Consider the following 72,089-nt stretch of genomic DNA (forward strand, 5'->3'; position numbering starts at 1 on the left):
CTGCTTGTCTGTCTCCCTCTCTTTCTGCCCCTTTCTCTCCCTTTGTTCTTTCTCTCTCTCTCTCTCAAATAAATAAATAATATATTTTAAAAAGTTTGGAAAAGAATTTATAAAATTATAAAAATATACCACCTCTCATCTTGCTTTTTTTGAAAATAGTTACCGTTCTCTAGAGATATTTCACTTACATGTTTTGTTTGTATAATATTTATATTAAATTGGAAAATTATAGTATTTTAAATTATTTACATTATGTAGTAGGTTCAATATTGCTATTTTTTCTCTCGATTTTTGTTTAAGTTCTAGTTAGTTAATGTGTAGTGTTATATTGGTTTCAAGAGTAGAATTCAGTGATTGATCACTTATGTATAACACCCAGTGCTCATCATAACAGGTACCCTCCTTAATACCCAATACCCATTCAGCCCATCTCCCACCCACCTCCCTCCAACAACCCTTAGTTTGTTCTCTATAATATTGCTATTTTAAATAAACATATAACTATTTTTATTTTTCTTTTTAAATTTCTACAAAAAGTAGCAATATATATAGCAAACAAAAACACTTCATCCCTTGATAATTTTTAAGAGATAGAATCTTGGGGTACCTGGCTCAGATGGTTAAGCTTATGCCTTAGGCTCAGGTCATGACCTCATGGTGCTGGGATTGAGCCCCAAGTTGAGCTCGTTGTTCAGTTGTGAATCTGCTTCTCTCTCTCCCTCTGTCTCATGTTCTCTCTCTGTCTCTCTCTGTATCTCTCTGTCTCAAATGAATAGATAAAATCTTTATAAAAAGAGAGAGAGATAATAGAATCTCTAAGAAACAATCTTGCACAGAACATTTTTTTGTTCTTTTCCTGAGTAATTTGTCCAAAACAGAGTAATAATTACATTTGGTCATAGGACAAAATATTCCCTTTAGGGTATATTAATTAACATTTGAAAAATGATTATCCCAACTAAAAGCTCATAAAAGTGAAGTTATTTAACTTAAGGCATGTGACTATTATGCTACATATATATATGTACAAATATATACATATAATTTATATATAAATATTAATTCATGTATAGGTATTTCTGTGTATTTATGTATAAAGATAAATCTGTAAATGTCTATAAAGGCCAACACACATGCATGAAACAAAAAGATATTAAGTTGCTGTAAACGTGCTTAGGTTTAGTCACATTTATTCAAAAATTATCATTCTATTCACATCCAAAACTATGCAAGGTATTAACAATACAATAAACAAACAAGACACTTCTTACACAAAAGCAAGTGGCACACAGCCTAATTAGTGTCAGAACCTGAAACAATACAGATACTGCTAGATGCAGCAATAAGATTATATAATTATACTCTTGCTTGTTAAAAAACATAAATAAAAAAGCTAGGGCATATATATGTTATATAATAATTTCTTTTTCTTTACTATAACTAAATGAATCTATGATTGTTATATAGCTTGATGAGTGTAATCCTCTACTTCTGCTTCTGCCTTTACTGCTTTGTGACATGTATCCCTCTGAAACATCTGAAAAAAATAATTTAACATGAGGTTAATGAACTGGATGGCAGAGAGATACTGAGTGAGGCATAATATTTGATGTCCAAGATTCTTCTAACCTTCAGTCTCTCGTTTTTATTACCATCCTAATCCAGTTTTACTGGCTACAGTTTTATACCTTTTAAAAATAGAATTGGAAGAAATGTTCTAAAAGAGAACAATAAAAGTGATTTAGGAATTAGGGAAATGAGATATGAGTATATGACTTTTGTAAAACACAAGGGAAAGCTAAAATAATTAGGATTACTCAGTGAGCCTAAAAAAAGTTGTCCTATGAACTATTTCTAGGTAGAAAGCATTAACATAGAGGAGACAGTGTTCATCGTTCTTCTATATTAAGGACAAAACAAGGGCAAATATACTATTTATATAATTAGGGATATTCAGTTTATTAGATATATGGAAATTTTCATTATGAAGATTTTTTTATCCTATAAGAATTCACAGAATGATTTAGTACAATAGAATGTGTATCCAGTTCTGCAGTATCTGAAGTGAAAATTCATCCATTCATTCAGCTTTAAAATTAAATAACAGGCATAAAAGAAAAACAAAAACAAAAACAAAAAAACATCAGGCTAATAGTGGCATGGGGGAGCATGATGTTCCTCAACTTCCTTTTCTTGAACATGATCCCACATTTTCTTACTCCAGTGAAAAGTCTTACTTCCTAACCCCAACTCTGGAAGTAGCTTTCTGAAACACACAGGTAAAATTAACTGATGTCTGTTCTATATGTTCCATGACATATGGTATTAACTCTTTTTCTTTTTACATAAAATTCTGTTCTCTTCTGACAGTGAGAACTTTCATATAATGAGTATTATGATATCTTGGAATATAAAATTGGGAGTGTAAGTGGAGTCAGGAAGAGCTGTTCTGCATAGTGAAAGGGTGGCAACTGATCTTGGGGTAGAAGTATGAATTTAGTAAGAAAGAAGAATGGAGTGTTTGTTTTGTTCTGTTGTTGTGTTCTGTCTCTGAATAGCAAAAGAAAGAGTTAAAAAGTTTGAGTTTGACAGCACTTCCCCAGGCCTGCAAAAAGGGATATAAATAACAGATTAAAAAAAAAAAAAAAAAAAAAAAAAAACCTAGGAAATCCGCAATGGTAATAATTACTTCTCCCTTTCTTGTGGAGTATAGCAAGTTTTCATCCTAAAGGAACCAAAAAAGAGCCAGTTGAAATGAATAAGGGAAGAGCTACATATGAGGCATAAAGGTAAAACTAACATATCTACTCTTTCTCAAGCATAATGCTGCATGAAACTCAAAGAATAGGAGAGATCCAAAACTTGTGGATAAACAAAAAGAATTATAGAGTCATTATTCCTAGAAATATGTTACTTTCCATTCGTATATTAAATTAAAAAAGAAGAATCTTACATTTAACTATATCTATAGTTGAGAAATAAACCATTATGTGATAGCTAATTAAACATTTTAAGCAAGATTCTACTTTGTCTCTGAAACTGTGGGTGTAAAAATAAAAAGTCTTCTAACTTCAAACTGTAATTGAATAAGATAAATGTTATACTTTTTTTCTCAAAGATTTAATATATTAATTAATTGTGCTGGTGCAACCAGTCAAACAAAATATGCAGAGGGATCAATTAGGACATTAGTAAAAGCAAGAGAGAAAATATTATTATGTCCATGAAATTTAGTATGCCTGAGAATAGTCTTTATACATATTCCAGGCAAGTCAAAAATAGCTAAAATAATTTTTAAAAAATGAAAATACATTCTGAGTAAGATTAAAGGATGAAAATTCTGGTAAAGGCTGAGAGATCTGATCATAGCCCTAAAATGATTAATGCCAGAAAAGAGGTGAACTTATTTCTCTTGTAAAAAGCTTGAAACTTTTATGATTTTTAACTAAAAAAATGATTGACATAAAAGATGATTATTACCCTGAGGATAAGGGATTGGGGTTGGATTCGTATAGGCAGGGTAAAAAGCCTAGTAGATCACCAGTCAAAGCCAAGTTCAATTTTATTGGAACAAAATCAGCCTGTCATCTTTGCACATCATGGAAAAAATGAAGGAGGTAAAACAAGTTTTTTATGCTTTAGAGCCTTGTGACACATCAGAGAATGGAAAAGAAGTACCTAGTCTGAGGTATCACCCCAAGCACCCCCAAAAGGAGTACAAACTTCTCACTGTAGACAACACTGTAGCTACTGTTAAGATTACTGATGTAGTTATATGTTTTCCTAAGAACATATTGTAACGGACTGGGGTTTTGGGAAAACTGTTCGTAATTTAAGCATTACAATTTGGTAGAAACAATCCAATTAATAAAGAATATATGAACGGCTTTGGGACGCCTGGGTGGCCCAGTTGGTTAAGCAGCTGCCTTCAGCTCGGGTCATGATCCCAGCGTCCTGGGATCGAGTCCCACATCGGGCTCGTTGCTCAGCGGGGAGCCTGCTTCTCCCTCTGCCTCTGCCTGCCATTCTGTCTGCCTGTGCTTGCTCTCTCTCCCTCTCTCTGTCTCTGACAAATAAATAAATAAAATCTTAAAAAAAAAAAAAAAGAATATATGAACAGCTTTAAATGATCTGGTCACTCTCAAACAAATGTTTTGGGTTGCCAAATATAGGTTTTTCTAAGACAGATATTATTGTCTTAGAATTACAGTAGATTATAAATGTAGACCCATAATAAACTACCCATCTTTATCTTTTAAAAAAGCACCACTCAAAAAACTGCAAGTGTTATTTCAGTAATGTGTCAATGTAAAACTAATATTGAGTGAATGAAATATATATATACACAGTACAGAAGAACATCAAGAGTGGTTCCAAGTAGTTACTAGCAATGTAAATGGAGTAAAAATAATTTAAGAACTCAAATAACCAGCCTCTGATTTCTATGTGTCTATTTTCATTGTTCTTATAGTATAAATGGAGATTTACTGTGAATGTGACATTCCCAATTTAAATATAAATACTACTTATATAATCATCTTTTGAATTTACATATAAGTCAGCTTCTCTCCTGCCACTCATTAGCATATAAAATTTAGAGTGGATTGCATATATAATAGGAATGAAAAATAATGTTCATACTAGCAAAATATAATCAACAATTTCTTCTGGCTTTCTCTTTGGAATCAGGATTGATAATTTGTGTGAAGTCAGATGACTTACTAGTTTTTCAGCTATTACTTCTCAAGATCATATGCACTTTTGAGAAATTTTGGCAACTCTATTGATCTTGTGCTGTATCTTAAGTGAGAATGCAGAACTCAGAACACTAGCATTAATTTTTGTAAATGAATTTATTCATCTTAACAGATTTTCATGACTTGTTACTTATAATTTAGTTAACTACTGTATTTTTTTGGAAATTTAAGCAAAAAGATTTTAGAGGTAATCTTTCCCTTTAAAATGCTTAAAGCAATCTGGAAATATTAAGCATTAACACAAACTATATTTTAATTGAGGGTTTCAAAACAGGTATAATTTAATAGGAAAGAACATGTAGAATTTAGTTATGGGATAATGAGCTGATTTTTTTTTAAATTTCCCTGACTACTATACAATATGATCAGGGTTGATAAGATAAAGCATTGTTTTGGATTACTGTTAATGTACCTTCATAACTTTGCTATTTATTCTGAAAAATGTTAGGCAGTAAGAAGTTGGTTGTTCTAGTCATATTCACCTGCTAAAGAAAATGGTGAGGGTAAAACTAACCTGGCCAACTCACAAAAGATCAGATGGGATTTCCAGAAATCAAAAATGAGTGTCCACAACCCACATGTCCAGCTGATTCTCTAAGAAAGACAAGAAATAAGACATTTTGTGGTGCATTTTGTTGTTCAGACAGGGAAACCTAATCACCAAAATATATCAGACTTCTCCCAGCTTCATCCACTAGTAGCTATAACCATGATTGTAGACTTTAAATAACTACTCTTAATAGCATCACAAGAAGAATGAGAATTTCATGATTAAGACAATTGATTTTCCTTTGTTCTTGTGAATAGTAATAGTTGTTACCTTGAGCTAGCAAAATAGACATCAGGTTAATTTCCAAAAGCTTTCTTAAACTTACCTAATGTTATTTTATGTTTATTGCTCTTGGCATAATGTTTAAATTGCTAATTCTTTAATTATAAGACAAAAATGTTTGATAAATTAGTTTCAGTTATATTGAGGCAACTTTTCTCTTGATGTTTGATTTAAACTTATATGTTCACATGCAACATGTCAGTCTTAACAACCATCTCCCATTGAGCAAAAATGTCATGTAATTCCCCATTATAACTTCCTTACATTATTACTCTCTTTACCTGTTACAAAATTCATTCTTTTTACCAAGTTCCACCCAAATTTGTTATTATACTTCAATCCTTCCCTCTGTACCATGAAACCTGCACGTTATTAGTCTGGTTTTATTTATTTTCCTATCCTACCTACTAACACTTGCAGTTTATATAATTTAATTCAGTGCACACTTATTTATAGCATGAGTTATTTCAAACATAATTGTCAAAATAAGAAGATTTATTTTAATTTGAGAAAGTAATGTAAAAGAAAAATAAGTTTGGGAAAATAAAATGGAGCCAATTGACAGAGAGTACTCATTGATGATTCATTATTTTCAACCCATTACTTGGAAAGTTCCTTGGGTGTGGTACTTATTTTATGTATTATATATGAGACTTCTGGGTTCAGCTTTACATATAAAGATCTTGGAAATTATTGCTCCCATTCTTATAAGAACACAATGCTTGAAAAATTTGATAATTGATGACTATGGAGTCATCAGAGTACTGAAGCCCCCAAAATGACCACCCTGGAATCAAATAGATGGATCTACAGGATCACAGGCGAGACCTGCTTATCTGTAAGGGAAGCCACCAGAGACATAAACTAGCAGAGACATTTAAATGATAAATTTGATAAGTTTCTGGAGGCTAAGTGTGACTAGTTTGAGAGTGAGAAACACTTGGGAACTGTAGTCTTAACTATGTCCCTATAGTTTGTATATTTTCCTTCTGGAAACCCACTAGATTTTCATAGTGAACATCAAAGAAATATGGCTCTGGCAGGAAGAGGGAAGAATAAGCTTTGTAATGGGCAACCAGAGGATGCTCTACAGCAAAAGTTTACTTTCCAGGGGCAAAGATTTTAACAGAGTTGTATGCCATCTGGGGGACAACATTTTTCTGACTCCAACATCTTTTAGTCTTCCTGTCTTATTTAAAGACTGGAAGAAGGTGGAAAGCACTTGAAAATGTCAAAGACCAGGAACACATTCCTCTAAAAGACTAGATTTAATGGTAAAACTATACAGTGCTTCCTTGTATACCTTAACTACCTTAACACCACGTGAAGAGGGATTCAGTAGAATAACAATGAATATAGCTGAAAAACTCCATGACACAGACTAGTTCAAAAGGACTCTCAGAGAGACATAAAGAGAACAAGGAAAACAAAGCCAAGAACAGGAGGGGAATTTGAAACCTCAGGTACTTTACAGCCACAATAAGGATTAAACACACTCCAACCTCCATGCAGAATAAAATAAGTCCTCACACTAAAGGCCTATTCATCTCAGTTACCATTGCTCCAAAATCATGTCTGTCTTTAAGCAAAATTTACAAAGCATGCTAAAAGGCAAGGGGAGAAGACAGGGTAGACAAAGGAAGAATCAGAATTAGATTCAAATATGATATGGGTTTTGGAATTGTTACACAGGGAACTAAAAAGTATATATGAAGGGGTACCCTCTTACATTGTTGGTGGAAATGCAAGCTGGTGCAGCCATTCTAGAAAACAGTATGGAGGTTCCTCAGAAAGTTGGCCCAGTAATTACACTATCTGATATTTATGCAAAGGTACAAATGTATTAATCCAAAGGGGTACCTGACCCCAATGTTTATAGCAGTAATGTCACAATAACCAAACTACGGAAAAAGCCCTCATATCCATCAACAGAAGAATGGATAAATATGATGTGTATATGTATCAAATAGAATACTACTCAGCTATCAAAAAAGTGAAATCTTGCCATTTGCAACAAAGGGCTGGCACTAGAGGGTATTATGCTAGGCAAAATAAGTCAATCAGAGAAAGACAATTATCATATGATCTCACTCATACATGGAATTTAAGAAACAAAACAGGATCAGAGGAGAAGAGAGGAAAAAATAAAACAAGATGAAATCAGAGAGGGAGACAAACTACAGGAGACTCTTAATCTTAGGAAATAAACAGGGTTGCTGGAGGGGATAATGGTGGAAGGATGGTGTAACAGTGATGGACATTAAGGAGGGCACATGATGCAATAAGCATGCCTATTATATAACACTGATGAATCAATGACTTCTATTTCTGAAACTAATAATACATTATATGTTAATTAGTTGAATTTAAATTTTAAAAGAGCAAAAAAAAAAAAAGTATATATGATTAATACCCTAAGAGCTTTAATGAGGAAAAAGACAATATGCAAGAACAGAGAAGCAATGAAAGCAAAGAGATAGAAACTTTCAGAATGAATGAAAAGAAAATGTTAAAAATAAAAAGCACTCTACAGAAATGAAAATGCTTTTGATGGGCTCATCAACAGAATAGAAGAATCCAAGGAAAGATTCAGTGAACTTAGAAGATATCTTAGTAGGCTTCCTTAACTGAAATGCAAACAGATAAAATAAGAATTCAGAGCTGAACATTTTTAAAAAATTTTATTCTATTTTTTCAGTGTTCCAAGTTTCCTTTTTTTAAATTTTTAATTATTTTTTAAAATTTCTTTTCAGTGTTCCAGAATTCATTGTTTATGCACCATACCCAGTGCTCCATGCAATATGTGCCCTCTATAATACCCACCACCAGGCTCACCCAAGCTTCAACCCCCCGCCCCTCCAAAACCCTCAGATTGTTTTTCAGTGTTCCAAGTTTCATTGTTTATGCACCACACCCAGTGCTCCATGCAATACATGCCCTCCTTAATACCCACCACCAGGATCACCTGTCCCTCCAACCTCCTCCCTTCTAAAACCCCGCAGTATGTTTCTCAGAGTCCACAGTCTCTCATGTTTTGTCTCCCTCTCCAATTTCCCCAAATTCACTTTTCTTTTCCTTTTCCTAACGTCCTCCATTTTATTCCGTATCCTCCACAAGTAAGTGAAACCATACGATAATTGACTTTCTCTGCTTGACTTATTTCACTCAGCATAATCTCCTCTAGTCTCGTCCATGTTGATATAAATGTTGGATATTCATCCTTTCTGATGGAGGCATAATATTCCATTGTATATATGAAGCATATCTTCTTTATCCATTCATCTGTTGAAGGGCATCTTGGCTCTTTCCACAGTTTGGAGACTGTGGTCATTGTTGCTATGAAGATTGGGGTACATATGACCCTTCTTTTCACTACATCTGTATCTTTGGGGTAAATATCCAGTAGTGCAATTGCAGTGTCATAGGGTAGTTCTAGTTTTAATTTCTTAAGAAATCTCCACACTGTTTTCCAAAGTGGCTGCACCAACTTGCATTCCCACCAACAGTGTAAGAGGGGTCCCCTTTCTCCACATCCTCTCCAGCACTTGTTGTTTACTGTCATGTTAATTTTGGCCGTTTTAACTGGTGTAAGGTAGTATCTCAGTGTGTTTTTTTGTTTTTGTTTTTGTTTTTTCAATGTGGTTTTGATTTTAATTTCCCTGATGGCTAATGATGATGAACATTTTTTCATGTGTCTATTAGCCATTTGTATGTCTTCTTTGGAGAAGTGTCTGTTGATGGCTTCTGCCCATTTTTTGACATGATTACCTCTTTTTTGGGTGTTGAGTTTGAGGAGTTCTTTATAGATCTTGGATATCAGCCCTTCATCTATAGTGCCATTTGCAAATATCTTCTTCCATTCTGTGGGTTTCCTCTTTATTTTATTGACTGTTTCTTTTGCTGTGCAGAAGCTTTTGATCTTGAAGTCCGAAAACTTCATTTTCACTTTTGTGTCCTTTGCCTTTGGGGACATGTCTTAAAGAAGTTGCTGTGCCAGATGTCAAAGAGGTTACTGCCTATGTTCTCCTCTAGGATTTTGACAGATTCCTGCCTCATGTTGAGGTCTTTTATCCATTTCAAGTTTATCTTTGTATATGGTATAAGAGAATGGTTGAATTTCATTGTTCTATATATAGCTGTCCAATTTTCTCAGCACCATTTATTTCCCCACTCTGGGGAATGGAACAAGCATTTATGTGCTAGAGGCAGACAATAAATCCCCCCAAAGGTCAACAAATCTAGCAAGACCTCCAGACACTTAATTGTGAAATTCATTAATCATAATTTTAGATAAGAGGTCCTAAGGGCAGCCAGGGGGAAGAGATTCCTTACATACAGAGGAAGGTCCATCAGAATAATCTCAGACCTGTCCTCAGAAACCTGGCAAGCCAGAAAGGGCTGGTAAGACATGCTTAGGACACTAAGTGAGAAGAACATGCATCCAATAGTACTTTATCCAGCAAGGTTGACATTTAAAATGGATGGAGAGATAAAGAGCTTCCAAGACCAGCAAGGTTTAAGAGTATGTGGCCACCAAGCCAGCACTAAAAGAAATATTAAGGGGGGGTTCTATAAAAGAAGAAAGAACCCCAGAGTGACATAGAACAGTAATTTACAGAGAGAATCTATAGAAACAAGGACTTCTCAGGCAACATGATGTCAATAAAAACTTAATTTTTCAATGTTAACAGCCTAAGTGCTCTCATAAAATGGCACAGGGTTGCAGACTGGATAACATGACAGGACCCATCCATATGCTGTTTACAGGAGACCCATTGGAACCTACAGATACATCCACACTGAAAGTGAAGGAATGGAGAACCATCTTTCATGCCAATTAACCTCAAAAGAAATCTGGGTTAATTATTGTCTTTAAACATTTTTGAACTCAATTTCAAAAGGTATACAATACATACAATTGGAAAGAGGAAAGTGGAATAAAGAGAGAAAGAGAAAAAATTTTTGAAATAATAAGGGTAAGAATTGGGAGTGGACTTAACTTATCAAGTCACCAGATTGAAATGTAGGGAAAAAAAATCAACCCAGAAGTTAATATTCAGAAAATTATCCTTCAAATTGGAAGGAGAAATGAAGGTCTAAAACATATAATATGAAGGCCTCCCTTGCCAGTTGACAAAAATAAGCTTGAAAACAGTTCGTATTTATGATGGAGTATTATAAATAAGGATCCTTTAATCAAACATCTTATCACAAAAAAGAAAATATTTTAGATAATCCATCTTGCTTCCTTCTGTTGGACACTTGGTTTTACTGAAAATCCTATTTTCCATATAGGCATGCATCATGATCATGTCTCAGTTATCACTGTAACAATTTTATTAAAAAATAATAAATCTGAATTGGAATATTTCAGTATGTTCTCAAGGTACAAAACTCATGTTCATTTGATTCATTTGAAAACTCCAACACTTAACACAGTTGGTGACATGTGGTAGATAAGTAGTAAATAATTGAATAAATGAATGCTTACCTGAATGTATAAATATATATGCTTAGCTTAATGATACCTCAATTATATCTTTCATTTTAGAGATAATATCCTCTTTTATTCATGTAATGGATTTGATACTACTACTTTTAAATCATTTCATTTGAGTTAAGTAATCTGATTTCTGAATTAGTAGAGAGGTAAAAAACTCTTCCTGAATAAATGAGGTGCATATTTTAACAGACATTTAGAGCTATAAGGAATTTTGTATGTAATTGAGTTCAAACCTCTCATTTTACAGCTATACAGATAATACTTTTTATTGATATCCAGAAAATACTGCCTAACTCAAAGAAGCTCAAACTGTGTAAAATACACAGCTAATATATCTCAGGTGATATTTATCTGATTAGTTTTCAAAATAAATATAATCCTTTGAAGAGTCAGTTTTGGATTCTCTGTTGAACCCATTTCTATTGCCTGATTGCAGCAGGTAGATTGTAGATTGACTTTATACTGAGTCAATATCCTATGGATCTGACAGGAGCCACTAAATGTTTCTCTATCTTTCTGAACACATCCAATGTCATGGGGAGGGCTAGAGGTCAATGTCGCAGCATGAATAGACTCTCTTACACCTCTTCAGAAGTACTTAAGGTCTACTTTTGTTTATTACTAATCAAGCCACAGAATCCATAAAGAATACCTTGACTCCTGTATGTATGTGGTGTTCATAATTGAACAAAAAATTCCTTTGAACTTTCTATTACAGGAAAACCTTTTTCCATACTTCAGAAATACTGGTTTGTTTGTTTGTTTGTTTGTTTAAATCAAACTCAGGTTCACAAAAGAAAATAATTTACAAATCTCTGAAATAAAATGAAACTATGCAGAAACTTCTAAGATAGAAGATGGATAGGATGTGAGTGAATGATGTAAGGCAGACCGTTTCTAGAGAGATGGGTAGGTAATAGAGCTAATAATAAATCCTTTTTTAAGAAACACATTGAAAGGGGAACCTGGGCAGCTCAGTCAGTGAAGTGTCCAGCTTTTGATTTTGGCTCAGGTCATGATCTCAATGTCATGAGACTGAGTCCCACATCAGGCTGCATGGAACCTGCTTAAGATTCCCTCTCTTTGGGGTGCCTGGGTGGCTCAGTGGGCTAAAGCCTCTGCCTTTGGCTCAGGTCATGATCTCAGGGTCCTGGGATCAAGCCCGGCATCAGGCTCTCTGCCTGCTTCCTCCTCTCTCTCTGCCTACTTGTGATTTCTGTCTGTCAAATAAATAAATAAAATCTTTAAAAAAAAAGATTCTTTCTCTTCTTCTCCCTCTGCTCTTCTTCCTCCAACCTGCTAAAAGAAAAGAAAAAAATTGAAAATATAAACCTTACACAAAGCACATTTGAAGTGTACATTTTTATGGTGATGGCTAATGACATTTATTTTATATTTTTGAAAGCTCAGTGAACCATCTTTTACTCTGGCACACACATACATACCACTGAACTACGACAATTATAAAACTGGTGGGTTAAGCACATTAAAAAATTCTTACTCAAGGAGAATATTGATTGATCCAGGTAGCCAGAGAATTTCTTTGTTTCTCATTTTGCTACTGGAATAACTTTGTCATTGACCACAGTCTCCAAAATCCCTCTCAAATTGCCATACAAATCTAGTGCAATCACTGTTGCCTGTATTCTCTCTACCTGGCAATCAGGATAGTAACCTTCAAAGTTCTTTAAAGGAGAAAAAGAAGAAAAAAAAATAAGTCTTTAAATGATTAAAATAGATGTTTTGTTTTGTTTCAATCATAGACCTGGAGGTGGAAAAAAAAAGAATTTTAAAAGAAGGGTACCTGGGTGGCTCACTCAGTTAAGCAATTGACTCCTGGTTTCTGCCCAGGTCTTGATCTCAAGGTCATGAGATCCATCAGAATCCACACTCAGTACAGAATCTGTTTCGGATTCTCACTCCCTCTCCCAATGCCCCTCCCACCTCTTCTCAAATAAATAGATAAAATCTTAAAAAAAAAGAACTTTAAAAGAAAAATAGTGATTTCTGTTTAAAATGTTTAAAAACAATGAAAGGAAAAATACAATCAGATTAGAGAGAGAATTTCTTCTAGAACAGAACCCTACCTAACATAGGAAGATTTGGCTGCTGGGTGCCTGGGTGGTTCAGTTGCTTAAACAACTGCCTTCAGATCAGAGCCTTCTTCTCCCTCTGGCCTTTCCCCTCTCATGTTCTCTCTCTGTCTCTGTCTCTCTCTCTCTCAAATAAATAAGTAAAAATAAAATATTTCAGAAATGAAGAAGAAGGAGGAGGAGGAGGAGGAGAGGGGGAGGGGAGGAGGAGAAGAAGAAGAAGGAGAAGGAGGAGAAGAAGAAGAAGATGATGATGATGATTTGGCTGCAGTTACATGATTAAAGACTTCTCAAAGTGTTGAATCCTGAAAATTACACTTCATCACAGGGGAAACAATGAGAACAGTAACTGGAAAGTACAGATGATAGGCAAAAACAACATCAAATGTTTTCTTTTTATTTCCTGATTCTATTCTGATTTATTATCAGTAGCAATGTAATGTTAAATGCTTTCCATTAACTGTTTCCCACTTATACTTTAATCCATTCAGATTTTTCCTTTTCCATGAGCATTTTTTTCTCTAAATTTCCAAGCACCCACCTATGAGTTAGAACCATCTAAAAAAATGTATTTTAATAAGGAGTTAAAATGTTAACTGCTTCTCTGAGTAATTATAATCAAAGGACAAATTTGTGAAGAAAAAGAGAGAAAGATGGAGACTCTGAGGCTGTAATTACTAAAATAAGAAGAAAGCTGACTGGGTCTCTGGGGTTTGTTGCAAAGAAAAAGAAGCAGCAAAGCAGATTTGGGCTTGAAAATTAGTCCTATGTCTTAATTACAGCACAGAGATACAGGAATCCTTGACAGTCATCTTGAGACATTTTTATGTTAGTAAAGCTTATATGTGTGCAATTTTTTCTTTTAAAAATTTTGTATGAAAAGTAAAATCGCAGAAGACATAATAAAAAAGAGAGAGAGAGAAAGAAAATACAATTTCATTTTCTGTTTTGCTGTATGAAGTAAGAAGTAAAATATTTCTCCACTTCTGAGCTTCCTTGTCCAACCCACTGGCAACTATATTTAAATGTTCACTTTTTATAAACAAAAAATAGAAATTAAGAAAACAACTCAGTGTATTATCATATTAAAAAGAACACAATCATTCAAGAATAAATTTATGCAAGACAGTATGAAACTTGCACACTGCAAACTACAAAATACTGCTGAAAGAGATTAAAGAAGATAATGGAACAATATTTTATGTTCATGGATTAGATTTAATATTATTAAGATGGTAATATTCCTCAAAGCCATTTCCAATTTAATGTAATTCCTATGAAAATTTCAAAAGTCCTTTATACAGAAATGGAAAATTTGATACTAAAATTTATATGGAATATCAAGCACCCTGGATAGTGAAAAGAATCTCAAAAAGAAGAAAAATGCTGGAGGACACATATTTCCATTTCATACTTTTTTACAAAAAAGACAATGTGGTATTGATATAAGGATAGGCCTAGAGATCACTGGAATAGAATTGAGAATCCAGAAATAAACCCATGTATTTAAGGTCAATCGACTTTTGACAAAGGTGTTAAGATCATTCAATGGGAAAGAAATAATCTCATCAGGAAATGGTATTGGAACAACTAAATAGTCACATGCAAAAGAATGAAGTTGAATCTTTACCTCATACTTTAAAGAAAAGTTAACACAAAATTAAAGACATAAGCATAAAAACTAAAGCTTTAAAAGTCTTGTGGAAAACATGGGTTAAATATTTATTGCCTTGGATCTGAAAGTGTTTTTTTCAGATATAACACTAAAAGAAAAAGTCATAATTTTTGGAAAAGATTAATTAGACTTCATCAAAATTAAAAACTGTTGCACATCAAAGAGAATGAAAAGACAATCCACAGAATAAGGGAAATGTTTGTAAATTATATATCTGGTAAAGCTCTATTAGCCAGAATATATAAGGAACCCTTACAGCTTAAGAATAAAAAGACAAACAAACAGGTAATGAGCAAAATACTTGATTAGACATTTCTCCAAAGAAGATAAGCAAATAACCAACAATGAAAATATGTTCAATGTTATTAGCCATTAATAAACCATAAATCAGAGCACAATGAGATTCCAACTGACACCCTATGAGGTGGCTATGTTTTGGTATTTTTTTAATGGAAAATAACAAACATTGGCAAGGCTATGTGGAAATTGGAAACATTATATGTTGCTAATTGGAAAGTAAAGTTGTGCAGCATAGTGGAAAACACTTCTGCAATTCCTAAATAAGTTAAACATAGAATTAACATATCAGCAATTCTACACCTAATTATACATACAAAAATAATTCAAAGCAAGTCTTCAAACAAAAATTGTACAAGAATGTTTGTAAAGAAATTAATCACAGTGGCAGAAGAAAAAAACAATCTAAATTGTCCATCAGCTGATAGATAAATGTAATGTAGAACAACTGTACAATGAAATATTACTCAGCTATAAAAAAAGGTTCTGATAAATACAAGTGGATAAACCTTGTGAACATTATGCTTAGTAAAAGGAAGCAAACACAAAAAACACATATTATATGATTATATTTATATGAAGTGTCCATAATAAGCAAATTCATTTTGACAGAAATCAGATTAGTGATTGCCAGGGACTTTGGGGAGAAGAGAGGGAAGGAATAAGTGCATGACCACTCGAGTATGGAATTCTGGGGGCAATGTTAAAATGTTTTGGAAATGGATAATGATGATTGTCATGCAACACTATGAATGTATTAAGTGCCACCAAGTTGTACACTGTAACATGGTTAAAATAGTGAATTGTATGATTTACCACAATAAAAACATGAACAGTATTTTGCTTTTTATGTGGCTATAATTTCATCAAGATTTCTAAAGACATATCTAGTTCTATCTTTATCAATCTATATACATGTACACATTGTTCTATCAATTTGTCCTTAGTTCCTAGAAATATCTCTAGAACATCTTTCCAGGACAGTCCATATAGGTGGATCAAGTTTATTCACTAATACTATTATTCATAGAAAATAACATTCTATTTTACGAATGCACCATATACCTGTACCATAAGGTGTTAAGTCTCATGTTGAAGACACTGTGATAGAAAGACAGGAGAAGTTTGGTCCTTTAATGATCACCATACTGCCCTATCAGTTTTGTACAACTTCTGGATTTATTTTACATGATAAAGAAATACACCATTTTGTATAAGTTCTCCTTACTTTGGTGTTCTGCCAGTTATAGTTAAATCTAATGTTTCTTTTTATTTCATTCCGAAGCTGCAATGAGAATTTTTACAAAAACTTTTATCCATTTGTGTCATGGTTTCTATAGAAAAGAATGGTAGCAGTTAGTTGGACGTCAAAATTAGATTCAACAAGTTTACACTGATTTACACTCCAGGTAATTGTACATGTACCAATTTCCCACATATTTGCTGGCACTAGATATTTTGCAATTTTAAATAATGTCTTTCAGAATAAATAAATAAAAATCTTTAAAAAAGAAAAAAAAAGAAAGAATGTCTCTCAGTCTAATGAAAAAAGAATTGTTTCTCCTTTGTAATACTTGTATATTTGAATTTCCTTAATTATTGGTGGAACTGTATAACACCTTGGGTTTACTGTTTATTTTCATTTGGTCATACCCAATAAGAATTAGTTTTGTATAAAACAGTGGTCACTCTTATAAGGGTGTGGTCCTCTGGAGACTTTCCAGGGGTGGTTTGGTCTATTATGCCCTTACAGTACATGTCCAGATGTTGGCGTGATGTCAGCTGGGAGATAGCAATGGCTCTGCCCCATACCTTTTACTTGCCAGTAGATGAGTCTGGGATACTTTACAAATTGCTTTTGTTCTAAAAGTAGAAAAGCTAATCAGAGTAGTTGAAGAGCTGCTCTAATGCCTTCTGGAACCTGCGTCATGTGACCTGTAGTCAAAGCAAGTCACAAAGCCAGGCAAGAAGCAAAAGTAGGGAAATAGTCTCTAGGTAATGGTAGAGAGTGTGTAAAATACTATGGCCATGTGTTCATGTCATTTATCTAGATATCAGTTGGATTGTTAATATTCTTGCTAATCTAGTCTTTGCATATTAAGAAAACTAAACTCCGCATCTATCTTATGATTTGCAAATATTTTCTTTTTCTCTTGTTTCTATTTTAAACTTTACCTAATGCAACTTTCACTTTATAAGCACCTATAGTTATTAGTATCTGTATTTGTCTTATTTTTACTTTATGGTTACATATATATATTTTTCCAGACAAGACTACTCATGTCCCAATATGGCAACAAAAAATATTTTCTGTTTTTTTTTCTAATAAATTTATTGATTTTTAGAAGTTACTTTGGTCTATACATTATCATTTATAATCTCAGAAAAAGAAATTTCTGGTTGAATAAAGATCATTTATAAACTGACCACCCAGATGTTTTTCATTCTGTCTTCTAGTAAACCCAAGTAAAGAGGAAAGTGACTTCTGAAAGGCATTCTTTAGCTACTGGACTCCTGGGATAGATATGCAAATATACTTGCCATAAAGTGAATATAACTGTTCCCCTGTGAGAGTGCTTGAGGGCAGCCTTGCAGACACAATAGTTCTATAGCAGCAGGCAGCTCACTGGCTCCTTTAGGGATGCATAGCCCACAAAACAGCTGTGCTCTATCAACTAGAGACATTATGTCCATATCTGTGGGATGAGGATGGAGATGATGCCAGTGACACTCATGCCCTATAACGGGTGAACAGCTGCTTCCGTGAAGTAATTAAAGCTGGGCCTGGTCTCCTCATTCTGCTCTGGTACTTTGATGCATCAATCACAATCTCAGATTCACCAAAATTTGCTGCATTATTCCCTTGAATAAATCAGAGGCATATGCATTTTGCATGGCAGGAAACCAAAATTAGCAGCATTTCATCATAGCTTCATATGCCGAGCTCCCTAGATATTGATTAGCCTCTCAGAGTTATGTAGTGTCTGCCTTAAAATTTTTATGGAATTCAAGAATGCTTTTAAAAACAATTATAAGGACTCAGATAATCCCATGTAATATGTTATTTTATTAAAACATGTAAGTGTGTAAAAACTTTGTTCTAAATAAACATAATGTAAGGCTTCTTTATTAGCAGTTGAATTAATTTTTTAGAATTTAATTATCAGTATATTGAAAAAAAAATCTACATGTCCTGGGAAAAAAGTCTCTCTAGGAAAAAAAAAAGATTCTTTTCATTATTAAGTTTTTATTCTTTCATATTTTGGTCTTTAATTCAGTAATGCCAGACTTTGCAAAGATGACCTACCCTTAATATTGAAAATTTGTAACACTAAAACTTAAAAATTGCAAAATTAGTAGATATGCGCTGATAGCAAACAGATGTCAGTAAAGTGTGCATTTAGAATAGATGACATGTTAAACTAGCAGTGTTCTCTTTCAGTTCTAGTGTTCTCTTTAAGTTGCAGAAGAGATCATTTAATAATTGGATCATAGTAATATAGGTTCAATAAATATCTGCTCAATTGAAATTAAACATTTCATTTGCCAGAAGTATTTACTTTCTGAAATCAAATTCTTCACTTTCAGAGTCATTATGTGTTCTTAGTTCTACAAAGAAACTAAATGCTTGCAGAATGCAAATAGGTAAGGTCACTCATTATTTCTACCATTTCAGTAGTTTCTCTAATTCCCTTCCCTGAACGTTACCTGTTATTCCTGGGATTGGCAAATCCAGAAGGGAAAATAGCTCAGTATAAATGGGGCAGTTCATAACTATTAAAGACATTTAAAACCAAGGTCAGATATAAAGTGGCCACTTAGCTCATTCTATACCATATAATTTTAATTCCAGCAGCTGAGACCAGGCAATTAGAGATACATTTGTTTTTGTCAGCATGGATTACAGTAAAGACAAGGGCACTTTGGATTGGTAAAACTAAGAAAAATAAGGCAAATCTCATGGTGACTTTCAAGAAACTTTGCAAAATTTGTGTAAAGGGATACTTTAAAGTAGTCTGTAGGAGAAGAAATTAATATGACAATTTTATAGTCTGCAAGGATATTATTAGAGGAGCTGAACATATATACTGAAAAAGGGGGTCAAGCCTATAATGGAATATAGAAGCTATGATAGATGGGCATAGTGACTGGGTAGTACAGGAGTGGAGGTTGCCTTTCACTTCACATAATTTGATTGACAAGATATCTTCACATGGGATTCAAGTAACAGATATTCCTTTAAAGGGTTAAAATCACAAAGATAAACACAAAGTTCATCAGTAAACAGAAATAATGAAAAGAGAGGTGATATTTCTACTAAGCATATATGTTTGTACTCACAATTTAAAATTAAATACCTCTTGACAAGCACTTTGCATTAAGTGCTCATTTCCATTGTTTCTTAAATATCAACAAAATCAGGTTGTTCTTTATATAATTTTAATGCATATGCTGAAATTTAATTAACAACTATATGTTAGCAGTATTAAACATTTGTAAACACAAATTAAATATAGTTTAATTTCATTGTCTCTACAACCTTAATTTGATTGCATTAACTTCTTTTCCATTCTTAGTATTAGAAAATAAATCACAAAGTCTTGAATAAAAATGCTATATGCTCTTGGTTTAAATCTTCATGCCAAACTATTATCAGAAAGGACGGTTAGGAAAAAAAAAAAAGTACATTAAAGAAGAAAAAAAGTAGCTTCAACAGATTTCTATTTTTTTAAAATTTTCTGAGGAAAAAATGGACAAGGACATTTTACAGACTATATTGACAAATCTTTCCAGTTTTGTTTTGTTTTATTCATCATGCTTTCAAAGTTTTTCCCATATAAATGATCTTACATAATAAGTAAAATATACCTATGTGCACCAGTTTTTTCTTTTAATACTGAAATGTGAACAGAAGAATTTTTATAGCTTCTAATTTATGTCCAATTTAAATACAAGTCAGTTTGTCTGAAAATTTTCTTTTTCTGTGAATCTGACCTATCTTGGATCCCAATAAAGCAAATATCCCAAAAAAATCATAAAGGAAAAGATGAAAAGAATTTCATGTATTAGAGTTGCCTATCTGCTCTGGGCCATGTAACTACCTCTGAACTCTGATTACAGAAAGAAATGAACATTAGTTAATCTTTTTAAAGACACTCAGGGTTTCTTTGTTTTGGCAAAATAAACTGAAACTCTGTCAGTAATCTTCCTGTCAATAGGAATAGTATTTCTATTTTTTTTTTTACACCTTCTTTAACAGATTAAATTTTACTTATCCTCAGGCTTCAGGGTATCTATAACTTCCTCAAGAATTCATTCCTGACTCCCAAAATTTGGGTGTTATACGTGAACTCCAATATATGCCATTATAGAATTTAAGAAAATAATTCCTTTTTTAAAACCATTTTTAAAAGATTTTGTTTATTTATTTGTCAGAGACAGAAAGACAGAGTGCACAAGCAAGGGGAGTGGCACCAGAGGGAGAAGCAGTCTCCCCGCTGAGCAATGACTGGATCCCAGGATCCTGGGATCATGACCTGAGCTGAAAGCAGATGCTTAACTGGCTGAGACACTCAGGTACCCCAAAGGGGGGAAAAATTAATACAGTAGTAGTAGACAGATTTTCTTCTTATTCTTTTCCAGTTTTGGTAGGTTATCTTTTTTAAAAAATGGAGCTTATTTATTGAATATTACCAACTATTGTTAAATACATGATCTTTAACTTATGCTCAAGGTAAAAGGTCAGAACAAAACACCAATATTTCCAATTCTTTTAAAGAATATTTTATAATGACACATTAAAGTGTAGATTCTTTTAGCCTATAATTCTTAAAAGAATGATAATAGGGGACACCAAGGTGTCTCAGTCAGTTAAGAATCTGCCTTTGGCTCCGTTCATGATCCCAGGGTCCTAGGATTGAATACCACATCGGCCTCCTTGCTCAGCGAGGGAGACTGCTTCTCCCTCTGCCTGCAGCTCCCCCTGGTTGTGCTCTTTCTCTCTCTAATAAATAAATAAAATATTTTAAAAAAAGAATGATAATAGTAAAAATTTTCAGTGTGAAATTATGATGTGGCATAAAAGGGTAATACTCCCATTCAAGATTCTGGATTCCATCTCTTCAGAAAGGACTAATCATTTTTAGAGTCAAACATTAAAATTTACAGATAAAGGCAGCTCACTACTACCACTAAGAACTACATCTATTAACATAAGTTTCAGGTCACAGTTTTGAAGACCTGAAGCACTGAGTTTGTTTAATGAAGTAGTTAATAGGCACTTTTTGAAAATTTTATTGCTTTGCCAGTTTTAAAACAGATTTTTCAGGGTATCACTGATATTTTTTTTTTTTTTAGTTTTTTTTACTATCTTTTTCTTTTGGTGTTAAAATTCCCTTTGATTCTGTTTTGATATTTCCTGAAGATATTATTCAGTATATCAAAAAGTTCTTTTATTGCACTACTTATGTCCTTGTCTGCAGAAACATCACTCCATCATTGTTATCAACTATAATCTTATTGATTATTGTTTGTGCCTTTTCATTTAGGTCCCAGAAATCTGGTTCCATCTGGTAGCTCAATCCTTTATACTCTTTTATATCATCAGCTGCCATACCAAGAAGGGACTTTGTGAAGTTAACTTCTATACTTAGTTTCTCTAAAATTTTCAAAAAAGAAAAACAATGTTTTGCACAAGGCCAGAGTTCTCTTTTTCAAACTAATGAAAGCCATTCTCAGTTGTCTTCGTTTCAATTTGCTTTTTCTAAGCTTACCATCTTATTATAAAGAATATAATTCAGGAAAAGCCAGATGGAAAAATGTGTATGTGGAGGGCAGGAACAGGGAGCTTCCATGCCCTTTCCAGGTACACTACTCTCCCAGTGCTTCAATGTATTTACCAACACAGAGGTTCCAGTTATCTTTTCTTGGAATGAAACAGAAAGAAAAAGAGAATTAAAGAGACATGAGACATAGCTAAAGTTTCACTGAGAAGAAATTAGTAGTCCTTTTTAATTTTTTATTTTATTTATTTTTTTTATGAGAGGTAGAGATTATGGAGAGGCAGAGGAAGAGTGACAGAGAGAATCTGAAGCAGTCTCCAAGCTTGGCATGGAGCCCAATGTGGGGTTTGATCTCACAATGTAAGATCATGACCTGACCTGAAATTAAGAGTTGGATGCTTAACCAACTGAGCCATCCAGGTACCCAAGAAATTGATAGTCACTTTCTTTTTTAAAGATTTATTTATTTATTTGAGAGAGAGAGAGAGCAAGAACATGAGTAGGAGGGGCAGATGGAGAGGCAGAGAGAATCCCGACCAGACTGGGTGCTGAGCATGGAGCCCACTGGAACTTGCTCTCATGACCATGAGATCATGACCTGAGCTGAAACCAAGAGTCTGACAATCAACCAACTGTGTCACCCAGACACCAGTCTTAAAAGTATACAATAATCAAGTGGAGATTACTTCAGGAGAAATGTAAAGCTAGTTCTATATTTGACAATCCATTAATGTAGGTCACCATATTAACAAAGTGAATAAGGAAAATTGCATGATCATCTCAACAGCTACAGAGAAATTTGAAAAAAAAAATCATTTGAAATAAAAACTCTCAATACCCTAGGAGGGAACTTTCTTACACTGAAAAGATAATCTCCAAAAAAACACAGATTAAATGATTTTCAATTGTACAAGACTGAATACCTCCTCCTAAGATCAGAAATGAGCAGGAATATGTGCTCTCAATGCCTCTTTTAATATAATACCTGAATTTCAAGCCAGTGCCATAAGGCAAGACAAAGAATTAAAGATGAAATATTTGGGGCGCCTGGGTGGCTCAGTGGGTTAAGCCGCTGCCTTCGGCTCAGGTCATGGTCTCGGAGTCCTGGGATCGAGTCCCGCATCGGGCTCTCTGCTCAGCGGGAAGCCTGCTTCCTCCTGTCTCTCTGCCTGCCTCTCTGCCTGCTTGTGATCTCTCTCTGTCAAATAAATAAATAAAATCTTTAAAAAAAAATAAAGATGAAATATTTAAATGGCACAAGTATAACTCTATTCACAAACGACATGACTATCTACATATTACATATTACATAGAATATCTCATGTAACCTATAAAAAATGTTTCCAAATTATGAGTTTAACAAGTTGGCAGGATACAAGAAACATACCCAAAAATTATTGCAGAAGTAATATACAAGTAGAAATTTATTTTAAAACACCATTTACAAAAGCACCCAAAATACTTATAAACTACATGCAAGATCTTTTTTTTTTAAGATTTTATTCATTTATTTGACACAGAGAGAGAGAGATCACAAGTAGACAGAAAGGCAGGCAAAGAGAGAGGGAGAAGCATGATGAGGGGCTCGATCCCAGGACCCTGAGATCATGACCTGAGCCGAAGGCAGAGGCTCAACCCACTGAGCCACCCAGGCACCCCACTACATGCAAGATCTTTATTGTTTAGAGCTATGCAACACTGTTGAAAGAACCCTAGGACAATTTAAGTAAGAGGAGCACCATATCACAATCATGAATGGAAATCTAAATACTTTTTTGGCTGCTTGCTGTCTTCAAATCAATATATTGATTCAATTCAGTCTTCATCAAAAGCACAGCACCCCCTTCAGTTACTGAGACATGAAAAGTAAAATTTATATGGAAAGGCAGAAGAAATTAAAACAGTCAAAACAATTTTGTGAAAGAACAAAGTTGACAAACAATACTGGATTTCAAGACTCACCTTAAGGCTACAATAATCAGGACAGCTCAGTATTTTAAAAAGGATTGACACATGTATAAGTAAAGCATAATGGAGAGTCTAAAAAAGGATCCAAACAATATATTTAACACATTTTTGGCAAAGGTTCAAAGAAAGGCAATTCAATGACAAAATAGTTCTGGAACATTGGAAAAATCATGCACAAAAAAAGAAAAAAAATTCCTCTCTAATACCTATCATTCAAATCACAAAGACACACACATGTATATACAAAGTAGTTGAAAATAAGTCATAGAACCAAATGCAAAACAGAAAACTATGCAATATGTTTAGGAAAAAGACATGAAAATCTATCTGTGACTCTAAATTATACCAAGAGTTTAGATGTAACACCAAAATCACAGTCCATTAAAACAGAAAAGTTGATAAACTCACTTAATCAATTAAAACTTTTGATCTGTGATTTTGTTAAGATAATGATTAAAAATAAGCCACACATGGGGCATCTGAGTGGTTCAGTCAGTTGAGCATCCAACTCCTGATTTTGGCTCAGGTCAGGATATCAGGGTCCTGTGATGGAGCCCTGCGTTGGGCTCTATGCACAGTGGGTGAGGAATCTGCTGGAGATTCTCTCTCCGTCTGCCTCTGCCCCCATGTGTGCACTCTCTCTCTTTCTCTCAAGTAAATAAGTAAATCTTAAAATAAATAAGCCACACACACACACACACACACACACTATGAAAAAAGTTTGCAAATCATGTCTCTGACAGAGAATGTGTTTCCAACATAGGTAAATAATTCTCTCAAGTCAACAGTAAGAAAATAAACAATGCAGCCAAAAACAGGGTAAGAGACTTAAACAAAAACATTATAAAGGAAATATAACAGGGCAAATAAGCATATGAAAGAAAGCTCAACATCATTAGTCATTAGGGAAATACAAATTAAAACCAAATTCAGGTAACACTACTCAACTAGTTATATTAACTGTCGGTGACACTGTGCAGCAAATGAAACATATATACATTACTGAACGAATGAAAATTGGCAGTGTCGTGAAATAGAAATATTTGGTAATTTCTTATAAAATTGAACAATGATATAACAGAAATATTCCTATAGTTTGATCAAGGGAAGTAAAAAATTATGTTTGCACAAAATCCACAAAAATGTTCATAACTGTCAAAAATCCGGAAACAATTCATATGTCCTTCAAGTGTTAAATGGAGAAACAAACTGTGGTACATCCATGGAATATTCCCCAGCAATAAAAACAAAAACCAATGTTGATACATGAAGCAACACGGATGAATATCAAGTGCATTATGCCAAGTGAGAGAAACAAGACCCAAAGAGTCTGTATATGTGTTCAGTACCATGACATTCTGGGAAATGCAAAATTATGGCTGAATAATGAATCAGTGGTTGCCAGGGGTCACATGTAGAGGGAGGGTTTGACTAAAATGGTCAGCTTAGTGGAGAGTTTTGGGGTGAGGAAACCACTTGGTATATTGACTGTGTGTATCTAAATTCTTTTTATATGTTTTTTCTACAAAGTTTGTATTTTATTCAAAAATTTAAATTTATTGACAAAAAGTTGTTTTAATATCTAATCATTTCCCCTCAAATAAAGTAGTAGTTATAGCATCATTTTCTTGATATTGGTAATGAGGGCTTTCCTCTTGGTTTCAGTTTCAAACACCCATTTCCTGGCTTTGCTATTTTTCTGTATTGTGTATTAGGGGTTTTCTCTGTTTATTGTATATTTATGTTTTATTGAGAAACAATTTATATCCACTGAAATTCATAGATCTTAACTATATACACTGTAATGAAATTTGTCAGATGAATATACAAGTTCCCACATCCTAATCAAAATATATTTAATTACCTCCAGAAATAGCCTTATGTCATTTCACAAATTATGTCACCTCTCAGACACAGTTCTGATTTCAATCACTTTGGTGAAATCTTGCCCAGTTTTGAATTTAATGTAAATAGAATTATACAACATGTACTCTCTTTTAAATGTCTGTATTATTTTGGTCACACTATGTCTCTGATATTCATATACATTGTACCATATATTCAAGTTACTTATTTTTATTGTTGAGTGATATTATGTTGTATGAATATATAACTACATGCTCATCCATTCACCTGTCTGCGGGAATTTCAGTTGCTTTTAGTTTTTGGCTATTATGATTACAGGTGCTATGTTGTTCTTGAATAAATGTTCTCCCCCCCACCTTAGTAAATACAAGTAGCAGAATTGTGGGCAACATGCAAATGTGTATTTGGATTTATAAGAATCTGCCAAGCAATTTCCAAAGTAAATGTAATATTTTAGACTATCACTAACATTGTATGAAAGTACATGTTCCATATCCTAGCTGATATATAGTATTGTAGGTCTTTCTAATGTTAAATACATTAATGGGTATGAAATCATATGTGTGGTTTTAATTCATATTACCCAGATGATTAATGATGTTGGGTTATTTCATGTATTTATAAACTTTTTTTTTTTTAAGATTTTATTTATTTGACAGAGAGAGATCACAAGCAGGCAGAGAGAGAGAGAGAGGAGGAAGCAGGCCCCCCGTAGACGGGAAAGCCCGATGCGGGATTCGATCCCAGGACCCCGAGATCATGACCTGAGCCGAAGGCAGAGGCTCAACCACTGAGCCACCCAGGTGCCCCTATTTCATGTATTTATTCATCATTATCTTATATTCTTTTGAAAATTTGTTCAATCTATTGCCTGTATTTAACAAATTGTTGATTTGTCACAATTGTTTATGTGAATATGCATTGATTAAGAAATTTTTTTTGGACTTATAAAATAATGTAAAAAGTTCCCTTCTTCTTTATTTTCAGGATTTGTAAAAATTTGATATTATTTTCTGTAAATGCTTGATAGAATTTAAAGCTGAAAATATTTGACCACAAATTTTAATTACAAATTCAATTTCTTTCATGGATTTTCTATTTAATGTTGTCACTTGCCAGTTTTGGTTTTTTATTTTGTCATGTGTCAGTTTCAGTAAGTTGTGTCTTATAAGGTACATGTCCATGTCATTTAAACTGTTGAATATTGACAACATTTTCAAACAATTTCCTTCTTAACTTTTTATATAGGTCCTATCTTTTTTTTTTTTAATTTCTTTTCAGTGTTCCAGAATCCATTGTTTATGCACCACACCCAGTGCTTCACGCAATACATGCCCTCCATAATACCCACCACCAGGCTCACTCAACCCCCCACCCCTTTCCCCTCCAAAACCCTCAGCTTATTTCTCAAAGTCCACAGTCTCTCGTGGTTCATCTCTCCCTCCAATTTCCCCCAACTCCCTTCTCCTCTCCATCTCCCCTTGTCCTCCCTGTTATTACTTATGCTCCACAAGTAAGCGAAACCATATGATAATTGACTCTCTCTGCTTGACTTATTTCACTTAGCATAATCTCTTTAGTCCCAGTCTTTCTTATTTTTTTAGTATCTGTAAAATCTTTCCTGGAGTTCTCTCTTTCTTTTCTAATATTCTTCCCTTATGTTTCCCTTTTATTTCTTTTTTGGTGATTTGTCTTGCTTATGGGATTTTATAATTTATAAATTTTTTCATGTAACTTACTTTTAACTACGTTGATTTTCTTCTCTTATTTGGCTATATTTTATGTCACTGATATTTGTTATTATCATATTATTTACTTTAAATTTAATTTGATCTTTACTTTTAAACTAGTTTAAGAAGTTAGAAAGTTGGGGTGCCTGGATGGCTCAGTGGGTTAAAGCCTCTGCCTTCAGCTCAGGTCATGGCCAGGACCCTGGGATCTAGTCCCACACCAGGCTCTCTGTTCAGCAGAAAGCCTGCTTTCTCCTCTCTCTCTGCCTGCCTCTCTGCCTACTTGTGATCTCTGTCTGTCAAACAAATAAATAAAATCTTAAAAAAAAAAGAACTTAGAAAGTTAAGTATCTAATTTTAAATCATCCTTAAAAAATAAAAAATAAAATAATCTTTACTTTTCTAATATAAATATCGACATCCTTAAGTTTCCTTCTGACTGTTATATTAGTTATATTCCATAATATTTTTATGAAAGCAATTTACTTTATTTTTTAAAGGAGCTTTAAGTGTATAGAAAAATTGATTGGAAAATACAAAGAGTTCCTATGTACCTTCCTTCCTAACAACATATACATGTTTTTCACTCTTACTTATATCTTGTATTAGTGTGATACATTGTTGCAAATGATGAACCAATATTGGTATATTATTATGTAAAACCTACTGTTTATATTAGTTTATATCATATTCTTTGTGTTGTACATTCTATGGTTTTTGGCATATGCATAATGGTATGTGTCCATTTGTACCAAACAGAATAGTTTCACTGCCCTAAAAATCCCCTGTACTCCACCGATTCCCCTTCCTTCCTCATCCCAAGCCCTTGGCAACCACTGATTTTTTCTTTTTTTTTTTTTAATATCTCCATAGCTTAGCCTTTTCTAGAATGTCATATTGTTGGAGTCATACAGTAGGACTAGATGCTTTCACTTAGTAATATGCTTTTAAAGTTCCTCCATGTTTTCCTGTGATTTAATTGCTTATTTTTTGTTTCATTTTTTTAAAATCTTTATTTAAATTACAATTAGTTAACATACAGTATGTATTGGTTTCAGGCATACAATATAGTGATTCAGAACTTCCATACAACACACACTGTTCATCAGGACAAGTGCCTTCCTTAATCCCCATCACCTATTTAACCCATCCCCTGCCCACCTATTTAACCTATCCCCACCCACCCTCCCTTTGGTAACCATCAGTTTGTTCTCAGTTGTCTATTTGTCAGAGTCTATTTCTTGGTTTGCCTCTAACTCTCTTTTTTTCCCTTTTACTTGTTTATTTTGTATGTATATATACACTATATATATATGTTTATATGTACACATATATACACATGTATGTATATATGTATACATGTATGTATACATATATACATACACACAACATCTTCTTTATCCCTTCATCAGTTGATGGACACTTGGGCTGTTTCCATATAATAATATTCTCTTGTAGGAATGCACCACAGTCTCATTTATTCACCTACTGAAAGATATCTTGGTTGCTTCTAACTTCTGACAATTATGAATAAATCGTCTATAGGGATTTTGTTCTGGCTTTTGTGTGGATGTAAGTTTTCAACTCATTTGGATTCCTGGATAGGAACACATTGGATGGATCATATGGTAAAAATACATTTAATTTTTTACAAGAAACAGTCAAACAGTCTTCCAAAATGGCTATACCATTTGCATCCCCACCAATAATGAATGAGAGCTTCTATTGGTTCACGGCTTCACCAGGATTCCATGTTGTCAGTGTTTTGAATATTAACAACTCTGTAGGTATGTAGTGGGCATCCCATTTCTGTTTTGTCAATTATTTAATGACATATGCTTGTTGAGCATCTTTTCAAGTTCTTTTTTTTTTTTTAAGATTTTATTTATTTGACAGAGAGAAATCACAAGCAGGCAGAGAGGCAGGCAGAGAGAGAGGAGGAAGCAGGCTCCCCGCTGAGCAGAAAGCCCGATGCGGGGCTTGAACCCAGGACCTGGGATCATGACCTGAGCCGAAAGCAGTGGCTTAACCCACTGAGCCACCCAGGCGCCCCTCTTTTCAAATTCTTATTTTCCACCCATATACCTTCTTTTCTCAGATCTTTTATTCAATTTTAATTTTTTTTCATATTACCAAGTCTTAAGAGATCTTTGTATATTTTGGATACCAGTCCTTTATCAGCTATGTTTTGTTGTTGTTGTTTTTTGTTTGTATTTGCAAATCTTTCTCCCTGTATGTGACTTTTCTTTTCATTCTCCTAACCAGGCTTCTCACATAGCAGAATTTGTTTATAATTTGCTTGAAGTCCAACTTATCAATTTTTCCTTTCATGGGTCATGCTTTGATGTAAAACTGTTCCCAAACCCAAGGTCATCTAGACTTTTTTTCATGTAATCCTCTAGGAATTTTATCGTTTTCCATTTTCCACTTATATCTATAATCCATTTGTAGTTAAATTTTGTGAAAGATGGAAGGCATGTGTCTAGATTCATTTTGTTGTTGTTGTTGCATGTAGAGGTTCAATTACTGTAACACAATTTATTGAAAAACTGTCTTTTCTCCACTAAACTTCCTGTTTCTTTCTTTGTAAGAGTCTTTGTGTCTCTCTATTCTGTTCTATTGATCTATCATCTTGTTCTTTAATTTTAATTTTTATCATTCTGTTTGAATATTTCTAAATGTTCTTACAAATACTTTCTTGCCTCATGAATTAAATAGAAATGTATTGCTTGATTTCTACATATTTTTACATTTTTCTAGGTATTTTCTTTTTGTTATATATCTTAATTCTACTCTGGTAGGTGAACATACTCTGTATAATTTTATTTAACTTTAATGATATAATATATTAAGCCCATATGTGGTCTGGCTTTGTTAGTAAGTCATGTGTCCTTGAAAAGCATGTGAATTCTGCATTTAATGTTATTTTCTTATATCTATTCAATAAATAGATTCATTAGACAATAATATTGTAGCAATATTATGCATTCTTATTAACATTTGTCTACTTGTTTTATCAATTTCTGAGAGAGTAGTATAAAAATTAACAACTATAATTTTAGATTTGTCTGTATCTCTCTTCTGTACCTTTGGTTTTTGCTTCATAAATCTTGAGTTTTTAATAGTTGCCTACATAATTAAGATTGATGTCTCTTTGAGGGGCTGGCCCTTTTATAATTAGGAAATAAGCCTTTTTCAAAGGAAACATACCTTTTCTTGTCAGTTTCTTATATAGCCATTTGTTTTCTTAAGATTAGTAATGTATACTATTTTACCATTCCTTTATTTTCTCTAACTTTTTAATAAAATAGACTTTATTTTTTAGACTAGTACTAGGTTCACAGAAAAATTGAGAGGAAAATACAGAGTTTTCCCATATATCCCCTTACCACACATACATAGGCTCCCCAATGATCAACATTCCCCTATCAGAGTGGTACATTTCCTACAACTTATGTATCTACATAAACCTAAAGACCATAATTCACATTAGGGTTCACTCTTAGTGTTCCACATTTTATAGATTTACAACTGTACAATAACATGTATTCACCATTATGATATCATATGATTAGAGTCTGCCTTAAAAATCCTCTATGTCCTGCCTATTCACCTCTCTTCCCCCACCTAACTTTTGGCAACTGCTGATTTTTGTTTTTGTTTTAACATTTTATCTATTTATTTACAGAGAGAGACAGTGAGAAAAAGAACAGAAGCAGGAGGAGTGGGAGAGGAAGAAGCAGGCTCCCCGCTGAGCAGAGAATACAATGTGGGGCTCTATTCCAGGACCTTGGGATCATGATCTGAGCCAAAGGCAGATGCCTATTGACTGAGCTACCCAGGTGCCCCAACTGCTGATGTTTTTAATGTTTCCATAGTTTTGTCTTTTTCAAAATGTTATATTGTTGGGATCAAGATTGACTTCTTTCAGTGAGCATTATGCTTTTAAGTTTCCTGTATGTATTTTTATGATTTTATTTCTTTTGTCTTGTTTGTCAGCTGAATAATATTACATTGTCTGGATGTACTACAGTTTATTTATTCATTTGGCTACTAGAAAGCATCACAACTTCTTCCAAATGTTGGTAATTATGAATGAAACAATGTTTATATTAACATCTGTGTACAGGCTTTTGTGTGGATGTAAGTTTTAAACTTGTAACTAAATATCAAGCTTCTTTAACTTTTTTTTTTTTTTTTTACTTTGGAATAATCATAGTTTTACCAGAACTTGGGAAAAAAAATGTATGGATAAATTCTATGTGCTCTTTATCTAGTTTCCCCATATTGTAATACCTTGCATAAGAATATTATAAAACAAAATCAAATATTGACATTGGTAGAATCAAAGATCTTATCCAGATTTCACCAATTTCTCATATAATCTATAACTTTTGAGACTGACTTTTTTCATTTAGCATAATCATTTTGAAATTCATCCAAATTGTAATCTTGATGGAGTAAAATTATCACAAAGTGGCTTATCTAAGGAAGAGCTAAGGATATGTATTTAACAAACCAGTCTCATACTCCACACACAAAAAAAATAGGATGATGTTGTAGTTAATTTCATGTATCAACTTGGTGGGACCATGGTGCCCAGATATGTGGTCAAATAGTATTCTGATGTTTTTTTGAAAGTGTTTTTGAATGAGATTAGCATTTAAATTGGAAGTCTTGGAGAAAGGCGGATTGCCTTCTATAATATGGGTGGTCCTTTTCCAATCAGCTGAAGGCTAAAATAGATCAAAGACTGACTTTCCCTGAATCAGAAGGAAATCTAAGTAAGAATGAAGGATTTTGGGGACTCAGACTACAACTCTTCCTGGGTATCCTGCCTGTTGAGTCCCTATATATTCTTGAACTTGCCAGCTTCCACAATCTCATGAATTAATTACTTAAAATAAATCTCTCTATATATATATAGATAGCCTGTTCATCCTCTATCTTCAGAGAACACTGACTAATAAAGATTTTCTAAAAGCCTAGCTCTGCCATAAATTTCAAAAATCCTGTGTTCTGAGCAAATTCCTTTATTTCCTCAGAGTTCAGAGAAATTCAGAAAGTTTCTGGCATTGTTTGTAAAATTTTGATCATGATAGAAGATAAGTTATTTGAATGTCTCAAAGTCACTGTCATAGATGGAACAAACAAAAAATGATAATATGCATTTGGATAAGGTTAATGTGGCTTGAGGTGGTTAGACTGTCAGTAGTATGTTTCTAATTGCTTTGAGTCTTCCCAATTATTTTAGAACTGAGGTCCTTAATGGCCAGGAAACACAGAAAATCATTAATGACACATCACTATGCCCATCACTGTAGTAAGGAAGCATGTTCAAGCAAATGATGGCAAGAGTTTCAGCAAAAAAGATAGAGTGCAGAGTCGGTCAACGGGTGGAGTTCCTTGGAGTATGCTAAATTATAGGCTTGCTGAAGGCAGTGCATTGGCTTTGTACACTGTTGAATAGATTTTATTCAAGGATGGATGAATAGTACTAACCAGAATAACAAGAATTCCACTCTAAGATGTTTCTTTTTATCATAGCAAAGCAAGAGTCTATACCATACCTATAGTCAGCTGCTGTGGTCCATTTCAGTTCCCATTTGAGTGATAGAGAAATGAGTGTTCTCACTTATAGTTTAAAAATAACACATTTTGTTTGTATATAAAACTGAAATAATCATTACTAATATGCATATCATTACTGGAAAAAGTTCTGCATTTTCACATCTCAGTCTTTTAAATCTTTTGAGTGTCTTTTCAATAGCTAAAGACTTGAGGGCCAGAGTCACCTTGCCCAGATCATTCACTTGCTGACTAGATGACTCTAGGCAAATTACTTTGGAGAATCAGTTTTTACATCTGTAAAAATGTCCATTGATAATACTAGCAATGTCTCATAGAATTGCATGAGGGTGAAATAAGTTTCCTATAAAGAGCTTATAAGACTATTCTGCATGTTATGGTGTTCTATAAATGTTAACTCTTACTTGCACTAAATAAATAAATAAATAAATAAATGAAATGGAACAACTGTTCTAAGGGCAATGTTATAACATTTAGGCCTTTAGAAGGCAAAAACTCTCAACAGAAAACTAAAAACCAGCAAAAGCAGGCATGATAATCCATATATCAGCATCAGTGAAGATAGCTGTGGCTAAGAAATCAAAAAACTATCATGTCTGTGATACACTGGGACACAAAGATAGGTCTACTTTTGAGTAATCAGAAAAGGCAAGACAAGATCATAGAGGTACTTTTAACTGTTATAAAGGGAATACTGGCACATACACAGGTTGACTGAAAAATATTTCTGACAGAGTTGTCAGAAATATAATTCGTGGAACAAATTATTTTCATTTGCTTTGATTTCAAGTTGTCAGAAATATAATTTGCTGAGCAAATTATTTTTCATTTGCTTTAATTTCAAGTGCTGAATATAAAATCATCTATTTACTCTTTCTGTATATGCTTGGCTTTCACAATTTGGGGAGGGGAAAATGTTGCCCAGGTATAAAGTCAATAGTGTATAACATCACTTTAGTCCTTTATTGAAGGATCTGAGGAATGTCAGAGTTTGGAGTATGAGGTCCTTGTATGAAGTTCTGATTTCTCTTTTCTTATCTATTTAAATTTAAAAATCAGTTAACATCATAACAAATCCATAATGTATGAAACTAAATTTTAGTTACATTTTAGGAACAGGTCTACATGGTATCATTGCTTACGTTGCTATGATGATTTTGGGGAAAGAAACATTTCTCAGTTCTCTTTAATGGTTAGTACATATTCCTTAGTGTAACTCTAGGGAATATCTGTAAAAATGCAGAATACAATGCATGTGATGAGACAAAATAGCAACAGCACAAACCAGATGTGTAAAGTTTCTTATTTAGTAAGACAAACATACTTAAAGGGGGAAAACATTTTCTTTCTAACACCTAAAAATTAGGTGTTTACCTTCTGAGAGATTACATAGGCTTTTTTATTTAAGGAAAGATATAAGTAATAGTTCTCAGTAGTTTTAGTGTCAGATTCCATTTTATTTAAACATAGGCGAGTTAATGTAAAGCTACTCTCCAGGAGTTATTCATCTGACAGTTCAACTGTCTTAAATATTGTTAAGAACTAAAAAAGAAGTAAAAATTTTGTCACAACTCAAAGAAGAAGTCACAAAAGTGATGCCTTCTTGGGAAGCATATTTGTAGAAAATACCATCAGTTCTCTAATACAATTTGTCATGATTCTACTTATAATTCATAACATATCACCTATTTGTTTTAATCTGTTTCTTTTATTTGTTTAAGTATATTCATTGTGGAGTAAATTGGAAAATGGAGTACCTTATTAGAAATGACAGAAAGTAGTGAAAAAGATTGTCAACACAAACATGTGGGTCCAGTGGTTTTTTTTTTTTTTTTAAGATTTTATTTATTCATTTACTTGAGAGAGAGAGAGAGAGAGCGAGAGCAGCGGGAGGAGCAAAGAGAGAAGAGCAGGGGTGCCTGGGTGGCTCAGTGGGTTAAAGCCTCTGCTTTCGGCTCAGATCATGATCCCAGGGTCCTGGGATAGAGCCCTGCATCAGGCTCTCTGCTGGTCAGGGAGCCTGCTTCCCCCTCTCTCTGCCTGCCTTTCTGCCTACTTGTGATCTCTGTCTGTCAAATAAATAAATAAAATTTAAAAAAAAAAGAAAAAGAAAAAAGAGAGGGACAAGCAGACTTCACCCTGAGGGTGGACCTGATGCAGGGCTTGATCCCACAACCCTGAGATCATTACTTGAGTTGAAATCAAGAGTTGGAGACTTAATCAAATGAGACACACTGGTGGCCCTCCAGTAGTATTTTAATAAAGAGTTCCAAATACCTCAACAGCTTCTGGGGGGTCACCTAAGGTCACAGCATAATAAAATAGATGATCTCAGAAATATGTAAGTAAACATAGCCATGCATTTTCTTTAAGAAGGAAGAAAACTTTTGGCTAACTCTTAAGAAAATTCTAACCACACTTTTAAAGATAACATCAAAAATAAATAATAGCTACAGCATCAGCAGAAGTATTGGAAGCTATGAAGGACAATAATCAACACAACAGAAACTTAATTTATTATGAAGGGAGGGCATTAAATAGAAACACTTTTCTGGCTAAAATATAGTTTCTCTGAGAAAAGAGTGTGACCTCTTAGAAGTGAGGATACAACACTCTGGGACCACATGAATGTTTCCTTTTGATGGAGGAAGAGCTGCAGGCAAAGTCAGGCAGTGGGACATTGCAAAAAGCCCTACAGTACTGAAGGTCAGAAGAATTTAAAAGCAGCTGTGTCTGAGGGGCTCTGGTCTTACAGGCAACATAGCAGAGCAAGAGGCAAGTTTTATTCTAAGGGCAAGGCAAGGATGGATAAGGAAGCACTTGTCAGGAATGCACACAATCTGGCTCTGTCATATAACTTTCTTCTCTGTTATCATCCATCTCTTACGATTTATTCCTATTCTTTTCAAAGTAAACTAACTTCTAGATCTTCTACTTGAGTTTGGAGAAATGATTCTAATAGCATCCAAAGGGATATCTAAAGAAAATATACCCAAATACAAAGAGAGCTAACATACTAATCAGTGACTAGTCAAATAACAGCAGCCAAGTAAGCAATCCACATATGGAGTGTATGAAGATGTAACATCTGAACTATGAAGGGGAAATGATTATAGCCTTAAATGACAATAGTTAAATTTTACACAAGATTTATTGTAGGCACAAAGACAAAATGTAAACAGTATCTTTGGGTGTCTGGGTGGCTCAGTTGGTTAAGTAACTGTGTTTGGCTTAGGTCATGATCCCAGAGTCGCAGGATTGAGTCTCTCATCGGGCTCCCAGCTCCACAGGGAGTCTGTTTCTCCCTCAGACTTTCTCCTCTCTCATGTTCTCTCTCATTGTGTCTCTCTCAAATAAGTAAATAAATAAATAAATCTTAAACAGTATCTTCTTTGTACTCTCAACATATCCGAGAATGTGGACACCAAGAAGTAAGATGAAGAGGAAGGGATTAGGCAACAACTTGGAAAAAAAAAAAAATCTTCAATAACACCCTAGATTTATACCTCAAGACAGTAAAAAAGAACAGTCTAGTTCTAACTTACTAGAAGGAAGGGAAAACAAAGACTAAAGCAGAAATAAATGAAATAGAGAATGAAAGACAAAAGGAAAGATTAAAGTAATTAAGAGCTTTAAAAAAAGATAAACAAGAGACAAACTTTAGCTAGTCTAAGTAAGCAAAAAAGAGAGAAGAAGGAAATAAAATCAGAAATGAAAGAAGTATCATTACAGATGATAAAATAAATACTATGGATCATAAGAAACTCCTATGAATAATTACATGCCAACAAATTAAATAATCCAGAAGAAATGGATATGTTTTTAGAAATATACAATTTACCAAGTTTGATCACTAAAAAATAGAATATCTGAACAGACCAGATACTAGTAAGGAAATTGCATCAGTATCAGTAAAGTTCCCAAGAATGAAAACTCTAAGACCAGATATCTTCACTGTTTTATTTTACCAAGAATTAAAGAAGAACTATTACTGATACTTCTCAAATTCTTAAAAACAAAAACAAAAACAAACAAACAAACAAATACAAATAGAAGACAGAACACTTCAGAGAGGTGAGATCGGAGGAGTAGCAGACTGAAATAACATCAGGTCCCAGAAGTTCAGCTAGATAGTTATCAAACCATTCCTAACACTACAAACTCAACAGGAGATAGAAGAGGTGAAGAGCAGCAATTCTAGGAAAAGAAAATCGACCACTTTCTGAAAGGTAGGACCTGCAGAGAAATGAATCCAAAGCAATCGGAAGATAGACCGTGGGAGGCAGGCGCTGGCTCCTGGCAAGGTGTCGAACAGTGGAGCACAAAATCAGAACTTTTAGAAGTCTGCTCCACTGAGGGACATCACACCAGAGGTTAAGTGGGGGTGGAACCCTTGCAGTGATGGTGTGGTCTCAGGTCCTGTTGGGTCACAGAAAGATCGGGGGTGTCTGAGTGTGGCAGAGCTCCCAGGTATCAGAGCAGGGAATCTATGGAGACAGAGCTAAGGAGTGAACTTTCAGATAGGGGTCACCTTAAACAGTGATCCAAGGCATAGTTGGACCACTGCTCTTCAAGCAGGGACCCCACAAGTGGCAGATCTGAGAAGACTCACCATCCTCCTCTTGGAGGAACAATGTGCCAAGAATATGCTGGGTTTGGAGAATCCAAACAGGGCTGTGCACCAGAGATAGAAATTCTCAGTCACAGGCCAGGTGAACACAAAGCAGGGCCAGAGACCAGGGAGACAGGAGTGATTGACTTCTTATCTCTGAGGGGGCACTAAGGAGTGGGGCCTTGAGCTCTTGGCCCCTCCAGGCCAGAGATTGGAAGGCTGCCATTTTCATTACTGTCCTCCAGAGATCAATGGAAAGCATTCAGAGAACAAAAGATTCTGAGGGCAAACTCAAGCAGATTATTTAGCATGGCCCCTGGCAAGGACAGTGCAATTCTGCCTCAGGCAAAGACATTTGAGATTCACAGCAACAGGCCCTTCCCACAGAAGATCACCAAGAACATCCAGCCAAGACCAAGCTCACGGATGAAGGAGAACAGTGGAACTTCAGAACTAGGGGAAAGCAACGCATAGAATTCATGGCATTTTTGCCATGATCCTTTAGTATTGCAAAGTTTTTTTTTTAATTTTATTTTTTTCTTATTCTATTTTTTTAACTTTTCCTCCTTCCTCTATTAACATTTTTAACTAGTTTATCTTAACAATATGTTTCTAAAAAAATTTTTTTAAACCTTCATTGTCATAGTCATATTTTATCCCCTCATTTTATTTAGCCTTATTTTTTGTATACATATAGGGTTTTTTTCCTAAAATAATTTTGGAATACAATTTCTTTTAATAGATCAAAATATACCTAAATCTAGCACATGGCTTTGATCCATTCTCCAGCCTAAGCACATTCTCTTTCTCTTTTTTTTTTTCTTTTACCAACCAACTTATCAATTCCTTTTTTTAGATTTTTTTTTAAATTTTGATCTTTACAGTCATATTCCATCCCTTCATCATGTTTACCCTTTTTTTTTTTTGTGTGTGTGTGTGTGTGTGTATATATATATATATATATATATATATATATGTATATGTATGTATTTTGGACTCTTAGAAGTAACTACCTAGCAAAATTTTAAAGAAAGAAAAAGTTATATATATACATCTATATATATAACTTTTTCTTTCTTTAAAATTTTGCTAGGTAGTTACTTCTAAGAGTCCAAAATACACCCAAAATCAAGTGAGTGGCCCTGTTTTATATGACTTCTGTTTTCCACCTTTCTTTTCTCCCAGTTTTGGGTCTCTTCTGATTTGGTTAGCATGCATTTTTCTGGGGTCTTTGAAAGCCTTTTAGTATTTTACTCTCTTGTTCATATATTCTTATCTAGATAAAGTGACAAGGAGGAAAAACTCACCACAAAAAGAAATAAGAGGCACTAAAAATGGCTAGGAACCTAGTCAATATGGACATTGGTAATATGTCAGAACTAGAGTACAGAATGACTGTACTCCTCAAGGCGCTAGATGGGCTCAAAAAAGGCATGGAAGATATTCAAGAAACCCTGTCTGGAGAAAATAAAAGCCCTTTCTGGAAAAATAAAAGAACTAAAATCTAACCAAGTTGAAATCAAAAAAGCTATTAATGAAGGTCAATCAAAAATGGAGGTTCTTACTGCTAAGATAAATGAGGCTGAAGGGAGAATTAGTGATATAGAAGAGCAAATGATGGAGAATCAAGAAGCTAAGCAAAAGAAAGATAAACAACTAATGGACCATGAGGGGAGAATTCGAGAAATAAGTGATACCATAAGATGAAATGATATTAGAATAATTGGGAATCGAGTAAAAGAAAGAGAGAGAGGGGCAGAAGTATATTGGAGTGAAGTATAGTAGAGAATTTCCCTAATATGGCAAAGGAAACAAATATCAAAATCCAGGAGGCTCAGAGAACTACCCTCAAAATCAATAAATATAGGCCCACACCCGTCATCTAATAGTAAAACTTACGAGTTTTAGTGACAAAGAAAAAATCCTGAAAGTAGCTCAGGACTAGAGGGCTGTAACATACAATGGTGGAAATATTAGATTGGCAACAGACTTATCCACAGAGACCTGGCAGGCCAGAAAGAACTGACATGATATACTCCGAGCACTAAATGAAAAAAAAAAAAAATGCAGCAAAGAATACTATATCCGGGATACCTGGGTGGCTCAGTTGGTTAAGCCACTGCCTTCAGCTCAGGTCATGATCCTGGGGTCCTGGGATCGAGTCCCACATCAGGCTTCTTGCTTGGCAGGGAGCCTGCTTCCTCCTCTCTCTCTGTCTGCCTCTCTGCCTGCTTGTGTGTACTCTATCTCTCTGAAAAATAAATAAAATCTTTAAAAAAAAAAAAAGAATACTATATCCAGCTAGGCTATCATTGAAAGTAGAAGGAGAGATAAAAAGCTTCCAGGACAAAGAAAAATTAAAAGAATTTACAAACACCAAACTAGCCCTACAGGAAATATTGAAAGGGGTCCTCTAAGCTAAGAAAGAGCCTAAAAGTAGGGAACAGAGACAATATACAGTAACAGTTACCCTACAGGCAATACAATGGCATTAAATACTTATCTTTCAACAGTTACCCTGAATGTAAATGGGCTAAATGCCCCAATCAAAAGACACAGGGTATCAGAATGGATAAAAAACAAAACCCATCCATATGCTGTCTACAAGAAACTCATCTTAGACCCAAAGACACTTCCAGATTAAAGTGAGGGGGTGGAAAACAAATTACCATGCTAATAGACATCAAAAGAAAGCTGAAGTGGCAATCTTTATATCAGACAAATTAGATTTTAAGCCAAAGAGTATAATAAGAGGTGAGGAAGGACACTGTATCATACTTAAGGGTCTGTCCAACAAGAAGCTCTAACAATTTTAAATATCTATGCCCTTAACATGGGATCAGTCAACTACATAAACCAATTAATAACAAAATCAAAGAAACACATTGATAATAGTACAATAATAGTAGGGGACTTTAACACCCCCCACTGAAATTGACAGACTATCCAAGCAAAAGATCAAAAAGGAAATAAAGGCTTTAGGTGATACACTGGACCAGATGGACATCAAAGATATATTCAGAGCATTCCATCCCAAAGAATACAGAATACACATTCTTCTCTAGTGCACATGGAACATTCTCCAGAATAGATCACATCCTGGGTAACGAATCAGGTCTCAAACAGTACCAAAAGATTGGGATCATTCCCTGAATATTTTCAGGCCACATTGCTCTGAAGCTAGAACTCAATCACAAGAGGAAAGTTGGAAAGAACTCAAATACATGGAGGCTAAAGAACATCCTACTAAAGAATGAATGGGTCAAAGAGGAAATTAAAGGAGAATTGAAAAATTCATGGAAACAAATGAAAATTAAAACACAACTGTTCAAAATCTGTGGGACACAGCAAAGGCAGTCCTGAGAGGAAAGTATATAGTGATACAAGGCTTTATCAAGAAAGAAGAAAAGTCTCAAATACACAACCCTAACCCTAGACCTAAAGGAGCTGAATAAAGAACAGCAAAGAAAAGCCTAAACCCAGCAGAAGAAGATAAATAATAAAGATCAGAACAGAAATCAATAAAATAGAAACCAAAAGAACAGTAGAACAAATCAATGAATCTAGGTGTTGGTTCTTTGAAAGAATTAATAAGATTGATAAACCCCTGGCTGGACTTATCAAAAAGAAAAGAAAAAGGACCTAAATAAGTAAAATCATGAATGAAAGAGGAGAGAGCACAACCAACACAAAAGAAATACAAAAAACTATAAGAACATATTATGAGCAAATATATGCCAGTAAATTTGACAATCTGAAAGAAATGAATTCCTAGAGATATATAAACTACCAAAACTGAACCAGGAAGAAATAGAAAACCTGAACAGACCCATAACCAGTAAGGAGATTGAAGTAGTCATCAAAAATCTCCCAACAAACAAGAGCCCAGGGTCAGACAGCTTCCCAGGGGAATTCTACCAAACATTTAAGAATTAATTCCTATTCTCCTGAAACTGTTTCAAAAATAGAAATGGAAGGAAAACTTCCAAACTCATTTTATGAGACCAGCATTACCTTGATCCCAAACCAGACAAAGACCCCACCAAAAAGGAGAATTATAGACCAATATCCTTGATGAACACTGATGCAAAAATTCTCACCAAAATACTAGCCAATAGGATCCAACAGTACATTAAAAGGATTATTCACCACAACCAAGTGGGATTTATTCCAGGGCTGCAAGGTTGGCTTAACATCCACAAATCAATCAATGTGATACAACACATTAATAAAAGAAAGAACAAGAACCATATGAAACTCTCAATAGATGCTGAAAAAGCATTTGACAATGTATAGTGTCCTTTCTCGATCAAAACATTTCAAAGTGTAGGGATAGAGAGCACCTACCTCAATATCATCAAAGCCATTTATGAAAAGGCCACAGTGAATATCATTGTCAATGGGGGAAAACTGACAGCTTTCCCCTAAGGTCAGGAAAATGGCAGGATGTCCACTATCACCACTACTATTCAACATAGTACTAGAAGCCCTAGCCTCAGCAATCAGACAACAAAAATAAATAAAAGGCATCCAAATCAGCAAAGAAGTAGTCAAACTCTCACTCTTTGTAGATGATACGGCACTTTATGTGGAAAACCCAAGAGACCCCACTCCAAAACTGCTAGGTCTCATACAGGAATTCAGTAAAGTGTCAGGATATAAAATCAATGCCCAGAAATCACTTGCATTCCTATACACCAAGAGCAAGACAGAAGAAACAGAAATTAAGGTGTTAATCCCATTTACAATTGCACCCCAAGCCGTAAGGTACCTAGGAATAAACCTAACCAAAAAGGCAAAGCATCTGTACTTAGAAAACTATAAAGTAGTCATGAAAAAAAATTGAGGAAGTCACAAAGAAATGGAAAAATGTTCCATGCTCATGGATTGGAAGAACAAATATTGTGAAAATGTCTATGCTACCTAAAGCAATCTACACATATAATGCAATCCCTATCAAAAGACCATCATTTTGGGGGATGCTTGGGTGGCTCAGTGGGTTAAAGCCTCTGCCTTTGACTCAGGTCATGATCCCAGGGCCCTGGGATCTATCCCCACCTCTGGCTCTCTTCTCAGTGGGGAGCCTGCTTCCTCCTCTCTCTCTGTCTGCCTCTTTCTGTCTACTTGTGATCTCTGTCTGTCAAATGAATAAATAAAATCATTTTTAAAAAGACCATCATTTCTTTTCAAAGAAATAGAACAAATAATCCTAAAATTTATATGGAACCAGAAAAGCCCCCGAATAGCCAGAGGAATGTTGAAAAAGAAAATCAAAGTTGGTGACATCACAATTCCAGACTTCAAGCTCTATTACAAATATGTGATCATCAAGACAGTATGGTACTGGCACAAAAACAGACACATAGATCAATGGAACAGAATGGAGAGCCCAGAAATAGACCCTCAACTCTATGGTCAACTAATTTTTTTTTACAAAGCAGGAAAGAATGTCCAATGGAAAAAAAGACAGTCTCTTCAACAAATGGTGTTGGGAAAAAATTGGACAGCCACATGCAGAAAAATGAAACTGGACCATTTCCTTATACCACACACAAAAATGAACACTAAATGAATGGAAGACCTCAATGTGAGAAAGGAATCCATCAAAATCCTTGAGAAGAACACAGGCAGCAACCTCTTTGACTTCAGCCTCAGCAACTTCTTCCTAGAAACATTGCCAAAGGCAAGGGAAGCAAGGGCAAAAATGAACTATTGGGACTTCATCAAGATCCTTTGCACAGCAAAGGAAACAGTCAACAAAACCAAAAGACAACTGATAGAATGGGAGAAGGTATTTGCAAATGAGATAAAGGGTTAGTATTCAAAATCTACAAAGAACTTACCAAACTCAACACCCAAAGAACAAAGAATCCAATCAAGAAATGGGCAGAAGACATGAACAGACATCTCTGCAAAGAAGACATCCAGATGGCCAACAGACACATGAAAAAGTGTTCAACATCACTTGGCATCAGGGAAATACAAATTAAAACCACGATGAGATACCACCTCACACCAGTCAGAATGGTTAAAATTAACAAGTCAGGAAATGACAGGTATTTGAGAGGATGCAGAGAAAGGGGAATGCTCCCACACTGTTGGTGCAAATTCTGGCTGGTGCAGCCACTCTGGAAAACAGCATGGATTTTCCTCAGGAAGTTGAAAACAGAATTACCCTATGACCCAGCAATCACACTACTGGGTATTTACCCTCAAGATACAAATGTAGGGACCTGAAGGGGCATGTGCACTTGAATGTTTTTAGCAGCAATGTCCACAGTAGCCAAACTATGGAAAGAACCTAGATGTCCATCAACAGATGAATGGATAAAGAAGATGTCATTCATATATATATATATATATGAATTTTCAGCAACGTGGATGGAACTAGAGTGTTTCATGCTAAGCAAAATAAGTCAATCAGAGAAAGATAATTATCATATGATATCTCTGATATGAGGAATTTGAGAGCCAGAGTGGGGGATTTGGTAGGTAGGGAAGGAAAAAATGAAACAAGATGAGATCGGGAGGGAGACAAACCATAATAGACTCTTAATCTCACCATACAAACTAAGGTTTGCTGGGGGGTGGGGTGCTGTGGAGAGGGTGGTTGGATTATGGACATTGGGGAGGGTATGTGATATGGTGAGTGCTATGAAGTGTGTAAGCCTGACAGTTCACAGACCTGTACCCTTGGGGCAAATAATACATTATATGTTAATAAAAATAATTTAAAAAAATTAGTAAACTAAAATTCAACAGTATGTTAAAAGGATCATTCACCATTATCAAGTGGGATTCATTCTAGGGACCAAGGGTAGTTCAAAATTCACAAATAAATCAACGTGATACCCACATTAAAAAAATGATAAATATCTTCTGATCATTTCCTTATATCCAGAAAAATCATTTAACACAATGTAAATTTTGGTTTTAATAAACACTTTCAACAAATTGTTGTAGAAGGAACATACTTCAACATAATAAAGGTCATGTATGACAAGCCTAAGCTAACATCATACTCAATTATGAAAAGCTAAGAGTTTTTCTTTTATGATCAGGATCAAGGGATGTCCACTCTTAACTCTTTTATTCAATATAATACTGGAGGTGCTAGCCACAGCAATCAGACAAGGGAAATAAATAAACCCAAATTTGTAAGGAAGAAGTGAAACTATCACTTCATTATTGTCCATTAACAGATGAATGGATAAAGAAAATGTGATATATAATATATAGTAAAATATTATTCAGCTTTAAAAGAGGTAAATCCTGGGGTGCCTGGTGGGTCAGCCAGTTAGGCATCTGCTTTCACTCAGGTCATGATCCCAGGGTCCTGGGATACAACCCCACATCAGGTTCCCTGCTCAGCAGGGAGTTTGCGTCTCCTTCTCCCTCTGCCCCTCTCTATCTAATCCTCTCCCTCTCCATCTCCTGCTAGTGAGCTCTCAATCTCAAATAAATAAAAAACAACTTTAAAAAAAAAGTAAATCCTGTCAGTTTTGTACAGCATGGATGAAACTGGAAGGCATGATGCTAAATGAAATAAACCAGACAGAAAAAGATAAATATTGAATGGTAATATTTATATGTAGAATCTTTTAAGAAGTGGAACTCATAGAAATAAGAACCAGAACGGTGGTTGTCAGGGACTGAGGATGTGGGAAAAATTGGTAGAGACTGGTAAAAGGTACAAACTTTTACATTATAAAAGATAAAAAAGACAGGGTATCTATTGTACAACATGGTGAACATAGTTGAGAGTACTGTATTGTATAATTAAAATTTGCTTAGCAGAACTCACCAACAAAGGAGCACCTGCATGGCTCAGTCAGTTAAGCTTCTGCCTTTGGCTCAAGTAATGATCACAGGGTGATGAATGGTGCCCCACATCAGGCTCTCTGTTCAGCAGGGAGTCTACTTCTCCTTCTCCCTCTGCCTCTCCCTCCCACTCTTGCTTTCTCTCTCTTTCTCTCAAATAAATTTATTTCTTTTACAGACAGAGATCACAAGTAGGCAGAGAGGCAGGCAGAGAGGGAGAGAGGAGGAAGCAGGCTCGCTGCTGAGCAGAGAGCCCGATCCCAGGACCTTGAGATCATGACCCAAGCCGAAGGCAGAGGCTTTAACCCATTGAGCCACTCAGGCGCCCCTTAATATATAAAATCTTTTTTTTTAAAGTAAATAAAGTGAATGATGGATGTGTTAACTTGATGTTAGAAATTCTTTCACAATATACACATATAGAAGATCATCACATTGTATACTTTAAATATATTACAATTTCATTTATCAGTTATAACTCAATAAAACTGAAAAATTACATACTTGTAAATAGTTTTTAAACTATTCATATAATACTTAGGTCATAAGACAATTTCAATAAATGTAAAAAGTAGAAATTTAACTGGTCTTTTTCTGATGCAGCTTGATAAACTGGAGATAAGCTGTAACATCAAAATTTAAAATAACCATAACTAATTTTGTAATGATTAAAATATGTCCTAAATATTGATTATTCAAACAGAATGATTGAGATTATAAAACATTTGAAAATACTATTGATTAGACTATCAGGTATCAAACTTTAAGGGAGAAAGCCACAATGTTGCCCTTAGGAATAACCATAGGATTAAATGTTTTGATTATTTAATGTATGAAAATAAATTAAGGGGCGCCTGGGTGGCTCAGTGGGTTAAAGCCTCTGCCTTTGGCTCAGGTCACGATTCCAGGGTCCTGGGATTGAGTCCCACATTGGGCTCTCTGCTCAGCAGGGAGCCTGCTTCCTCCTTTCTCTCTCTCTCTGCCTGCCTCTCTGCCTGCTTGTGATCTCTGTCAAATAAATAAATAAAATTTAAAAAAATAATAAAATAAAATAAATTAAAATCAATGTAAGAAATAAAATGAAAAATAATATAAAATTAATAAGGAGAGAGTACTACGTAAAGTGAAAAATAGACAAAATAAGAAAAATGAAAATGGATTTAATACCTCCAATTAAATAAATATATTAGAGTACATTAAAAGAAGGAAGATATAAAACATACTATGTAAAAAAGGAAATTAATACACATTACACATACAGATAAATAGTTATACAGTTACCACAGTTTTCTAATACATCAAAACAATTACAAGGTAATATATTTTAAAATTGCCCTAAACAAATATATATGGATGAATATAATCATAGAATAAACTTGATTTCTTTTTAAATTTTTTTAAGTTTTTATTTATTTTTTTGAAAGAGAAAGAAACATCAAGAGAGGGAACACAAGCAGGGGGGTGGGAGAAGGAGAAACAGGGCTTCCCGCAGAGCAGAGAGCCTGATGTGGGGCTTGATCCCAGGACCCTGGGGTCATGACCTGAGCCAAAGGCAGACACTTAACAACTGAGCCACGCAGGCACCCCAACTTTAAAGTTTTTAAAATATTACTGAAAATATAACTGTGCTTGGGCACAGTTATGGTCAAATTTTTACAAATTTAGAATTAGATAACTTCCACACTGTACAATTTGTCCTTCAGTCAAATGAAATCAAAACATCTCCAAATACTTTTGAATATGGTAGAACAGTCTTCATTGGGAAGAAAATTGATTTTCTTCTAAGTCAAATTAAATCCACTCAGCCCATGACATGAAGACTGCAAAAATGTCTGGTTATACTCAATATTTGAAATCACTTATATATTTCTGAAGATAATAAAAGAAGCTTGGGATTTACACAATCTAGCAACTGTCATCTGTGGTTACCACTGGGAACCTCAACCTCTGGGCAGGGTTTCCCATTTAGTATGTTTGCAGAACAGTGTGTGTGACTTAAGCCCTTTATATATATCTCTCTCTGTGGTAAGGAGAGGCAGCCTATAAACTTCCATTAGCTTCCTTTTAGGGTCTGCCAATGGGAGAGACTGGCTTGACTTATTTCTGGCTTTCTGAAAACACCTGTCAGTCTGCTCTGTGTTAATTGTCTTTTGTGAAGTACCTGTTCTGTTTAGACATTTTATTCATTAAAAAAAAAAAAAAACTATCTGCCTTTGTATAATTGATTTTTGTATAATTGATTTGTAGAATTCAAATATACACATACACACATTTGAATCTAATTATTTGTGGCAGTTTTGTTCTATAGTCACTGCAAGCACGAATTAGCAAACACTGAAGCAGTGCTCTTATGGAAAATACAAGATTAAGTTCCTGCAAGACTCTGGTCACAACATTTTTGTCAACTGATCAGTACATAACTCTTTTGGGTATGATTCTGTTTTGAAATATATTATTTAATGTGTTGTATACTGTTGATTCTTCAATACTGAACTCACACAAACAGGGCTATAACTCATAACATAATGAAGCTTATCTAACACACACATTTTCTTCATCAGGCCCATCACACTTAGGAATATATATATATATATATACATATATATATATATGAGATAAAAGTTCTTTACAAAATAAATGTATTCTGCATACCCTCTCCCAGTCATTGGCTTACTTTTACCCATTTTCAAGGTGACTTTGATGAACATAAGTTCTTAATTTAAACATTGCCCAATTATTTTCCTTAGCGTTCAGTAATATTTATGTCTTATTTAAGAATTCTTTCCCAAAACCAAGGGCACAAAACTATTTTCTGTTCTCCTGTATGGAAATTTAAATTTATTTAGAACATTAATTTTAAATATTGTTTAAAAATAAATAAAGCAGAATCTACTTGCAAAGATTCTAAGATGTAGATTGAGTAGGCACAAAATATGGTTTTGTCATCTTTGTTTTTTAATTTTAAAAAAAGCATTATCCTTTCTAGTGTACAGTGAAATTATCAACCAATAAATTAACCCTTCAAGTAAGTTGAAATTTAGCCCCTAAAGTAAACAACACTTACATAGTGTGTAATATGTGCCAGACACAGTTTCAAGTACTTTACATAAATCAACATACTCAATCCTCATAAAAATTCTATGTGAAGAAGTGTTGTCTACTTTGTAAACATTACACTGAGGGCAAGAGAGATTATATAAGAGAGATTATAAAGAGATTATAATTCATGCTCTAGTTCATGAAGCTACTGAGTAGCATAAGGTATGAACCCAGGTGGTCTGGCTTCACAGTTGTATCTTTTAACAATCTTCTAAGTCAAATGCCCAACTTATTTAAATGTTAAGTAAAAAATAACTGAATGGAATAGAAAATAAGAAAAATATTTAAGGTATTATATATAGGATTGTCAAGAGTTATCAAAGTTCTGAGATCTACGTACTTGCAAGCCAACATGTTGCAACATAAGAATTTCGTGGATGTCGGTAGAAGACATGAGACTCTTAGGTAAGTGTTAAAGGTAAGTTTGTTAGTCACACTGCTTGCAGCAGCCAGAAGTTCATTATTTTTGCACTAGTTTCCTGACCCTCAATTCCCAAATAGCAATGAAAAGAAGGCCAGATGATACATGGTCTGGGTTGCATTACAATGGTGAAAACCAGAGTTTTATAATGAACAGTAAGTATGCCGAACAGCGCTTCAGAGGAAGCTATTATCTTTATTATATTAAGCAGTAAGCATGCCTGCCCTTTGCTCCAGGGGGAGGCATTATCTCTATTTTCCAAGGCTATAAGCAAATGTGCTATATGCTATGGAGAGAGACACTAGTTCTATCTTCGGAAGCACTTAGCTATAAAAACATCCTTGTTAATATAGTCCAGAAGAAGTGCAGTTAGAGCCTCACTTGCAAGATGTACTTTCTCTCTCTCAAATAAATAAATAAAATCTTAAAAAAGAAAAAAAAATCATCAAGAAAAAAACATTGGTATGTGTAATTAGGTAATAATTTGATATATCTGCATGTAAAATAATAGGCAAGTAGCATGTCAAATAACAGGCAAATGTTAAATTGGAAAACAACATTTACATTATAAAATAAATTGTTACTGTTATGTGTAAGTATATAGAAAATATGCAACATAATAAACAATGAGTCAATGGACAAATTGCAAAAAAAATACTATAAGTAAATATTAAGGGTTTAAAAAAGATCAGTAAGTATTTGAAAAGAAGCTGCAACCCTACCAGTAATTAAGTAAATAAATCAATAACACACACATAAGTTCTTGCCCTATGGAAACTCATAGTTGAATATATTGCTAAAAGTCATGTAAATTGATAGAGTATTTCTGTGAGAAATTCATTAAATAAATATCAAAAACTTCAAATTATTTATACCTTTGGCCTTATAATTCTGCTTTCAGGAATCTTTCCAGCTCTATTATAAGAAATCCATGTATAAGTGTATACAAAATAACATTATTTAAAGAGATCGGTAATTAAATTGATACCATAAAGATATGAAATAATATAATTAAGCTTTAAACTAATAGGCAAATACACTTAAAACCACTGTCATCAAAACATATTAATAAAGGAAATAGTGAATGAGAAGGAAAAAAAAATCCTCAGTATTTTTTCACATGATAAAAGTAAGTTAGAAAACATAGAGCAGGGGTGCCTGGGTGGCTCAGTGGGTTAAAGCCTCTGTCTTCAGCTCAGGTCATGACCCAGGGTCCTGGGATCAAGCTGGGTGCCGGGCTCCCTGCTGAGCAGGGAGCCGCTGAGCAGGGAGCCCGCTTCCTCCTCTCTCTCTCTGCCTGCCTCTCTGCCTACTTGTGATCTCTGTCTGACAAATAAATAAATAAAAACTTAAAAAAAAAAAAGAAAACACAGAGCAGTCAGCGATTTCTTTTAAAACAGACAACTTTTGTATACATATACATGTTCATATGAAGATAATTATAAAGTTAAATACAGGCTTATGGGGAGAAAAATGCATGGTTTTTTTTTTGTTTTGTTTTGTTTTTTTTTTTTTTTTTTTTTAAGATTTTATTTACTTATTTGACAGAGAGAGATCACAAGCAGGCAGAGAGGCAGGCAGAGAGAGAGGAGGAAGCAGGCTCCCTGCTGAGCAGAGAGCCCGATGCGGGGCTCGATCCCAGGACCCCGAGATCATGACCTGAGCTGAAGGCAGCGGCTTAACCCACTGAGCCACCCAGGCGCCCCAAAATGCATGGTTTTTATCTCTGAATTTTTTTCCAAAATTTTAGGCACAACTTCACAGGAAGTTACTAAGATAGTGCAAAGAGGTCCTTTGTACTCTTATGTAGTTTCCCCCATTAATTACATTTCACACAATCACAGTGCAATGTCAAAGCCAATACCTTATTTGTGTATCACATGTCTAGATGTGTGTACCACTACTTCAGTGAAGATGTAGAACTATTCTGTCATCACAAAGATCTGACTCATGACACAACTTTACAGTCATACTCACCCTTCTGCTCTCCATCATCCCAAACCACTGCTGAAATGACTACTTTGTGAGAGCTATATAAAGGAAAGCATTCAGTGTATGACCTTTTGAGATTGGCTTATTTCATTTGGTATAGTGTCTTTGACCTTCATTTAAAAGTTCTTCCAGGTGCCAATAATTTGTTCCTTTTCATTTCTGGTAATAGCATATGGTTGGATGTGTGCAGATTGCTTAACATTCACACATTAAGGGACATTTTTGTTGTTTCTAGTTTGGGATTACTATAAGTAAAGCCACTGGAAACGATACTGCATAGGTTTTTCTGTGAACATAGGCTTTAAATAATCTGGGATAAATGCCCAAAAGGACAATTGCTAGGTCAAATGGTAAGTGTATGTTTATTTTATTGTTTTATGAAACTACCAGGCTATTTTCTCATGTGCCTTAAAATTTTCCATTCCCAGGGCGCCTGGGTGGCTCAGTGGGTTGGGGCCTTTGCCTTCCGCTCGGGTCATGATCCTGGCGTCTGGGTATCGAGCCGGGTGTCGGGCTCTCTGCTCGGCAGGGAGCCTGCTTCTTCCTCTCTCTCTGACTGCCTCTCTGCCTACTTCTGATCTCTCTCTGTGTCAAATAACTAAATAAAATCTTAAAAAAAAAAAAATTTCCATTCCCATAAGTAATGTGAGGGAGATCCAATTTCTCCACATTCTTGTCAGAATATGGTCACTACTTTTTTTTAGCTGTTATAATAAACTTGTAGTGATAGCTCATTGTGGTCTTAATTCACATTTCTTATTGGCTAATGATGTAGAATACATTTTCATGCATTACATGCCATCTGTATATTTTCTATGTTGAAATGTCTATTCATTGGTGCTCATTTTCTAATTAGTTTTTTTAATGTTGAGTTTTTTATTCTTTTTTTTAAGATTTTTTATTTATTTATTTGACAGAGATCACAAGTAGGCAGAGAGGCAGACAGAGAGAGAGGAGGAAGCAGGCTCCCTGCTGAGCAGAGAGCCCAATGTGGGGCTCTATCCAAGGACCCTGGGATCATGACTTGAGCAGAAGGTACAGGCTTTAACCCACTGAGCCACCCAGGCACCCTGAGTTTTTTATTCTGCATATATTCTCAATATGAGTGCTTTGTCACATATGTGGCCTACAAAAGTTTCCTCCTTTGTCTAGCATGCATTCACCCTTCTTCTCCTTTTTTTTTTTTTTTGCCCCCTAAAGTTTTTATTTATCTACTTGAGACAGAGAGACAGAGAATAGAGCATAAGCAGGGGAGAGGGGCAGTGGAAGAACACTCCCCACTGATCAGGGAGACCAAGGAAATCCAGGGGCTCAATCAGGACTCTGGGATCATGACCTGAGCCGAAGACAGATGCTTAACTGACTGAGCCACCCAGGCTCACCCTTGCCCTTCTAACGGTCTCTTTCAAGGCACCCTTCTAACGGTATCTTTCAAGGCACAAAAAATGTTGTGTTGTGATAGTGAAGCCTAATTTCTTTTAATTTTCTTTCATAGATGCAGGTTTGGGGGAAGTCTTTGAATATGAAGTCCTATAGAATATCTCTTTTATCTTCTAAATGTTTTGTGAATTTACATTTCACATTGATTCACTTTGCATTAAATTTTGCATAAGCAGTGTTTTTTTTTAGCTATTGTTATTCAGTTGGTCCTGAAATATTTGTTGAAATGATCATTTCCTCATTGTATGCTGATGTACTTTGTGATATTGCTGAACTAACTTTTTAGCACTAGATGGTTTTATTTGGTTTTGGTTATTTGTTTTGAGTGATTCTTCACAATTTTCCATGTAGAGAGTTATGTATTCTTAAGACAGAGAAAATTATATTTCTTCCATCTGGATCTATTTGACTTTTATTTCCTTTACTGCCTTTTTGCTGGCTACAACTTCCAGTACTATTATAAGTAGCAGGGGAGAGTTGACATCTTAGCCTTGATTCTGATCTTAAGGAGAAATCATTCAGTCCTGCATTACAAGTATGATGTTTTGTGTAAATGTTCTTTGTCAAATAGAGGAAGTTCTTTTCTAGTCTTAGTTTTCTGAGCATTTTAATGATTTATGTCAAATGACTTTTCAACATCAATTCTTATAATCATAGAATTTTTCTTTTTTTAACCTGTTAATCAGGTGAGTTACATTATTTGATTTTCCAATATTAAACCAGCTTTGCATTGCTAAAATGAACCCCAATTAATGATGTTATATAAACCTTTTTATATATTAGTGAATTCTATCTGCTGGTATTTTGTTCAGATTTTTAAAATTTACATTATGTGAGATGCTAGATTGTGTAGAATTGGTGTTAATTTTTTTGTTCGTTTGTTTTAAATATTTAGTGGAATGCGTCAGTAAAATCACCTTGGCCCAAAGATTTCTTTTTCAGAAGGTTTTTTTGGGGGGGAGGGGTTGGTCTTTTGTTTTTAAGTTTCCATTTCCTCACAGTTTTAGGACTATTCAAATTTTTCAATTTCATATTGGGCAAATTGTCTTTGTACTTTACAAGATAATTTATTCGCTTTATCTAAATGATTAACTTTATGTATTTAAAGTTGTTTGTAGCATTTCTTTATTCTTAGATGTAAACAAGATCTGTTGTGGTATCCCTTATTTCAAACTTGATAATTTATTCCCCTCCTTATAATGGCTTTTTGATGATTTGGCTCTTCTTTTTCTAATTCCCTGAAGTAGAAGTTTGAATTACAGATGTGAAACTTCTCCTTGTTTCTAATATAAGCATTTATTTTATTTATTGCTTTAATTTGCCCTTCTATATCCCATAAATTTGATATGCTGTATTTGTATTCTCATTCATTTTATTTATTTTTTATTTCCCTTCAGAGTTTCTCTTTGACCCATTAGTTATATATTTGGAAGTATACAGTTTAATTTTCAAATGCTTGAAGATATTTCTGTTTTCATTCTGTTATTGATTTCTAGTTTGGTTTCATTGTTCTCAGAGAATATATGATTTCAACTATTAAAGTTTGTTTAACATTCTTTTATGTACCAGGATATAGTCTATTTTGGTACATATTCTATGGATGCTTGAAAACAGTGCGTATTCTGTTTGGGTAAAGTGCTTTGTAAATGTCAATTAACTCATATTATTTAATGGTGCTCAGTTCTTTTATGTCCTTGCTGAATTTCTATCTACTTGCAATAACTGTAAAGAGAGCAGTGTTGAAGTTTCCAACTTAAATTGTGCCTTTCTCTAATTTTCCTTTAAGTTCTATCTGTAGGACTCTGAGATGCTCTATTTTCAGCACTCAAAAAATGTTTTGCCAATAGCTTACAGTTTCCACAGTCTCTGATGAAAAATTCACTATGATTCAAATTGTTTTTCCCCTACAGCCAATGTGTTATTTCTCTCTGTCAGCTTTCAAAAGGTTTTCTTTGTCTTTAGTTTTCAAATGTGTGATAATGATGTACCTTGGAATGGATTTTTGAGGTTTTATCTCTTCTGGAATCTCTCCAGCCTCTTGAGTCACAAGACTGATATATTTTGCCATTATGAGTAGTTTTTATCCATTATTTCTTTGAATACATTTTCAGCTACATCTTTTTCTCTCTTTCTGGGGCTCCAAAGTTTGGTCTTTTGTTATTTCCCTCACATCCCTGAGTTTTCAGATTTTCAAGTTAATGTTCTCACTGTTATCCAGAATACATAATTAAATCATTCTCTTTTTTAAAAATTGTTCTATTTTTAACTTCACTGATGATTTCAGCTTCTCTTCTTCTACTTTTGAGCCAATGTATTAAAGTATTTTTTTGTTATTGTATTTTTTTATTAATTTTTAAATTTTTTTATAAACATATAATGTATTTTTATCCCCAGGGGTACAGGTCTGTGAATCACCAGGTTTACACATTTCACAGCACTCACCATAGCACATACACTCCCCAATGTCCATAACCCCACCATCCTCTCCCGACCTGCCTCCCCCCACCATCCCTCAGTCTGTTTTTTGATTTGGGTCTTTTATGGTTTGTCTCCCTTCTGATCCCATCTTCTTTCATTTTTTATTTTCCTACCCCCCAAGCCCCCCATGTTGCATCTCCACTTCCTCATATCAGGGAGATCATATGATAGTTGTCTTTCTCTGATTGACTTATTTCACTGAGCATAATATCCTCTAGTTCCATCCACATTGTCGCAAATGGCAAGATTTCATTTCTTTTGATGGCTGCATAGTATTCCATTGTATATATATACCACTTCTTCTTTATCCATTCATCTGTTGATGGACATCTATGTTCTTTCCATAGTTTGGCTATTGTGGACATTGCTGCTATAAACATTCGGGTGCACGTGCCCCTTCGGAGCACCACGTTTGTATATGTAGGGTATATACTCAGTAGTGCAATCGCTGGGTCATAGGGAAGCTCTATTTTCAGTTGCTTGAGGAACCTCCACACTGTTTTGCAAAGTGGTTGCACCAGCTTGTATTCTCACCAACAGTGTAGAGGGTTCCCCTTTCTCTGTATCCTCGCCAGCATCTGTCATTTCATGACTTGTTAATTTTAACCATTCTGACTGGTGTGAGGTGGTATCTCATTGTAGTTTTGAATTGTATTTCCCTGATGCCAAGTGATGGTGAGCACATTTTCATGTTTCTGTTGGCCATCTGGATGTCTTCTTTGCAGAAATATCTGTTCATGTACTCTGCCCATTTCTTGATTGGGTTATTTGTTCTTAGGGTGTTGAGTTTGTTAAGCTCTTCATAGATTTTGGATACTAGCCCCTTATCTGATATGTCGTTTGCAAATATCTTCTTCCATTCTGTCAGTTGTCTTTTGGTTTTGTGGACTGTTTCCTTGGCTGTGCAAAATCTTTTGATCTTGATAAAATCCCAATAGTTCATTTTTGCCCGTGCTTCCCTTGCCTTTGGCGATGTTCCTAGGAAGAAGTTGCTGAGGCTGAGGTCAAAGAAGTTGCTGCCTGTGTTCTCCTCAAGGATTTTGATGGATTCCTTTCTCGCATCAAGGTCATTCATCCATTTTGAGTCTATTTTTTTGTGTGGTGTAAGGAAATGGTCCAGTTTCATTTTTCTGCATGTGGCTGTCCAATTTTCCCAACACCATTTGTTGAAGAGTCTGTCTTTTTTCCATTGGACATTCTTTCCTGCTTTGTCAAGGATTAGTTGACCATAGAGTTGAGGGTCTATTTCTGGGCTCTCTATTCTTTTCCATTGATCTATGTGTCTGTTTTTGTGCCAGTACCATACTGTCTTGATGATGACAGCTTTGCAATAGAGCTTAAAGTCTGGAATTGTGATGCCACCAACTTTGGCTTTCTTTTTCAATATTCCTTTGGCTATTCGAGGTCTTTTCTGATTCCATATAAATTTTAGTATTATTTGTTCCATTTCTTTGAAAAAAACTGGATGGGATTTTGATAGGCATTGCATTATATGTGTAGATTCCTTTAGGCAGCATAGACATCTTCAAAATATTTGTTCTTCCAATCCATGAGCATGGAACATTTTTCCATTTCTTTGTGTCTTCCTCAATTTCTTTCATGAGTACTTTATAGTTTTCTGAGTATAGGTCCTTTGCCTCTTTGGTTAGGTTTATTCTAGGTATCTTATGCTTTTGGGTGCAATTATAAATGGGATTGACTCCTTAATTTCCCTTTATTCTGTCTTGTTGTTGGTGTAAAGAAATGCAACTGATTCTGTGCATTGATTTTATATCATGACACTTTTTTTTTTAAGATTTTTTATTTATTTATTTGACAGACAGAGATCACAAGTAGGCAGAGAGGCAGGCTGAGAGAGAGGAGGAAGCAAGTTCTCCACGGGGCTCCATCTCAGGACCTGGGGATCATGACCTGAGCTGAAGGCAGAGGCTTTAACCCTCTGAGCCACCCAGGCGCCCCTATATCCTGACACGTTACTGAATTCCTGTACAAGTTCTAGCAGTATTAGAGTGGAGTCTTTTGGGTTTTCCACATATAGTGTCATATCATCTGCAAAGAGTGCTAGTTTGACTTCTTCTTTGCTGATTTGGATGCCTTTAATTTCTTTTTGTTGTCTGATTGCCGAGGCTAGGACTTCTAGTACTATGCTGAATAGCAGTAGTGATAACAGACATCCCTGCCGTGGTTCTGACCTTAGTGGAAAAGCTCTCAGATTTTCTCCATTGAGAATGATATTTGCGGTGGGTTTTTCATAGATGGCTTTGATAATATTAAGGTATGTGCCCTCTATCCCTACACTTTGAAGAGTTTTAATCAGGAAGGGATTCTGTACTTTGTCAAATGCTTTTTCAGCATCTATTGAGAGTATCGTGTGGTTCTTGTTCTTTCTTTTATTAATGTATTGTATCACATTGATTGATTTGCAGATGTTGAACCAACTTTGCAGCCCTGGAATAGATCCCACTTGGTCATGGTGAATAATCCTTTTAACGTACTGTTGGATCCTATTGGCTAGTATTTTGGTGAGAATTTTCACATCTGTGTTCATCAAGGATATTGGTCTGTATTTCTCTTTTTTGATGGGATCCTTGTCTGGTTTTGGGATCAAGGTGATGCTGGCCTCATAAAATGAGTTTGGAAGTTTTCCTTCCATTTCTATTTTTTGGAACAGTTTCAGGAGAATAGGAATTAATTCTTCTTTAAATGATTGGTAGAATTGCCCTGGGAAGCTGTCTGGCCCTGGGCTTTTGTTTGTTTGGAGGTTTTTGATGACTGTTTCAATCTCCTTACTGGTTATGGGTCTGTTCAGGTTTTTTATTTCTTCCTGATTCAGTTGTGATAGTTTATATGTCTCTAGAAATGTATCCATTTCTTCCAGATTGTTGAATTTGTTGGCATAGAGTTGCTCATAGTATGTTCTTATAATTGTTTTATTTCTTTGGAGTTGGTTGTGATTGCTCCTCTTTCATTCATGATATTACTTATTTTACGTTACTTTTCTTATTACTTATTTAACTGCAAGACTAAAGAATCATGGGGAGAAAGCCATGAATTCCTTGCTTTGCTTTCTCCTCCTCTGGAATTCCGCTGTTCTCCTTGGTAAGTGAAGTTGGTCTTGACTGGGTTTCTTGTTGATCTTCAGGGGGAGGGGCCTGTTGTAGGGATTCTTAAGTGTCTTTGCCGGAGGCAGAATTGCTGTGCCCTTATCAGGAGCCAGGCTAAGTAATCCGCTCCGGTTTGCTTTCCGGAGCTTTGTTCCCTGAAGGCTTTCCTTAGAGTTTCAGAGGACCGGAATTACAATGGGCAGCCTCCCAGTCTCTGGCCTGGAGGAGCCGAGAGCTGGGGCCCCGCTCCTCAGTGTGCCCCCAGAGAAGAGTGCTCAATCGCTTTCATCTCTCTGGCCTCTGGCTGTGCCTGGAGAAAAGCGCTCATTCACTCGTGCTTGGAGGAAAGCACTCGGTTTGTCCCGTCTCCCCAGCCTCCAGCTGAACTCTTGGGGAAAAGCGCTCAGTTGTTCTGTCTACCTGACCTCCAGCCATGCGCTTGGAGAAAAGCTCTTAGTCACTCTGTCTCCCTGGTCTCTGGCCACACTTGGAGCTCACCCAGCCTGTGCCGGGTTCAAGGTAACCCCGAGCTGAGAGCTCACTCCTCAGCTCTGTCTCTGTAGCCAGCTTCCCCGCTCTAATATTTGCTGGCTCTGCAACACTCAGACACCCCCGGTCCTTCTGTGACCTTGCAGGACCTGGGGCTACACTGACCCTGTGTGGGCTTCACCTTGGTTTAGCCTCTGAGCAATGTCCCTCAGTGGAGCAGACTTTTAAAAGTCCTGATTTTGTGCTCTGTTGCTCCACCGCTCCCCGGGAGCCAGACCCTCCCCCTGCAGTCTATCTTCCTGTTGCTTTGGATTCTCTTTTCTGCTGGTCCTACCTTTCAGAAAGTGATCAATTGTCTGTTTCTAGAATTGTTGTTGTTCTTCTCTTTGATTTCCCTATGGATTTGTAGGTGTTCGCAATGGTTAGATCAGCTATCTAGCTGATCTTCTGCTACCTGATGTTGTCTCAGCCTGCTACTTCTCTGCCATCTTGACTCCTCCCCCCTGTTATTATATTTTTTAGAACTAAAATTTCTATTTGTATCTTTATATTTTGTCTTTCTTTCAGAATTTCCCATGCTTTGCTGGGACTTTCTATTATTATCAACATCATCATCATCATCATATTTATTTCTAATTTTCTATTATTTTCTCTTACTGTTACTTTGGTATTTCCTTACTGCACAATGAAACATTTTTATGATGACTGCTTTAAAATACTTGTCAGAGGACACCTGGGTGGCTCAGTCAGTTAAGCATCTGTCTTCAGCTCAGGTCATTATCCCAGATTCCTGGGATCAAGTACAACATCTGGGTCCTTGCTCAGCAGGGAGTCTGCTTCTCCCTCTGACCTTCCCCCCTCTTATGGTCTCTCTCTCTCACACTCTCTTTTTCTCAAATAAGTAAATAAGATCTTTAAAAATAAATACTTGTCAGATAATTCTAATATATATTCCATCATGGTGTTAGCATATGTTGATTTTTTTTTCATTCAGTTTTAGATTTTCCTGATTTTTGTTATGACAGATGATTTTCTATTAAAACTTGGATATTTTGGATGTTATGTTACAGGATTCTGGATTTTATTTAAATCTTATATTTTAACAGGGATCACCTAATATTTCTTCAATTGGTGAGGGAGAATGTTGCCCCTTACTCATGGGGGTGGAAGTCCAAAATGTTCACTCTAGAAGTGAGGAGGCTTCTTACTACTGGATGGAGATGGTAGTTCAAGCTCCTCCTTAGGCCTCCATTGATAGCACATTGCTGGAAGGAAGAAAAGAGTCTTGCTCCCCACATATACTCCACTGACACTAGGAAGAGTTGAATTAATTACTAATGGGTATTGGTGAGAGTTCTGACTCTCCACTTGACCTCCCTGATCACAATCTGAGTAAGCAGTAGGGATATGCCTTGTTACCTGTGGTTCTCCACTGAAACAGCAAGGGAGAAGTTTTATTACTACCTAGTGATGATCAAAATCCCAGCTCCACACTCAGCCTTGTCTGATATACCAACTAGGAAGTATGTAATATAAGGAAGGGTGTTGAGGTACCTTGTTACAAGAACACTGTTGAGGTAATACACAGATGAATATAAGTAATAGTATATATGCATTTTTGTTTGTAACTTTTTTCTTTTACTAACTGACTTAAAGACACCTGCAAAAAAATAATTGTAAAACTATGCTGAGTTTTTAACCTATCAAGATGTAACAACTGATAATAGTAGAACAAAGGAGAGGAGAAGGAAATGGTCTATATCAGACCAAAATTCTGTATACTATTGAAATTAATTTAATATTAATTGAAGCTGGATTGGTATAAGTTAAGATATTAATTTAATCCCCCCTGTAACTAGTAAGAAAATGACATACATGTAATAAGAGAAACAAAATAGATTAAACAAAATTTCAAAAGGAATTAAATAAAGAAAATATGATTTCTGAACCCATGGAATGAAATTAGAAATCAATAATGTAAAAAATTGGGCAAACATATCATTATTTGGAAATTAAACATACTTAACAAAACAAAGTAAACTTAAATAATGGGTCTAGGAAGAAAAGAAATAAAAATTAGGGCAGAAATTAATAAAATAGAAAAAAGAAAAACAATGCAAAAAATCAATGAAACTAAAACTTCGTTCTTTGGAAAGGTCAACATAGCTAGACTGGCCAAAAAATAAGAAAGAAAAAGAAAATTACTAACTAGAAGGCAAGGTTGGTTTCACATAAGAAAACTAATCAATTAAATATACCAGATCAGTAGAATAAAGAATCAATAAAATGAAAATCATATCAATTAAATACAGAAAAACTACTTGACTAAATCAAAATATCCTTTCAAAATAAAACTAAACAAACTAAAAGTAGAAGGGAGCTTTCTTCAGTGGGTAATATATACCTAAATTTAACCTACAGCTAACAGCATACTTAATGCTAAAAAAAATTTTCACCTAAAATTAGGAAAAAGACAGGGATGTTTGTTCTTTCCACTTTGTTCAACATTTTAGTGAATGATTCTGCCAGAGCAAATGGATAAGGAAAAAACAAAAATCATACAGATTTGGAAAGGAAAAAGTAAAGATACCCTTAGAGATGCCATGATCTATTTATAAAAATTCCTAAGAGCCCACCCACAAAAAAAATCCTCAAGCTGTTAGAACTAATAAACAACTTCAAATAAATCCAACCAAACAAAAACAAGCTCAGAAAAGTTATAGCATATAAGTCCAAAAAAATGAAATCAAGAAAACAATTCTAGTTACAACATCAGAATAATAAATATTTAGGAATAAACAAAAGAGTTGCAAGAGTTTTATAAAGCAAACTACAAAACATTGCTTCAAGGAATTAAAGAAGACCAAAAAGTTAAAACAATCCAAATGCCAATCAAATGGTAAATATATAAGCAAAATGTTATACAATAGAATATTATTTGACAATAAAAAGGAATGAAGCACTAATGAACATCACAACATGGATGAACCTTGGCAACATTATTCTTATTCAAAAAAGGCATTTGATTTTATTTGTCTGATTCCTTTTATATAAAATAGTTAAAATAGACAAATCCACAGAGACAGAAAATTGGTTACCAGTTGTCACAGACTGGGTAAATGGTGAATTAGTAGTAACTATTATTGGGCCTAGAGTTTCTTTCTGTGAAGATGGAAATATTCTGGAATTCGACAGTTCTGATGGCTATAAAACTTCATGAGTATATTAAATATCATGGTATTGTGCATTTTAGCAAAGTGAATTTTATAGGTTTTAAATTCTACCCCAATAAATCTGTTGTTAAAAAACCTTCAAGTATTTAAAAACGTTCAAGTATGTGGAACAAGCTAAGAGTTGCTTAACTAATATAAATTTACATAATTCTTAAAATATCACTTGTTTTATTGGTAATATTATTTATTGTTTGCCAATAGAAAATCTGCACATCAGTATTTATGTGCTAGAAAGTTAGGCATTAGATTTCTGTGTATATATATATTAAATATATATGTGTATACATATATATATTCAAAGTAATGAAATAATAAATGTATATAATATACACATAAAATAATATATGTGTATATATGACATATATAACAGAAACAATAAAAATTCATGAAAATATTCTATTTAGTTTATAGCAAAATAAAAATAAGTAATATGACTGGATATAGCTGTTAAGTTTATTGCAAAGCTCATAAAATTAATTTAATACACTCATTTCTATCATTGGTTGGCATGTTTATGCTGGATTCAGTCACCTTCATACGTGAATTAAATTTTCTTCAAAGCCTCAGTCTTTGGTAGCAGAACTGAATACTTCCAAAAATTTGATATATGTTTGAAGTTAAGTATGTAATACTGACAGTTTATGTCAAAACCTTTTCTAGATCTTATGTTAAAATTATCCATGATGCCTCCAAACAGATCTTTTTAGTTACTGAGATGATTTTGAAAGAATTCATCTATTTTTACACTCAAATTTAAATAACATATTTCATTTACATTGCAAAGTTAAATTGTATGGGAAACTTTAAAATTGTACTTTATAACTTTATAAATGACTATAGAAACAACAGTGAATGTAAAATGTAAATGTAGAATATAAAAATTTTAAGTACATGTTCATAATTTTGCTTTGTGTGAGGGAAAAATAGTCCACAAGAGTAACTTCTAGCTTTTTATTGCACTTCTCTGTCACGTTCAATCTATTTATTTTATTCAGGATCACCTGCATTCAGGAAGTAGGCATAAAAATTTGTACAGCTAAAATTCAACATGCAGTGTAAACTCTATGAGTGCAGAGTTTATGTCTGCTTTTACCCTCAGTACTAGTATATCATGCATGGTCAATAAATATTTATTGACTAAATAACACAATAATATCTGAATGATGTTCACATATGTTGCCGTTTTTGTTTGTTTGTTTGTTTTTGGCTTTTTTATTGCAGAAGCTTTACTGTTTCCATCTGGTCCATGGCTTGGAAGAGAGGTCTGCAGGCTGGTTAAAAAGCTGCCTAGTTTAGAAAAAAAAAGGCAGCCTAGTGGCTGTAGGGAGAGGTTCAGGCACAAGCCCTTGCACCCAGGGGATGCCAGAGCGGTCCCTCAAAGGCTGCTGGCCTTTATAGGCTCCTAGCCATGCTTGGAGGTTGAGCCTTTTGAAGAGATACTCACCAGGCCCTGTCTAGGGGCCAGTCAGCTTAAGGAGGTTAGTTAGGTTCCCATCTTCTTGAGAAGTTTCACCTCCTCATCTAGGAAGTAAATCTCCAGAAAGTCTCAGTGCTTTTGGTCTCTGGGGCAGAATCCAGGGCACGCAGATCCAAAAGGAGCAGGTTCAGATTCTTCTCTAGAACCAGGGCAGCTTCCACAGATGCCAGATATTTACCCAAATACAGCTTCTGCATGTCCTGGGAAAGGGCCCATGCAGGTTTTGCATCTTCTAGAGATGGTAAGCAAACTAGTGCTTCTCCTGTACCAACTCATGGAAGAAATGACCCATGCCCTCCAGAGCCACATCATCACGTGGTAGAAATAGAAGCCCAGAGAGACATAGGTATAAGAGGCCAGCAGATACATGTTGACCAGGCAGTTGACAGTGGCCTTCACCTCAGTAGTATAATTCTGATGAATCTGGGAGGTCATGGTTGATCTGTAATACAGAACTAAACTCAAAATAGATTGTTGGCTGGTCCTGAAGCAGAGGGTGGCTGAGAAGATGGCTCTAAAATTTGCAACTAAATAAAAGGCTAAAAGGTGGTTGGAGGCTGATAGAAAGTGCTTCCCTGGGTTTATTCTATCCAAACAGTGTTGAAGCATGAGACAGATTCATTGGACCACTGGGTATATGGTCTGATATCTGTTATTTAAAAAAAAAAAAAAATTAAGAAAGGATTCTGTGATAATGGTGGGTAGGAAGTACCAGAAATTGATCTCCCCACCTATATAACAGGTGCACTGGCAGAATCTATTTTGGACCTTTGGAATTTCTGGAAGGCCTGCACCTTCCCGGGAAAATTTGGATGACAAATTTCAGTAATTTCAGTCAATTTCAGGTCTTAGCATAATAAGAGCTACCCATAACCCACCCTTCCGCAGGCCACCTTGCATGGATTGCAAAAGCAGCTTACATGGAGTTTATGGGAGCCAAGGTGGTCAAAACTGTTGGTCTCTGTTCTCCACATATTAGAAATCTATCCTTTGCTGCTTTCTTGTTGCTTCTAATCTCAGAAATGTAGACAAAGAGCTGATGGCCATTGTTTCTGCACTTTTCCCACTATAGCAAACCCTTTCCCCTACAGCTGAAATTAACTCCAGAAAATTTAAAGGCCAGTGTCCTTTTTTTCTTTCTTTCTTTTTTTTTTTTTGCCTCCATTCTTTTTCTCTTAACCACTCTTGGAAGCCAGAAATGAAAGACTAATGCATTCAAAAGCTACTATGTAAATGAGGAAAATTCTATCTTATTTTATTTATTATTTATTTATTTTAAAGATTTTGTTTATTTATTTGACAGACAGATCACAAGCAGGCAGAGAGGCAGGCAGAGAGAGAGGGGAAAGCATGCTCCCCGCCCAGCAGAGAGCCTGATGCAGGGCTCGATCCCAGGACCCTGAAATCATGACCTGAGCCGAAGGCAGAGGCTTAACTCACTGAGCCACCCAGGCGCCCTGTGAGGAAAATTTTCAAGTCATGATGCATGCCTAGATAAAGATAACAGGTTCCAAAAAGAACTGAAAAGACTTGAAGTTTATATCACAAGCTGATCCTTTGCACAGAGACAGCCTATAACAATAAAAATCAAACCAAAAAAAATCAAAAATAAATAACAGAAGAAAACCCAGGGGAAGAGGGAGAATCTGGTTTTCAGAGTTATCACATTATTAGATACAAATGCCCAGTTTTCTCCAAAAATTTATAGGACATACAAAGAAACAGGAAAGTATGAGCTGTTCAGAGGGGAAAAAAAAAAAATCAACAAAACTGTCCCTGAAAAGTCTTGTTGCCAGATTTTCTAGACAGAGTCTTCAAAACAATTGTCTTAAAGATGGTCAAAAAACAAAAGGAGGGCATGGAGAAAGTTCCAAAGACAATGTATGAGCAAAATGAATATATCAAAAAAGAGATAGAAGACCTAAAAGAAACTAAAAAGTAATTCTGGAGCTGACATATAAAAGAACTAAGATGAAAAATTAAGTAGAGGGACTCAAAGGAATATTTCAGCAACAGAAGAATCAGTAAACTTAAAGATAGGACAGGGGAAGTTATCAAACCTAAAGAGCAAAAAGAAAAAAAGGATTGACAAAAAGTGAAGAGCCTAAGAGACACATTTGACCATAAACAGAACATATGCACTGTGGGAATTCCAGAAGAAGAAGAGGGCAGAGAGTAAAGGGCAGAGAGAATATTTAAAGAAATAATTTCTGAAAACTTCCCAAATTTTATCAAAAACATGATTATAAACATCTAAGCATCTCAATGAATCTAAAGTAAGATGAACTCAAAGAGATGTACACTGAAACACACTATTATTATACTTTCAAAAGCCAAAGATAAAAAGAGAATCTTGAGGGGTACCTGGGTGGCTCAGTTAAGCTGTTGCCTTCTCCTCAATTTGTAATGCCAGGGTTCTGGGATCCAGCCCTACATCGGGCTCCCTGCTCAGTGGAGGGTCTGCTTCTCCTTCTCCCTCCAGCTGCTGCTCTGCCTACTTGTGTTCTCTCTCTCTCTCTCTGTGTCAAATAAAAACTTCAAAAAAAGAGAGAGAGAGAATCTTGAAAGCAGTATGAAAGAAAGAACTCATTACATGCACGTTATCTGAATATTTCATCAGAAACTGAAGCCCAAAAGGCAGTGAGCTAATATATTTAAGTTCTCAAAAACAAACAAAGCAACAAGACAAAACAAAACCATAAAACTGGTGACCAAGAATCCTAGCAAATGACTGGCAAAACTGATTTTTAAGAGCAAGGGGAAAATTACAGCATTTTTACATACACAAAAGCTGAGGCAGTTGATTTCCTCTGGTCCTGTTCAGCAAGAAATGCTCAAGGGACTCAGGCAGAGTAAAATGAAAGGAACCTGGGCAGTAACTTGAAGCTTATAAAGAAATAAAAATCTCAATAAAGGTAAATACATAAGCATCTATAAGAGCAAGTACTATTACATCAGTGGTTTGTAACTCTACTTTTGTTTTTACACGATTTAAGATGCTAATACCTTTAAGAAAAACAATAGTCTAAAGTCTAGTTTTATTTTAACTTTGCTTTATAACTCCACATTTGTTTTATGTATAATTTAACTTATATATATAATTTAACTTGTTTTATATATAATTTAACTTTATATATAACTTAAATGAATTGGTATCAATTCATTTAAAATAGTTATTGGTTTCTGTTTGGGGCACATAATGTATGAAGATACTATCTCATGATATCAATAACTGAAAACGTGAGGATGAGGCTATGAAGGAGCAGAGTTTTTTATATTTTTGAGGTTGAACTTATAAATTCAAATTAGAACACTATAATTTTAGGATGCTAATTGTAATCCACAGGCTAACCACAAAGAAAATAGTAATAGAACATACACACACAAAAAAGGACAAAAGAATTTAAATGTTTGCCAAAAAGTAAACACAAAAGAAGACAGTAATAAAGGAAATGAGAGGGAAAAAAGCATATGTAAGATATGTAGGAAATAAGTAACAGAATGAAAAAAATCCCCTTCTTTGATCAAGAATTACTTTAATGCAAATGAATTAAACTTTCCAATCAAATAACAAAGATTGGCAGAATTGATTCAAAAAGAAATATGATTCAACTATATTCAGTTTACAAAATCCACACCCTAGATCCAAAGACACAAATAGGTTGAAAAGGAAAGGATGGAAAATAACATTCTATATAAATAATAACCATCAAAAAGTATGGTAGGCTATACTAATACATACACAATAGATTTTTTTCATTTTATTTTATTTTATTTCTTTTCAGTGTTCCAGAATTCATTGTTTATGCACCACACCCAGTGTTCCATTCAATACATGCCCTCCATAATACCCTCACCAGACTCCCGCCTCCAAGAACCCTCAGTTTGTTTCTGAGTCCAGAGTCTCTCATAGTTTTTCTCCCCCTCTAATTTCTCCCAACTCACTTCTCCTCTCCATCTCCCAATGTCCTCCGTGTTATTCCTTATGTTCCACAAGTAAGTGAGACCATATAATAATTGACTCTCTCTGCTTATTTCACTCAGCATACTCTTCCAGTCCTATCCATATTGACACAAAAGTTGGATATTCATCCTTTCTGATGGAGGTATAATACTCTATTGTATATATGGACCATATCTTCTTGATCCATTCATCCATTGAAAGGCATCTTGGTTCTTTCCACAGTTGAGCGACTGTGGTCATTGCTGCTAGGTACAGGTGGCCCTTTTTTTCACTACATCTGTATCTTTGGGGTAAATACCCAGTAGTGCAATTGCAGGGTCATGGGAAAGGTCTGTTTTTAATTTTTTGAGGAATCTCCACACTGTTTTCCAAAGTAGCTGTACCAACTTGAATTCTCACCAAGAGTGTAAGATGGTTCCCCCTTTTCCACATCCTCCCCAAAACTTGTTGTTTACAATATTGTTGATTTGGCCATTCTAACTGGTGTAAGGTGGTATCTCAATGTGGTTTTTATTTTAATCTCTCTGAGGGGTAATGATGATGAACATTTTTCATGTGTCTGTAGCCATTTGTATGTCTTCTTTGGAGAAGTGATGTTCATGTCTTCTGTCCATTTTTAGACATGATTATCCATTTTGTATGTGTTGAGTTTGAGGAATTCTTTATAGATCTTGGATATCAGCCCTTTGTCTGTAGTGCTATTTGTAAATATCTTCTCGCATTCTGTGGGTTGCCTCTTTGTTTTGTTGGCTGTTCCCTTTGCTATGCAAAAGCTTTTGATCTTGAGGAAGTTCCAAAATAATACAAGTCAGTCTCCTTGCTCAACTGGGATCCTGCCCCTCTCTCTCTCTCTGCCTACCACTCCCCTTGCTTGAGCATGCACTCTCTCTCTCTCTCTCTGTCAAATAAATAAATAAAATCTTTAAAAAAATAAAATACAAAAGCAATCATTAGTAAATTTCATATTAACAGAATAAAGTAAAAACCACAAATGATTCTCTCAATGGATGCAGAAAAAGCATTTTACCGACTTTAACTCTATTTCATAGCATAAACACTCAACAAACTAAGAATAGAAGGAAAACCCCTTGATATAATAAAAGCCATACATGAAAAACTCACAGGAAACATCATATTTGTGAAAAACAGAAAGATTTTGCTCTAAGATTTTGAATAATGCAAGAATGCTCACTTTGATCCCTTTATTCAGTATAATACTGAAAGTTATATCCATAACAATTATCCAAGGAAAGAAATAAAAAGAACCCAAATTAGAAAGTAAAATTATCTCTGTTTGCTGATGATGTCATTGTATATGCAGAAAATCCTAAAGAGCCACAGAAAAATTTAGAACTAATAAATAAACCAATAAGGTAGCGGGATACAAAGTAAACATACAAAAATGAGTTGCATTTCTATACACTAACAATAAACAATCCTAAAAGGAAATTAAGAAAGCAAATCAGTTCATGATAGTATCAGAAAGACTAAGATTCTTGGGAATTACTAGTACATTCCTTATCACAACCCCAATTACATTTTTTTGAAGAAATAGAAAATCCCATCCTAAAATTCATATGGAATCTCAACGGAACCCAGACAACTAAAACAAATTTGAAAAAGAAAAACAAAGCTGGATGAACCACACTTCCTAATTTTTAAACCTGTTATGAAGCTATGGTAATCAAAACAGGGTAGTACTGATGTAAAAACATATAAATCAATGTAATAGACAGATAGCACAGAAATAAATCCATACGTAGATGGTCAAATGATTTCTGATTAGAGTGACAAATTCATTCAATGAGAAAAGACAGTCTCCTTTCTTTCTTTCTTTCTTTTTTATAAGCTGCTGGGAAAACTGGATATCTACATTTAAAAGAATGAAATGGGCCCTTAACCAAATATCAAAATAAAAATTAACTCAAAATAGATCAAAGACCTAAATATAAGACCTAAAATATAAAACTCTTATGGGTAAACATAGGACAAAATCTTTGTGACATTGAATTTGGCAATGATTTATTGAATATGACACCAAAAGCACAGTCAACAAAAGAAAAATGGACAGGTTCTTAAAAGTTAAAAAATTTTTGCATCAAAAAACTCTATCAGGAGAATAAAAAAGAAACCCACAGAATGGGAGAAAATATTTACAAAACATCTATCTAATAAGGGATTTATATCCAGAATAGATAGTGAATTACCAAATATTCGATAATGAAAGAATAACCTAATTTTAATATTCACAAAGGATTTGAATAGACATTTCTCCAAAGCAGATATACAAAAGGCCTACTAGCACAAGAAAATATGTTCATCACTAATCATTATGGAAATGTAAATCAAAGCTACATGATATCACCTTACACTCAGTAGTTTGGCTACTAGTAAAAAAAGAAGAAAACAGAGATAATAAGTACCACAAAATGTGGAGTAATTGGAACTCTTGTACACTGTTGGTAGGAATATATAATGAGAGAGTTGCTGTGGAAAACTGTATGGTTATTCTTCAGAAAATTAAAAATAAAATTATCATAAAATCCAGTAATTACCCTTCTGGCTATGTATCCTAAAATTTGAAAGCAGGATCTTGAAGTGGTATTTGTACATCTATATTCAAAACAACAGTATTTATGATAGCTAAAATGTGGAACTCAAGTAACTATCAGCAGATAAATGGGTAAGCAAATCTGTTATGTACACACAATGGAATATTATTCAGTCTTAAAAATGCTGACATAGGCTAACAATATGCATAAATATTGGTGACATTATGCTAAGTGAAATGAGAAAGTTACAAAAGACAAATACCATATGATTCTACTTAAATGAGGTACTTAGAATAGTCAAAATTGTAGAGATAAAAAGTGAAATGGCAGTTGCTAGATGCTCAGAGTAATGGCAGAATGGGGATTTATTGTTTAATGAGTATTATATGGGAGGAAAAAATTTCCCTCTATCTTTCTGAGTTGTTAGCCAAGACCCCTGCAATAAAAAAATAGATTAACACAAGAAAAACAGAAGTTTATTAACATGTATACCCTACAGATACATGGGAAATATCCAGGAAAAAGTGAGTAATTCTAAGGTGGCTTAGAATTCAGGATTAAATATCATTTTACTAGGGAAAAGGACGGGGAAGTAGTCCTCTGAAGGAAGAGTAAATGGGGAGAAGGGAAGGGAAGATGAATGAGCACTTAAAAACACAGATGGGAGTTAATTTGTGATAAGTTTTGTCTGGGTGTGGTATGGATTTCCAGTCTCTTCTCCTGTGGTAACACTCATTCTGCCTGGTTGAAGACTCCTGGGAAGGGACTTTGTACAGCTGAATGCCTTTTAGAAGCAGATAAAGGGAGATAAAGGGAGTTCAGAGAAAGACCCTCCCTGCATTTTGCTGTTTTTCAAGTACCTATAGCTAAAAGTAATCAATATGTTAGAATGGCATGTTTAAGATGTCAGATTCTGCTACTCTTCTGTACAGAGTTGTGGCTTTAGAAGATGAAAAGAGCTCTTGAGATGGATGATGGTGATGGCCACACGTCATGAATGTACACTTACAAATGGTTAAAATGGTAAACTTTATATTTGTGTATTTTACTATAATAAAGAATGGGAAAAAATGTTTACAGGTATATATAACTTCTTTAGAAAAAGGAAAAAATTAGTTAGTAAATCATTTATGAAAAACCAATTAATCAATAAAGTGACCAAAAAAACCCCAATATTATTGTGCCTACTGTGTTACAGGCATTTGTCCTTTATCACTACAGTTAAATTTTAGCATTCTAATTTTACAGGTGAGAAAATTGAGGCCAAAGACATTTAACTTGTTCTATGCCCAATATGTGACAGAGCCATGGTTGTACACAAATTTATATTGTCTTGTAGTCCTTGTTCCTACGATTTACAAAATCAGTTGCCTAAAGTCAAAACAACCATCAATTAGTGGCATTAGTACTCAGGTTTACTGTATTTTAAACCTTAAATTCAAATTGACTCCACAGAAAAACTCAAGGATAATAAATATATGTTTTCTTCCCCTCCCTAGAGTAGCTTTTCTTTCACTCTGGGTTAAGAAAGACAATGTGTCTCTCTGGAGGAGAGGTTTGGCAGGCTTGTCAGCCTCCTATATACAAGATTAGCATCTCTTAATCTCAGGGTTTCCCTCCTTGTAACAACCCCCACTATAAGTGCAGGCGACCCCTGACCTTTATCACCTCACCTTGTGGAGACTGAAACTCAGGGAGCCAATGCAATTTGATAACTGTCGTGATTACTATCACTGTGAATAATAAGCTAATCCTAAAAAGTCCACATATGCAGAAAAAGGATATGTAGACAGTCATAAAGAATACAAACATGCAGCCATCAAAAGAAAAAAAAAAAAGAAATCTTGCCATTTGCAACGATGTGGATGGAACTAGAGGTTATTATGCTAAGTCAATCAGAGAAAGACAATTATCATATGATCTCACTAATATGCAGAATTTGAGAAACAAGGCAGAGGATCAAGGAAAAGAAAGGAAAAAATGCAACAAGATGAAACGAGAGAGGGAGACAATCAAAAGAGACTCTTAATCTCAGGAAACAAACTGAGGATTGCTGGAGGGGAAGGGGGTGAGAAGGGTAGGGTGGCTGGGTGATGGACATTGGGGAGAGTATGTGCTATGGTGAGCAGTGAGAATTGTGTAAGACTGATGAATCACAGACCTGTACCCCTAAAACAATACATTATATATTAATTAAAAAAAAGAAAATAATCAAATATATAATATAGATAAAAATAAGTAAATAAAATGCAAACAACATGGGCAACTTGATCCACCAGATAGCAAGACCTATTGTAGTCATATTAATTAGACCC

The 72,089-nt window shown here is 34.7% G+C and overlaps 1 pseudogene; it reads right to left on the minus strand.

Annotated features, from left to right (window-relative positions):
• Window positions 1-21,376: 21,376 nt before the first annotated feature.
• Window positions 21,377-51,037, minus strand: LOC125097297 (programmed cell death protein 10-like; annotated as a pseudogene).
• Between the last annotated feature and the right edge of the window lie 21,052 nt (window positions 51,038-72,089).

This window comes from Lutra lutra, chromosome 4, assembly GCF_902655055.1.
Source record: "Lutra lutra chromosome 4, mLutLut1.2, whole genome shotgun sequence".
Classification (NCBI taxonomy): Eukaryota; Metazoa; Chordata; class Mammalia; order Carnivora; family Mustelidae; genus Lutra; species Lutra lutra.